This window comes from Gracilinanus agilis, chromosome 2 (genome assembly GCF_016433145.1).
Source record: "Gracilinanus agilis isolate LMUSP501 chromosome 2, AgileGrace, whole genome shotgun sequence".
Classification (NCBI taxonomy): Eukaryota; Metazoa; Chordata; class Mammalia; order Didelphimorphia; family Didelphidae; genus Gracilinanus; species Gracilinanus agilis.
In genome coordinates, this window is record NC_058131.1 from 462654431 (window position 1) to 462726519 (window position 72089).

General features: G+C 39.2%; 2 protein-coding genes across 2 annotated transcripts; both read right to left on the reverse strand.

The window, feature by feature from the left end:
- Nucleotides 1-25008: 25008 nt before the first annotated feature.
- Nucleotides 25009-57757, reverse strand: PPP1R36 (protein phosphatase 1 regulatory subunit 36). Its single transcript, XM_044664850.1, has 12 exons — nt 57519-57757; nt 56646-56710; nt 54243-54311; nt 48103-48189; nt 46459-46556; nt 46297-46363; nt 43699-43797; nt 33885-34019; nt 29152-29194; nt 28384-28562; nt 28102-28293; nt 25009-25262 (listed from the first exon to the last, which is right to left on the reverse strand). Exons 1-12 carry the CDS (start codon nt 57690-57692, stop codon nt 25076-25078), a joined length of 1395 nt encoding a protein of 464 aa, XP_044520785.1. The 5' UTR covers nt 57693-57757; the 3' UTR covers nt 25009-25075.
- Nucleotides 57758-65492: 7735 nt separating this feature from the next.
- On the reverse strand, nt 65493-67941 carry HSPA2 (heat shock protein family A (Hsp70) member 2). The gene has a single exon (XM_044664852.1). It carries the CDS (start codon nt 67787-67789, stop codon nt 65882-65884), a length of 1908 nt encoding a protein of 635 aa, XP_044520787.1. The 5' UTR covers nt 67790-67941; the 3' UTR covers nt 65493-65881.
- Between the last annotated feature and the right edge of the window lie 4148 nt (nt 67942-72089).

Sequence of the window (72089 nt, forward strand, 5' to 3'; positions counted from 1 at the left end):
TGCCACTTGGTGCATACATATTGAGCAGTGTTATTTCCTCATTGTTTATACTGCCTTTAATCAGGATGTAATGACCTTCCCTGTCTTTTTTAATCATATCTATTTTTACTTTGGCTTTGTCAGAGATCATAATAGCCACTCCTGCCTTCTTTTTCTCATTTGATGCCCAAAAGATTTTGCTCAAGCCCTGAACCTTAAACTTGTGTACGTCCACCCGCCTCATATGTGTTTCTTGTAGACAACATATGGTAGGATTTTGGTTTCTAATCCACTCTGCTATTTGCTTCCATTTTATGAGCGAGTTCATCCCATTCACATTCAGAGTTATAATTATCAGTTGTGCATTTGCTGACATTTTCATATCCTCCCCTATTCCTACCCCTTTTTCTTATACTATTTCCTTTTAAACCAGTGGTTTGCTCTGAAGCCACTATCCCTTATCCCCTCCCTTGATTAACTTCCCTTCTACCCCCTCCCTTATTTTTCCCCTCTTTTTGTTTTTAAAGGCCTTGTGAATTCCCTCCCCCTTCTTCTCCTCTCCCTTTTTTTGACCTCCCCACTCCCCTGCTCCCCTTGGTTTATCCCTTCTGACTTTCTCAGAAGGGTTAGATAAGAGTTTTATGTCCCAATGGATAGTATAGTTACTCTTCCCTCTCCAGGTTGATTACACTGAGAGTAAGGTTTGATTATTACCTCTTAATGCTCTCTTCCTCTCCTTCTTATAATAGTATTTGTCCCCTCTCCTTCCCATGCCTTCTTTGTGTGTAATAGAATATCCTATTTTTCTTATTCACTCAAGTTACTCTTGGTGTCCCGTACTATTCCCCCCTTCTTTCCCATCCCCCATGTCATCTTATATTATTTAGTGTTCCACCCTCTCCCTGTGAATTATTCTTCTGATTATTATAATAGTGAATATTATAATAGTGAATAGAGTTCACTACAGAGAATTATACATAACATTTCTCTACATAGGAATACAGATAATTAGATCTTACTGAGGCCCTTAAAAAGGCAAATTTAAAAATTATGAGTTTTCTTTCTTTCCCCTCTGTTTCTTATTTACCTTTTCATGTTTCTCTTGATTTTTGTGGTTGGATATCAAACTTTCCATTTATCCCTGGTCTTTTCTGTGCAAATACTTGGAATTCTTCAATTTTTGTTGAATGACCATACTTTCTCCTGGAAATATATAGTCAATTTTGATGGGTAGTTGATCTGTGGTTGCAGGCCCAGCTCTCTTGCCTTTCTGAATATCGTATTCCAAGCCTTGAGGTCTTTTAGCGTGGAGGCTGCCAGATCCTGTGTGATCCTGATTGGTGCTCCTTGATATTTGAATTGTCTCTTTCTGGCTTCTTGTAAGATTTTTTTCTTTTGCTTGGAAGCTCTTGAATTTGGCAATTATATTCCTGGGCATTTTCTTATCTGGATCAAATGTTGCAGGTGTTCTATGGATCCTTTCAATGTCTATATTGCCCTCTTGTTGTAGGACTTCAGGGCAATTTTGCTGAATTATTTCTGTTAGTATGGAGTCCAGGTTTCTATTAATTTCTGGTTTTTCTGGAAGACCAATGATTCTCAAATTGTCTCTTCTAGACCGGTTTTCTTGGTCTGTCACTTTCTCATTGAGATATTTCATGTTTCCTTCTATTTTTTCAGTCTTTTGACTTTGTTTTATTTGTTCTTGTTGTCTTGAGAGATCTTTAGCTTCTAATTGCTCAATTCTAGCCTTTAGGGACTGGTTTTCCATTTCAATCTGGCCATTTCTGGTGTTCAATTTGCTTATCAGTTCATTTGATTTCTGAGCCTCACTTTCCAATTGCAAGATTCTATCTTTTAAACTGTTATTTTCTTGCCAGATCTCTTCCATCTTCCTCAAAATCTCAGTTTTGAACTCTTCCATAGCTAGTGACCCATTTTCCTTATTTGAGGAGGGTCCGGATGCTTGTTTGTTCTCCTCCTCTGTTTGCTCGGTTGTCTGGATTTTCTCTGTGTAAAAGTTGTTGAGTGTTAAAGACTTCTTTTTCTTGTTGTTAATGTTTCTCTTCTGAACTTCCTGAGTCTGGGTAGCCATCATTAGCCCAGCAGCTTCTCAGCTTTATCCTCGTGCTCAGTGACTGTCTGCGGTCTTTTGGCTCCTGAGTTCTGAGGTCTGGTTTTTTCCAAGGTCAAGCCCCCTGGTGGACCCCCTTGCTTGATCTTCTGCCAGAGGTTTCTTTACAAGTCTCAGGGTGCTGCTTCCACAGTTGTATACCCGTCTGCACTGGTTCCCCACTCAGGGTTTCAGAGCCTTAGCTGGCGGCTGTGTCTGCCTCCACCTGCGCCTCCGCCTGCACCTGCGTTCTGCACCCACGCTCAGAGTTCGTGCTTGTTCTTTAGCTTTTAGGGGACCTAAATCTTGCTGCTCTCAGGAACAGGCCCTGGAGCTGCCAATGACTCGATGGGTGCCCCAAACTTGCTCTATTTCTTTTTAGCTGGCTTTGGCGTTATAGGTGGTGTGTGTGGAGGGGGTGGGGGTGGGGGTTGCTCAGCCCGCAATTTAGTGAGAGCTGTTTCACCCCTTTATAGCATGGAAATGTCTCGATTCCATGTACCTTCCACGCTGCACCCTGTTGTGGGGTTCCTCCATTTGTCTGGACTTGTTTTTATGTCCGCTTGAGAAGTCCTGTGTGTTTTGGTCAGGAGAAGTTAAGAGCTGCTTTTTACTCAGCCACCATCTTAACCCGGAACCTAGTCTTTTTTCTTTTAAAAATTTTTTTTTATTTAATTTAGAAAATTTTTCCATGGTTACATGATTCATGTTCTTTCCCTTCCCTCCTCCCATACCCCCCATAACCAACGCACAATTCCACTGGGTTTTACATGTGTCATTGATCAAGACCTATTTCCATATTATTAATATTTGCAATAGAGCGATTATTTAGAGTGGTATAGTGTTTTTTCAATCATCCTGACTCCAAGCCTGGAGCCACCTAGCTCAAGTAATAGTCTAATAAGAGAAGATACATAAAAGTGAGCTAAAAATGGGGTAGGGGGAATAGTATCCACAAAGGGGCATGGTGACTAAGTCCAGAGAGTAGGAAGCAGAGCTGGGAAAGGAATGAAAAATGACCAGCCTGAGACTTTTCAAAATGCAGGTTCCTGGAAGAATTCATCAATTGACTTCTCCCATTGCTGCAGGGCTTACAGAAGTATTCCAGGGTGAGAAGGTCACAGGTGATGAGGGAACTTTTGGGATGAGAAGACAATTGAGACAAAGTGGGGTGCTGGGGGCACTGTGAGACAAGTGCCAGGGATCCATTGTTGAGAAAAGAGGGAGGGGGAAAGGGAAGGACAGGTAGACAGAGACTGAAAGGTAGGCAGGCATAGGGAAGAGAAAAAAGAAGAGGAAGAGAGGGAGGGGTGAGAAGGCAGGAGAAGAGAAAAGAGAGATAAAAGAGAAGAAGAGAAAAATAGGAAGGGAGGGGGAGAAAAGGAAAAAGGGAAGAGAGAGAGAGATGAAGAGATAAAAAACCAAAGGCCACACAAAGAGGCACGATGTCCATGAACACCATTTATTATGACAGGGTGCCATCTGTGTCTTGTAACCAGAGGCTGACTTTTTGAGACTGGGTCTCAACCCAGAAGTTTCCCATGATGACTGCCCTGGAAGGGGCTGCCAAGTTCTCTTAACAGCACCTTAGATAGGGTGAAGTTGGAATGAGGCCAGATATTGTGGTCTGGAAACACAGAATGAGTCACTGCAAATAAAGGTCCTTCAACTGGGCTTTGATTGCAGCAAAAACATCATTTTTAATGGAGAAAAAGTTAAGCTATAGAAAATCAGATTAATAGCAAAATACAGGAAGTACACATACATAATACTAGTAACAAGAATGTGTCAGTGGGTAAAGGTATCTGAAGATGCTATCACTCTTCCTCATGTCCTAATCAATTCCAATTGGTCCTAATGGGCCACTCAATTGCCCATATCACCTTAGTTTTCTATGGAGCTGGAAGAGGTATATATAGGAATTTCAGGGAAATTTCAACTCCAAGAGCCTCTATTTGTGCTATCTTAACCTTTTGCCACTCTCTGCCATGGAAAACTGATGCCCTTCTTACACTCATAAGAACAACTGAACAAAATGGCAATAACAGCATTTGTAGAGCGTATACTTTGGTTAGAAAACTCAATTAGAATTATAAGATAATAATAAGCATTTAAATGACATCAGTTATGTACCAGACACTGTGCCAATATGTGTTCTTATTATCCTCATTTTGCAATTGAAGGAACTCTAAGTGACTTTCCCAAGGTGATGGAAGCAGGGTCTGAACTTAGGTCTTCCTGATTACAGGGCGAATTCTACTCGATGCACAAATTTCAATAAATGATCATTAAGATACATGTAAAACCCAGTAGAATTGTGCGTTGGCTAAGGGGGGTTAGGAGGATTTGGGGGATAGGGAAAGAATATGAAATATGTAACTAAGGGACAATATTCAAAATAAAAATTAAAAAATTAAAAATAAAATAAAAATAAACAATCATCAATATTCTCTTTTTCCCATCCCCAATTATGAAGGAAAGAAAAGAAAAGCAAAACCATTGTAGCAAATACGCACAAACAAAACAAATTTCCACATTGTCCATGTCCAAAATTATATGCCTCATTCAGCACAATGAATCACTCACGTCTCTGGCAAGAGATGATGGGTAGCATGGCTCACCACTGGTCCTCTAGAAGTATGGCTGGTCATTGCTTTGATCAAAATTCCTAAGTTGTTGTTTTTTAACTTTCCATCTTAGAATCAATACTGAGTACTGGTTCCAAGGCAGAAGAGGAACTAGGGCTAGGCAATGGGGAATCAAGTGACTTGCTAAAAGTCACACAGCTAGGAAGGGTTTGAGATGTGTAATTTGAATCTGTTACCCTAAAACCTATGATCCCCAGCAAAACTATGATTCCCAGCACTCCACTCACTTTCTGTCATTAACATGGCTAATGGAGACAGGATATAAATTGTCTGGAGTTCCATCTCTCACTCTCTTTCCTTCCTTTTGGCAACTTTTTTTGAGCAGGTAGAAAATTTTAGTCCCATGTTTCTATTTGGTCAGATAAACTTTATAAAATAATACTTGAAATATTACACATTAATTTAACTCTTTCAGAGGTCAAATTCTAAACCAGGACCTCCTATCTCTAGGCTTGGCTCTCAATCCACTGAGCCACCTAGTTACCCCCCTAAATCTTTTAAAGTTGTTTGTCTTTACAATATTATTGCTATTGTGCAGTGTTTTCCTGGTTCTGCTCACTTCACTGTATCAGTTCATAAAAGTCTTCCCAGGTTTCTCTGAAACCTCTTTTATCATTTCTTTTGGCACAATGTATAGCATCATAAATGATAGCATCATTTCTTTTGCTCTTCCATTAAACCTACCTTTGTTAAGCCATTCCCCAATTGATGGGTACCTTCTTGGTTTCCATGTACCTTCCTCAGGAGAGTATGTTCCCTATGTCTGAATGCCATGCACTCTTCATCTCTGCCCCTGAGAACCCTGATGCCCTTAATTGTTATTATTCAACCTGTTTTCCTCTATTAATCATCTCTGTATTTATTTGTTTACATATTGTAGCCCTCTAGTAGAAAGAATCAATCACCAGGCATTCATTATACCATACTGAGCACAGTGCTGGGCACTGGAGATAAAAACAAAGATGGAATTCTCCTTATTCTCAATGAGCTTTTATTCCATCAGAGACATGTACATATTTAAGCATATACAAAATAAATGAAAGGCAATTAATTGGGTGGGTTGTGTGATGAGATTAAATCTACCCTGCCCATCTTTAGATTTAAGCACCAAAGGTGAAAACATCTCTACTTAACTCACAAGTTGGATGGTCTATGACCCATATGTGCTAGGGCAAATGACAAATCAAAATTTACTGACTGCCTCCTGGACAGTCCTAAAAAAAAGCATCTGTTGTGATTGAACACGTAAACTAAGAGGAAGACACAGGAAGTGACACAAAAGAAGCTCCTTCAAAAGAGAGCTGAGTGAGCTCAGCTCCACTCTTCTGGTTCATGAACGGGACCTGAAGGAGCACTTCTGATTTGTGACTGGGACTTGGAGGAGTCCTAGAGCTGGTGAGACTGTTCTTAAACCTTTCCTTTGGAATTCCACGTGGTGAGTGTAAAGACTGAATCTTTCTGAACTTCTCTTAAGGAACTTCCCTTTCAAAAGAGACACTGTGTTGGGGCAGCTGGGTAGCTCAGTGGATTGAGAGCCAGGCCTAGAGATGGGAAGTCCTAGGTTCAAATCTGGCCTCAGACACTTCCCAGCTGTGTGACCCTGGGCAAGTCACTTGACCCCCATTGCCTACCCTTACCACTCTTCCACCTATAAGTCAATACACAGAAGTTAAGGGTTTAAAAAAAAAAAAGAGACTCTGTGACTGAAGCTTTTGCTTCATATGCCTCTGGGGCCTTCAGGCCTTGGCCCTCGGCCCAAGGCTTTGCCTTTTTCCAATTAAGGACTAGTTAGATCTGCTTGGGTTAAACCAAGGACCTAAATGAATTATTTAGTTTGTCAGGTTAATTATCTTACCTTATCCTCTCTCTAAATTTCTTAATTTCTCTCTCTCTTCTCATTTGTAAATAAACTTCCATAAAAGTCATTTTTACTTGATGTTATTCTTTAATTTGGAATGGATAACTATTCAATTCTCTGGCAACCAAACCTTTTAATATTCACCCAATAAAAACCCTTTTTTACCCCTTACAGGTAGAGGTAGGCACTGGTAACTGGGAAGAGGAAGATAAGAAAGTCCTGAGATAAGAGGTGGTACCAAAATTGGGCTTTGAAGGAAACTAGGGGTTCCAAAAGGTGTACATATGCATTCCAAGGCACAGAGATGGAAGCAGGAAATATCTAATGTGTGAAGAGAAGTTATGTGTAATAAGCCTGAAAGTGTAAATTGGAGCCAGGTTGGGGAGGGCTTTGAATGCCAGACAGAAGCGCTTGTATTTGATCCTGGAGCCACTGGAGTTTACAGAACTTCTCCAGGGCAGACATGGTAATATTTTTCTGTCTTTATGTACAGAACTTAGTACAGTGGCTTACGCATAGTAGATAACTAAAACACACTTGGGGGGTTGGATTGGAACAAAGAGGTGGAGTCAAAAATTTCTTTTGGTTCCTTCCAATGTTAATCTACACGTTAATCTATACTTCAGTTTATGATGGAAGGTCAGTAATCATTCCTAGGTTGTTATTAAGTGAGTACTACATAGGGATGCACTAAGAAGCCTTTGAAGAGCTAAAGGCCTAGAGGCTGAGAAGTCTGTAAGTGAACAGTTCCAAAATCTTATCAGCCCCACTTATGTGAAGTAATTAAATTAGTTAATTTAATTAATTAAACCAGAAATTATAATTTCTGCTAATTAAATTAATTAGCTAATTAAACCAGAAATTATAATTTCTGCTAATTAAATTAATTAGCTAATTAAACCAGAAATTTATGCAATATAATAAAAACTCTCTAAGCCAATTTATTTGAATATTTTGTTATTTCAATGGATGGTTGTTGTTGCTGTTTCAGTAATGTCTGACTCTTTGTGATTCCATTTACAGTTTTCTTGGCAAATCAATGGAGTGATTTGCCATTTCTTTCTCTAGCTCATTTTTTAGATGAAGAACTGAAGCAAATAGGATTAAGTGACTTGCCCAGCTTCATACAGCTACTAAGTGCCTGGGGCCAGATTTGAACTCAGGAAGATGAGTCTTCCTAACTCCAGGCCTAGTTCTCTATTTACTTCTCTGCCTAACTAACTAACTAAAGGTGGGCAGCTATCCTGCAGCAATAGACTGCCCTAATATGCAATATAAGCAGAGCCTGGAGGATGAACTCCTGATATTTTCAGGAGCTAAAGCTAATATCTAGGGAAAAGTTCAGAATGAATTCTACAAACTCACTTCTTATGGGAAGTGTTGAATGCATAGAAATTAATAAGAAAATCTTCTCACAGGTTGGGAAGAGTAGTATAAAATCACCTATCTCCTGAAGTATTATCATGGAATTTTCCATTCCTTTGGGGAAATGCATATCGCTCTATGTCCCACTCCCCTCCATCCCCTCCTTGGATTTTCTAGATGTGTGATTCATGCTAAAAGCATCAGGAGGGACTCAGACCAGAGAAGACAAGCCTTAGCAGGCACAAGTGTCTTGGCACAGCCAAGTAGGAACACCTGGGGAAACAAAACATGAGTGAGATCCAAAACTTGAAAAGGTTGAAGAATAGTGCGAGAAAAACCGATAATAATAATAATAATAATAATAATAATAATAACTCATATTGGCAGAGTACTCACAAGAGCTTTACAAAAGGTTCTGAACATGTCATTTCACCAGAGCCTTCTAAAAGAGATATTACTGTCCCCATTTTATAGATAAGGAAACAGACTCTGGAATTCATGCATGGCTAAATAGCTAAAAAGTTTTAGGGACAGGATTTGAACTTAGTTTTCCACATAGCATAGACAGCACTCTATCTAATATACCATGCTGCCTCCTAATGATTTATTTGTAGCCCTTGCTGAATATATCTAATGGATGAAAGTATTCATTTTTCAACAGGCCTAAAAGGTTTGTATTTCTGCTTAATCTGAAGGTAAAATAAGCACAGACTACTTTCAAAGGGTCTTAACTATATACCTGGATCTCCAGAACAACTTGAATTCACAACAGAACTAAAGAGTTCATTTTCTTTGTTCAGTCGTTTCAGTCATGTTTGACTCTTTTTTTCCTTCTGATTTTTCAACTCATTCTTAAGGGGGAAAAAAAAACACCTTTCAGGATCCTTTCACCTCCACTAATGCCACAGAGCCCACCCTCGTTCCAGGTGAGATTGTGCCAATACAATCCAAAAGAAAACTGGAGAGAAAGGCTTTCTTAAACACAATAGTCTGTGAAAATGCAGCAGCTTCCAGGCCCTGTCCTGACACCTTTCCCCAGTGTGAAGTCCCACCTCACAAGGGAGCATGAGAGAATGTAATGGAAAGGGAAGAAGGCCAAAGGAGAGCCCCTTGGTCCAAGCTCACAAGGCAGGAAAATGTCCTGAAGTTTCTGAACTGTCTTTAGCATCATCAAATTGCCCCATCTCACAGACCATTTTGGAATAGTGGGGAGTCAAGGGGCATGAGTGGTTTTCTTGGCAAAGAAAAAGACCTTGGTGAGACTGTTCTTAAAACTTTCCTTTGGAATTCCATGTGGTAAGTGTAAAGACAAAATTTTCCTGAACTTCTTTTAAGGAATTTCCATTTCAAAAGAGACTTTGTTACAGAAGTTTTTGCTTCATTCGCCTCTGGGGCCTTTCTTCCCTCTGACTTTCCAGCCTTGGGCTCCAGGCTGAACCTCTCTCCACTGAAGGTTAATTAGATCTGTGTAGTATACAGAATTGGGGGGATATAGTTTTTTCTAGCTTTGGCTGAGTTCCAAAATCAGTTGGGCTTTTAGAATCTTGAGGAGAGGGTCAGTTGACTGGATCTTCCGTGGAGGGAGGAAGTCAATGAGCGAGCTCTTAGATTATCTAGCTTCAATATTGAAATTTAGCCTAGCATTAATATATTTACTTAAGAAATTATTATTTTAGATAGATCCTTTATATCTTCCTTTCCCAATACCACCCTGCCTTCCCTCCCTTACCTTAGTGGCTGTGGAGTTTATAAGGAGAGAAATTAGAGAGGAGTTAAATCTGTGAAGAGTTATCTAATTGACAGCATTATTTATAATTTAATCAAATCACCTTTATTACCTTTAGATAGCATTTTGTAAAACTGAGTAAGGCAGGTCCTTGCTCAGATTCCATCTTTACTTCCCTTCCCCTACCTGAGGTTCCTGAGATAACTAATAGGGCTTTCCTTTGATCCACCTTCCTAACAACATCCTTCAAACAAATAAATCCTTTCGTGTTTCAATAGTCCTATTTAGTGTAATTTGTCTGTTAGTTATCAAGAGGGAAGAAGAGGGAAAGAGACAACATACTCTGGGCTTAGAGGGTAGCTGAGGCATCCATCTTGAAGAAGGTGTTACTTCAAAATAGGTCCCTTCCTGTGAAATTAACTAAAGCCTGTTTGTTAATTTCAGTTTAGTCTATTTCCCTCAGCTTGTGTTTGAGTCTAAGTCCCAGTCTGAAAGCCTGCTGTGTTAGTCTGTTTAGTTTAACTTCTTTCTCCCAAGAAGATCTCTGTTTCCCTTCTGTGTTATACTCCTGACTTCAGTCCTATTATACCCTGAATCTCCTTTAATCCCAGCCTACCTGTAGCCTAATTTATCCACTTACCAAGTCTCCAATCATCCTCCTTTCAATTCCCTTATCCCAAACACCTTTCCTCTTATTACCTTCATAACATCTGCCTGAGTTAAACTAGGGGATGGGAGCAAATATCCTAGTGTGTTAGGTTACATATCCTATCTTATCCTCTCTCTCATTTCCTTATTTCCTCTTCCTCTCCTCATTTGTGAATAAACTTCCATAAAAGCCATTTTGACTTGAGGTTATTCTTTAATTGGGGATTGATAATTATTCAATTCCCTGGCGACCAAACCTTTTAATATTCACCCAATCAAAACCCCTTTTTACCCCTTACAAGTATACTAGCAGTACATCTGCATTGCCTTCTCTATGGTGCTAATAGTATAATTGGGATTCAAATTCAGGTCTTCTAATTCCAAGTCTAGTACTCTTTTCACTACACCACAGGAAATTTTTGGTCCTTTCAATGTATGTCCATAGTCTAACTTAGTAATTCTATTCAAGGTTCTAGGTAACACAGTGGTTGGAATAGTACTGATCTTTTATTATCTGTGTGACCATAGGCTAGTCACTTAACCATTCTCAGCTTCAATTTCCTCATCTGTAAAATGGGGATAAGAATGCCTTCCTTGCAAGGATATTGTGAGAATAAAATAAGATACTTGTAAAGTACTTTGTAAACCTTCAAGCATCATATAAATGTCAAGATTTATTATTATTGTTATGTGCACTTGGACTTTCTCCTTATAAGTGACAGCATTTCATCTGGTCAGTCACCTAGGTTTGTTCCTTGGAGGACATGGCGTATGTACTAAATAAGTTGATCTGATGCCAAGGTGAGCCTTAGCTGCTTGTAGGTTCCTTGAAGGATACAGGATCTTTATTGGATAGTTTGATTTGTTGAACTCTCTAGGTTTGCTCTTCAGTGGGCAGCTATAGATTCCATCACCTCCAGCCTTAGTTTGACTGGTAACTCAAGCTGGAGTGCTAATGACCTCTTTCAGGAAGGACAGAAACTTTGAGATTAGCATTGGCAGAATGTTCATCATTTTTTACCTATGTAAAATCATCCTCCGAAGGACCAGAAATTTTCCAATTCTTTGCCATTTCTCTCCCTCTCTCCCTCTCTCTCTCTCTCTCTCTCTCTCTCTCTCTCTCTCNTTATCATTTCGTTTGATCCTCACAGCAACTCTGGGAGGTAGGTGCTCATTTTACAAATGAGGAAACAGAGGGCAAGTGACTTGTCTAGGCTAACCCATAGCTGGTGTCTGAGTTCAGTTGAAGCAGGGCTTCCGGACTCCAGGTCCAGTACTCCTGCTACCGGACTACCAGCTGCCTTTTTATTTAGAGGGAATTGTATTTTAGGATTAGGGATATGATGTTGTATTCTACTCTTGCCAGGCCAACTCAAGTTCAGTCCTAGGGATCATACTGTCGAATGGAAGTTAATTGGCTGGAGAGAAAGTCCTGTTTTCCCTCCTCCAGACTTTCTCTCAAACCACTGAGGAAATGTAACTTTAAAAATTAATATCCAAATATTTCAAGTATCATATTTTTATAAGAATTTATTAATAATAACTTGAAGAAAAAGGAAAATGATAGCCTTAGGAAAGAAAGAGTTACCCGGACCTCAAAAAGCGAGCCCAAAAGGCTCAGCAAGGGGCAGCTGAGTAGCTCAGTAGATTGAGAGCCAGGCCTAGAGACAGGAGGTCCTAGGTTCAAATCTGGCCTCAGACACTTCCCAGCTGTGTGGCCCTGGGCAAGTCACTTGACCTCCATTGCCTACCCAAAAAAAAAAGTGTTTTGCTTCTGACACCACCTCCCCAAATGTTCCCTTCCTTCCATCAGACTTCCTTTATCCCCTTCCCCTCCTACTTCCATGTAGAGTAAGATAGATTTCTATATGCAAATGAGCAAGTATGTTATTCTCTTTTTTGAACCAAATACCAATTCTGAAGAGAGTAAGGTTCAAGTATTGTCCACCCCATCTCTTCCCCTTCACTGTAAAACTTTCATACCTTTTATATAAGATCATTTGCCCTATTATACATGTTTTCCCTCTTCTACCAGTACATCCCTTTCTTATCCCTTAATTTTAATTTTTTAGATGTCATCCCATTATAGTCAACTCTGTTGCCTCTGTCCCTCTGTCAATGTATACACCTTTAAAAGTTATTAACTCTTCTTCATGATTTTCTTGGACTATTTTAATTTCTATTCCCAATTTCTCCTCTTCCTCTTTTATTTGATTTTTTAAAAATCCTTTTTGAGCTCTTTTGGGAATTCTTTTTGGGCCTGAGACCAGTTTACGCTTTTCTTTGAGGCTTTGGATGTAGCTAGTTTGACTTTGTTGTCTTCTTCTAAGTTTATTTTTGTCTTCCTGTCACTATAGTAATTTTCTTTGGTCAGGTTCTTTTTATGCTGTTTGCTAATGTTTTCCAACCTATTTCTTGGCTTTGAACTTTATGTTAAAGTTCGGCTCTACTGCCAAACTGGAGGAGGCGCTGACCCAAGCTTCAGATTTCTTCTGCTATTTTCATAGGTAGTTCTGAAAGTTTTCAGTTCTTCCAGGGTGGTATGATTTCAGTAGAGATGTGACCACTGCTATTCTGGACAGTGCTGTGGTCTGAGATCGACCACAAGCACTCTTTTCTGCCCTGAATCTGTGACTAGGGTCCTTGCTCCTGCTAGTGGTCCTCCTCATTTTGGGACTATGACCCTGAATTGTGTATGGGCAATGTAATAGAAAACTACACTAGTGCCAGCAAAAAGTCTCCTGTTCAATTGTTCAACTTTCTTATCATCTATGGGCTGAGAGCTCTAGAAATTGTCCTTACTACCTCCGATTCAGTTGTCCTCAAAAAGTCCTGTTGTGGATTTGCTGGAGTTCTACTTGAATTGACTTGAGCTCCATTCTCATTTCAGTGAGACAGAATTTTCCTGCCCACCTTCTAAGTTGCCTTTGACAAGAAAATCGTTCCACTCCATCCTTTTGTTGATTCAGAATTTGCTTTGAGTTATTTTTAAATTGTTTGGAGGGGGCAGCTGGGTAGCTCAGTGGATTGAGAGCCAGGCCTAGAGGTCCTGGGTTCAAATCTGGCCTCAGACACTTCTTAGCTGTGTGACCCTAGACAAGTCACTGACCCCCCCATTGCCTAGCCCTTACCACTCTTCTGTCTTAGAACCAATACATAGTTAATATTGATTCTAAGGCAGAAGGTAAGTGTTTTTAAAAAATAAAAATATAAATATAAAGTTGTTTCGAGGGTAATTTTAGAGATCTCAGTCCCTATCTTTATTTGCCATCTTGGTTCCATTCCCCTGAGCACTTCTTATTTTTGTAATCAATAAAAAAAGATAAGCTCAGTATATTCTTTGCACAATTCAATCAGTTATGTGACTCTAAAAATTTAGTTTTCAGTAAAATGTTATTTTTGAAGTATGATCCTTCCTTTCTAACTAACATCTTGCCAAAGAAGTTCTTGGTATGTATGTAAAATATTCTCATAAACCTTTTGTAGGTACACGAAAGTAGGCAGGTGGGTCAGTAGTTGATTTTTTTGATCATCTTTTTGGGAGTAATAATATATAGGATTTCACACAAAAATTTGATATATTTCCTTCTTTCCTCTTATCTCAATTTATCTGTTCTTTGTTGATATTTTATTAACCTTTTTTCTTGCATGGGGAAAAGACTAGTAAGGGAGCAGAACCTTAGAAAGATAGGAGCCCTGGCCTCAGACACTTCTGAGCTTTGTGACCCCAGCTGGGCAAGTCACTTGACCCCCATTGCCTACCCTTACCACTCTTCTGCCTTGGACATTGGTTCTAAGAAAGAAGGTAAAGGTTAAAAAAACAAACACTAAAGTTGATCCCAATTTGTGTGAGATTGAACTCTTTCTGATTCTGATTCACTGGTTACATTGGTTACATCAGGTTCAATAATATAATTTTTAGCTCTGGCTAAGAGATTTTAAAAAATAATTTGTTAAGCACTATGAATATGCTTTTGCATTTGTTTCTCACCAAAGGTCAAGATATTTTGGTCCAGTGGAATCAGCACCCAAGAATGATCTAAATCCTGCCTGGCCTTTTGTCACAGCAAAGACAGCTACATACGTACACATTGCACAACAGCAAAACTATTATTAATAAATAGATTAATACTAAGCATCTGCCATATGTGGAAGGAAGCTATTTAACTATCCTTTTTCTCTAGTAGTTTCTGCTGTGTGCCCTTATATATAGTCTAGTTGCATAAATCACTGACTGAGTTAAGCCTTTTCTTGGGATGAGCCTGGGTAGGGACAACAGAGTCTTCAATGGAAATAAGCCAAGCCACACTTCCCATTAGGGCAGTTTGGTACCTTAGAAATGAGTAGCTGGACGAATGACATTTTCAGACCAATGATGCTTTGAGATCAATATTCGTTGCTTCTGCGTGGATTTGTAAACACAAGACTAATAGTTGCATAGCCACTAACTAGGTGTTTTGTCATAACTGATGGATAATATCTGCTTTTTTAATTGTTTACTTTAGTTTTTTAAAGAAATTATGTAATTCTTGAAACTGATCCACGGTTGTGGCAACCTGGGGGTCTGGAGTTCTTAACTTACTTTCTTCATGCATAGCTCAGGCCAGGACTGTTTGTGTTGCTTGCTGCTACTAGAGACCATGTGTTTGTGCCAATAAGAACATCCCTCAGTTCACTTGCTCTTGGCGTCAGAGCCTACAAGGTAAATATGACCAGCCCCAGTAATCCTGGCCTTTAACTCAGCACAGGCTGAATGTGCTAACTGCAAATACTAGGAGGGGTTTATTTATGTAGTATTATTCACTAGGTTTAAAGAACACACAGCTTTCTTGTTATATAAAGAAACACCAGAGAGGGAATAAATATAGACCAACTGGAAGTTTCTCATTTGTTTCCACTCTGAGGGAACTCATATCTTTCTAAGGGCCCGGCTCCCTATGAGCCTTTATTCCCATGAAAGCAGGCGGACTCACAAAACATCAAAGAATTGATTTATTAAAACAGGAGTAACAAAAAGAGAGGGAAAGATAGCAAAAGTTTTAGGGGGAAAAGCCATGAATTTTATTTATTTTTAAAATCTGATACATATTTCTACCCTGAAAAGGTTAACACTTACAGATTTCTTTTTTTAATGTATTTAAATTTTTAAAAAATATTTTTCCATGTTTGCATGATTCATTTTCTTTCCCTCCCCTCTGTCCTCCCCACTCCCCAAGCCAACAAGCAATTTTACTGGGTTGTACAAATGTTGTCACGATACCTATTTCCATATTATTCATTTTTGCTGTAGAGCAATTTTTTTAAGGCCTAAACCCTAAATCACATACCCATATATACATGTGATAAGTGATGCCATATGTTCTTCTCTTGCATTTCTACTCCCATAGTTCTTTCTCTCAATGTGGTGAGCATTCTTTCTCATAAGTACTTCAGGAGTATCCTGGCTTGTTGCATTGCTACTAGAAGCAAAATCCATTGCATTGGATTATTCCACAATGTTTTACTTTCTGTGTACAATGTTGTCCTGGTTCTTCTCATTTCACTCTGCATCAGTTCATTAAGGTTCTCTCAGTTCACATGGAACTCCTTTTAGCACAATAATATTCCATCACCATCAGATATCACAATTTGTTCAGCCATTCCCCAATTGAAGGGCATCCCCTCATTTTCCAATTTTTTGCCACCACAAAGAGCGCAGCTATGAATATTTTTCCTTATTATCTCTTTGGGGTACAAACCCAGCAGTGGTATGGCTGGGCCAAAAGGCAGACAGTCTTTTAAAGCTCTTTGGGCATAATTCCAAATTGCCTTCCAGAATGGTTGGATCAATTCACAAGTCCACCAATAATGCATTAGTGTCCTGATTTTGCTACATCCCCTCCAACATTACTTTCCTTTACTGTCATATTGCCCAATCTACTAGGTGTTTCTTTGATTTGCATTTCTCTAATTATGAGAGATTTAGAACACTTTTTCATGTGCTTATTGATAGTTTTGATTTCTTTATTCTCCTGCAGATTTCAAAGCACTAAAAGGAAACTCGGACATGGCTGGGCTTGGTTTGCTTGTTACCTTAACTCTTGGAATCCTCTTTCTTCCATGTATTTCTCTAATATCATGGAAAGGAATCTAGGTTTAAAAGACAAAAGCCTGGGGTTCGAATCCTAATTCTGCCCTTTACTTGCTGTGTGACATTTAGAAATTCAGTTAACCTTTCTGAGGCTCAGTTTCCTCATCCATAAAATGAGGATAATACTTTATACTACCTTCCTCACTGGTTTGTTGCAAAGGGACAACAGGGTAGTCAAATCTGGGGGGCAGCTGGGTGGCACAGTGGATGGAATGCCAGGCCTGGACACAGGAGGTCCTGGGTTCAAATGCGACCTCAGATACTAGCTATATGGCCCTGGGCAAGTTGTTTAACCCTGTTTACCTCGGTTTCCTCATCTGTAAAAAATGAGCTGAGCTGGAGAAGCAAATGGCAGACCACTCCAGTATCTTTGCCAAGAAAACCCCAAATGGGGTCATGAAGAGTCAGACATGACCAAAAAATGACCAAACAACAACAAAAGTCAAATCTGACTCCTGCCAGTCTTTAGCTATTGCACTGGAAATCTTTGAAATTGGAAATGCAAATTCTAATTGGTTTATTATTAATAGAAGACCTTGCCCAAGGCAAGAATCATAGTATCAAGGCTGAAGAAAAGGAACTTAGAGGTCCATTGGTCTGATCTATTTGTTTTTCAAATGAGGAATAGAGGAGAGGGTTCTGAGACACTAAGTAACTTAAGTCATTCAGGTAGTAAATAGGAGCAGGATTCAAAACCCAAGTTCTCTGACTCTAGTTCTAACACCCCATCCATTTACCACACTACCCCCCCCTTTTTTTTTTCTTTAAACTTTTATCTTCTATGCTAGTACTAGTTCTAAGACAGAAGAGTGGAAAGGGCTAAGAAATGAGGGTTAAGTGACTTGTTCAGAGTTACCTAGATAGGAAGTAAATGAGGTAAATTTGAACGGAGGGCCTCCTCTGTCCAGGTCTGGCATACTATCTACTGTGTCACCTAGTCTCCCTCACACTTTTTTTTTTTAATCTCTTACCTTCTGTCTACATCTCAAGAAATGGATATAAATACTCTTGAGTAGAACAAAGGCTCTTAACCTAGGGTTGAAGGATTTATAGATTTCAGCAGATCTGCGAAATTGGCTGTGAAAAGAATTACATTTTCATTTTCACTAACCTCTAAATGAAATTTAGTATTGTCTTTATTTTAAAAAATGATCATGAACTCTATTGCAAATATTAATAATATGGAAAAAGGTCTTAATCAATGATACATGTAAAACCCAGTGGAACTGCTCATTGGCTACAGGAGTGGGGAGGAAGGAAGGGAGGGGAAAAAACATGAATCATGTAACCATGGGAAAATATTATTAACTAATTATATTTTAAAAATAAAAATAAAACATGATCATGAGGTCTCTTCTCCCCCAAAGCTGTGACCCTAGTAATGCTTTCATGTTTAAATTCACCTGAGGATTTCAAAGCACTAAGGAAGTAGGGCAAATTATGAAATTCAGATTTTTACAAATAGAATACATTTGGCTCATACCAATACAGAAAAAGTGAGTTCTCACCCTCCTCTACCCCAATAATTTCTTACGGAGTAGTAGCAAGTCAAAATAATGCTGTAACAGAGCCATCATCTGATGAACATTTGAAATGAGTAATCATTTATAAATGGCCCACAAATGCAAAACTCCCACAACCATGTCCCAAGAAAAATGCTTCTGACGTAGAAACCAGGGGCAATAGATAATCTTTAACTCCTTTATAGATTGCTTTGAAACATAATGTCTCTTGGGCAACATATTTTTTGCTTTCTAATTATAATGCTGAATGTGGCTGGCATTTTCAGAGTACACACCAACTGCCCAAGAGGGAAGCCAGGTCAGGAGCATGGCTGGAAGGGACCCAGTCTGGAAGTGAAACTTACTGAAGCTTTGGAAAGAGCAGGTGATTTATTTATGTGATGTTGGGGAAAGAACATTGGACAGTAGGAGCCTGGGGCACAGGAGGAACTATATAAATACTTATTCCCATCCTGCTTCTGTCCCTCTAAAAAAACAAATAATCCAGAATCAAATCCTCTCTTTTCTCAAATTCTCAACAATTCTGCCTCTCACCCAGTTAAGACGATGTTGTGGTGATGAGAATAAGTAACTACTGTTAGGGTAACTAGGTGGCTCCATGGCTATAGTGCCAAGCCTGGAGTCAAGAGGACCTAGGTTCAAATTTGACCTCAGACACTTTATAGCTGTGTGACCCTGGGCAAGTCACTTAACCCTGGTTGCCTTCTCTCTACTACTCTTCTGCCTTGGAACCTATATTTAGTATTGATTCTTGGACAGAAGGAAAGGATTTTTAAAAACCCAAACTAATGTTCATATAGCACTTACTTTGTGCCAGGCACACTGTACGTATTTTGCTAATATTATCTCATTTAATCATCACAGCAACCCTTATCGTTCATATCAGTGCATTTATGGTTTTATTTGGGGGGGTTGGGTTTTGTATGAGTTATAACAATAACCAATATGGAAATGTGGTTTGCATGATAATACATGTGTGGCCCAGATCAAATTGCTTACTGTTTCTGAGTGGGGGGAGACAAAGGAAGAAAGGAGACAGTTCAGAGCTTATAATTTTGGGAAATGTATGGTGAAAATTATTACATGTAATTGAGAAAATAAAATATTTCTGAATTTTAAAAAAAAGAAAAAGAAAAAGCTTAGAAAAAACTAGGATTAGAGACATCATAAAAGGCTTCAAATGCCAAAAGAGGAGTTTGTATTTTGTCCTAGAGACAAGAGGGAGACCTCAGAACTTTTAAGAGCAAAGCAGTGACAGGGCTGGACTTTGGTTATAGGAATCTTATGTTAGTAACCAGGAGGAGCTGCTAGTCTGGGTGATAAGAGCCTTGAGAGCAGAGGTTGCATGTAGGAGATGCTGTCTCCATTTTCTATTAATGGTTAAACTTAGTTTTGACTCCCTGGACCACCATGCTTGGAGAAGATGCCCCAGGATAAGCTGATCACCTAAAATCCTATGACCAAGCATACCAGTTGAGTTTTTGATACTCAACACTTTTTGAAGTCTAACACTAAATTCCTCCCAATGCTTTACTTTATAGAAAGCGAAGAACTTTCCAAATAAGTTCTTATTGCTCAATTAATACTCTCCATTTCCTATCAGTGGGTTCTGCGCAGAACTGGGGTAAATGCTCATGCTGAAAATGTAATCATCAGCAATCCCACCCTTGGGGGAGAAAAAAGCCAAGTTAGAGATGACTCTGGAGAGTAAACCTATATGAATGGTGGTAATCTCCATTGGCACAGGGAAGAGAGGGTAGTCCTAGAGTGAAAAATAATGAATTTTGTTCTGGGTATGCAGAATTTAAGTTGTCTCAAGCTAATGGCACAGTAAGAGCAAGCTTAGGGCCTCAAATCAAGAAGATTTGAGTTCAAATCCAGCCTAAGACACTTATTAGTTATGTGATCCCAGGCAAGACATTTAACCTATGTTTGTCTCAGTTTCCTCATCTGTAAAAGGAGGATAATATTTTGCAGGGTTGTTGTGGGGATCAGATGAGATACTTTGCAAATAGGCTTAGCACAGTGCCTTGCACATAGTAGCATTATAAAAATGCTCATTTTCTTCCCTCTTCTCTTTCCCTATAGGATGTCCAGTAATGTGAAATGAAATTTGAAAGGTAGAAGGGAGCCAGAACGAAGGGTGTCAATGCATCAATGAGAATTTAGTCATTTTAAAGTAGAATACAAATGTAATCATGCCGTGAATATCTTAAGATGGCTATTAAGCCACATTGCAATTTTCTTTTGTAGATGAAACAATTGACATTTCCTCATATAGACCATTTTGAATTCCATGGGCTATTGCCATTTTAATTTCCCTGAATATACTATTTGATAAATTTCTTTAAATGTGAAGATTCCAAATGTATACAACTCCAAAAAGGTCCTGAACAAAGCCACAGGAAGGGGATGAGGTGTTAGAAGAGCTATTTACTAGCTATGTGAGCTTGGACAAGTCACTTAACCAGAGAATTTAGAATTTTTGCCCATCATATCCTAAAATCCTAAAATCATGTTGTGATAATTGCCCTCCCCAGAGATAAGATTGGTAAATATAAATAATTAGTTTAATTAATTATATATAAATATTTAATCAATTACATAGAAAAATATATTAATAATAACAGCAAAATAAAATAAAAACATGTTTTGATTTGTTCCACACTGCCAAGCAGCTAGGTGGTGAAGTTTGGATAGAGTACTGAGCCAAGAGTCAGGAAGATCTTAGTTCAATTCTGGCCTTAGACATTAATAATTGTATAATAACTGGGCAAGTTTGCCTCAGTTTCCTCATCTGTAAAATGAGTTAGAGAAAGAAATGGCAAACTACTCCAGTATCTCTGCCAAGAAAACCCCAAATGAGATCACAAAGGGTCAGATCTGATTTTAAAAAAAGAACAACAAAAACATTGTCAGTCAATATTCAGCTGGTGACCTACTCTGAGTCATCTTTTTCTGATGTACTGGTATACCTAATTAGCATCTGTCATCTGAGATTTTTAGAGGGTTTCTCACATTGGATATGGTCACTTTGAGACCTGACCCTTTCTTTTAGAATGCTAAGCAACCACACCCAGGCAAGTATCATCTACCCACTTCAATAAACCTGTTGTTCTCAATTCCATCATACTGTCCACTGAAGAAAGCTAAATAACTTTTCTTTCTTTAAATCTCTTTTCTCACAGAGGCCAAAGGTCCAGTGAGTTCAGGTTAGTGAGCTCATTTTTATAGATTATTTCTTTGCTCTAGAGGCAGTTGATTAGCAGAGTTTTGGGGCTGATGAGTTCTAAAGAAACCATCAAAATTTCACATCTAATTCTTGAGAAAAGCTTGTTCTTGGCAGCTATTCACCTCTTGGAAGAAAACCAAGGTTTAATTTATTCTAAATACAGGAGAAAGGGCAGCATTCTTAAGCACAAGTTTGGCCCAAATATCTGAAGCTTATTTAAATTCTGGAATTCACCATGTTTATGCTGTTACACCTCCTCTGCAGGCACTTCTTCCATAGTTTATGAAAAGCAGGGAAACAGTGGAAAGGCAGGGTACAAAAATGGTGCAGCTATAAATCAAGGTACTGAAAACTTTCAAACCCATGTTCATTTTAGGGCAAATTTTCTCAGACAAGGAAGGCAAGGTATGAGAAATCTGGCAGGGAGTTTGGAATGTGTGCCTGTGTGAAGGCTATTAAACAATACCCATTGTTAAATGACCTGCCCCAGGATCACAAAAATAGTATGAATTCACATCAGGATTCCTGATTATGAATCTGGCTCTCTGTTCATTGTACCATACTGCCTCTCACTTTCCCCAAGGTTTTTTGTTGTTTAGTCATTTCAGTAGTACCCCTTTTGGGGTTTTCTTGGCAAAGATAATAAAGTTGTTTGCCGTTTCTTTCTCTGGCTCATTTTACAAATGAGGAAACTGAGGCAAACAAGGTTAAGTAATTTGCCCAGAGTCACACACCAAGTAAGTGCCTGAGGCCAGATTTGAACTCAGGAAGCCTAATCCTCCTGGCTCCAGGACAAGCACCTATCTACTGCCCTAAGGCATTTTTTAGAAGAACAGAGTAGCTAAATAGCTATTCCCACAAAGCTCTACTTTTGCTAACAATGATTACTATTATTACTACTACTACTACTACTACTACTACTATTTTTACCTTTCTGTCTTAGTATTCATTCTAAGGCAATAGAGCAGTAAGAGCTAAACAACTGGGATTAAGTGACTTGTCCAGGGTCACACAGCTAGAAAGTGTCTGAGGCCAGATTTGATCCCAGGTTCTCCTGACTCTAGGCCTGACTTCCCATCCACTGTGCTACCTAGCTGCCGCTTATATAGCATTTTGTTTATATTATCTGAGCTTCACAACACCCCTGCGAGATAAATAGTCCAAGCAGACGAGGGACAGGAGTCATTTTAGCAGTTCCCAAATCATTGAACACATTTGAAAAAACAGGAAGGGGCTTGATTTTTGACCAACCCTCCCCCAGCCCCCAGTCCATAAATCTCAGAATGTAATCACAAAGTCTAAAGTAACAGAAAAGATGCGATCTCCTCCTCTGATCATTCCTTCATGAAGTGCGAACTCCTTTCTCTGGTTTAAAGGAAGGGTAGTAAAGGATACAACCACATTAGCTAATCAAAAATGCAGAGCCCATTTGCTGAGTTTTAAATAGGTACTTCCTGCCCTAGCCTAGTCTGATTCTGAGGGAATACAGGCTCCTCCACAAATTGCTTCTGAGTCCATATAGATCATTCTTGCTTTACCAAAATTTGAATTACACAAATTGGACTTTACATAAAGCATTCTGAAAGAAATCTGCATTCCAGCAAGACACTTTAACTATACTGTAACTTTTACTGTAGGATACTGTGCTAGCTCTTTCTCTCTCTGCCTCCTGCCCCAGGGGCTCTGTGTCTTCTTCCCAGCCTCCAAAACAAACAAAACAAACAACAATAACAACAACAACAACTGGAAGGAAAACAGAAACAGGGACAGGGAAGAAGTAGACAAAGGAGAGATAGAGATAGAAAGACAGACGAGAAAGAAGAGAAACAGAAATAGAAAGACAGAAGCACAAAGAAACTGAAAGACTAATGTTTAAGTGTTAAAGGCTGGGTTGTTCAGAGGTTCTCCTTTGTATAGTCCACTCTTTTATAGCAAACACTTGCTTAGACTGTAATAAAAATCAACTTTATCTGTAGATAAGAACCATTATAAAAATACAAAAAGCAAATAAACAAGATTTAAGGGTGAATAATGTCAGTTCCTCAGGCAGCAATGAGAGGAGGGAGAGGGAAGTGAAGAGATAGCTAAGAGGTGTAAGTGTGTTGCTCAGACTCAGGAAGACCTGAGTTCAAAACCAACCTCAGACCCTTACTAGCTCTCTGACCCTGGGCAAATCATTTAATTTATATCTGCCTCATTTTCCTCATCTATAAAATGCAGATGTAATAGCTCCTATACCTCATAGGGTTGTTGTGAGATCGAACAAGATAATTATAAAGCACTTTGTAACCTTAAAGCAAGAGATAAATGGCAGGTCTTCACCCCATCCCAAAATGACAGCAGATTCTGTCCAGTACAACTCCTCATAATTATATTCAGTCTGGGTCCGAAGCATCTTGCCTCACAGTCACAACCAGCTGGCTACTAGCACTGGCATACTCAGAGTTCTATCCTCTCTAAGGCTTAAAAGCTCTTGCATTTCCTCCATCCTGTCTGGCTTCTGCCTTCACTACCTTGGAGATCAAATGCAAAATCATCTGATTTTAAAAATCCTTTTAAAGACCTTCATAACTTGAGCCCTTCCTGCCTTTCCAGTCTTCTTACACATTTCCAGTCTTTTTTTTTCTTCCAATCCTTACCTTCCATCTTAGAATCAATATTGTGTATTGGTTCCAAGGCAGAAGAGCGGTAAGAACTAGGCAATGGGGGTTAAGTGACTTGCCCAGGGTCACACAGCTGGAAAGTGTCTGAGGTCAGATTTGAACCCAGGACCTCCCGTCTCTAGGCCTGGCTCTCAATCCATTGAGCTACCCAACTGCCACCAAAAGAAGCTATTTTTAAGAAAGCTCAGTGCTTATGCTGGTGATGGAATACTATTGTGCTCAAAGGAATAATAAACTGGAAGAATTCCATGTGAACTGGAAAGACCTCCAGGAATTGATGCAGAGCGAAATGAGCAGAGCCAGAAGAACATTGTACACAGAGACCAATACACTGTGGTAAAATAGAATGCAATGGACTTCTGTACTAGCAGCAATGCAATGACCCAGGACAGTTCTGAGGAACTTATGGTAAAGAACTGTGGGAGTGGAAACATGGAAGAAAAACAACTGCTTGAACACAAGGGTTGAGGCGGATATGACTGGGGTTGTAGACTCGAAACTACCACACCAATGCAACTATCAACAATTTGGAAATAGGTCTTGATCAATGACACATGTTAAAACCAGTGGAAATGCATATCGGCCATGGGGGTGGGGGGGAGTCAGGGGGTGAAGGGGAAAGTAAGAGCATGAATCTTGTAACCATGTTAACTTTTCTAAAATATAAAAATTATTAAATGAAAAAGAAAGCTTGGTGCTAATTAGATATTGGTTCAGTCAGATGTATTCTTTTTTATTCTTAAAATTTTATTTCTCATTATTTGTGTCTCCTGAACTCTACTACGTTTCTATAGTTCCCAGTAATTTCTTTTTTTATTACTTGTTTTTACTTTTTAAGAAATATTTATGTTATATAAAAGATAAGCTATCTCAATGACCTATAATAATTTTCAATATATGTTTTCTGAAATTTAAGATCTAAATCATCTCCATCCCTCCCTTCCCTATACCCACCCAGAGATGATAAGTTCTTCCAGTCAAAAATTTGCTTTCTTTCTCTGGCCCATTCTTCAAAGCTCTAACTCATGCACAGTAGTTCTTAGGCATTCAGTAAGGTTCTAAATAAAACAAATTTTGAAGTTGGAAGATTACAAAAATAAAGAGACAAAATAAGAATCACATGTTTAAAGGTAGCAAATTAAAATAGTTTACTTCTACTGGAACTGAATTATAGAAAGGAACAGAGGAGGTTACTTAATCAATACTCCCACAGGGGCTAGTGACTTCATTGCCAACTCCAGTGTCTCTTGGACCCTAGCATTATTTTCACTTATCAAGGAAGCATTTCTCTTTGAAGCGTCTGAGCCCTGTTCTTGTTCAGTAGGAAGGAGAGTGGAGATGTCAAACATGTTCCGAGGCTCTCCCAAGATGCCAACTCTGTGGGGAAAGAACAATTTTAGAAGTTGAAACAGAGGGCTGATGTTTTCAAAATAAAAAATAATTCCCATTGGGGGGCAGCTAGATAGCACAATGGATAGAGCACAAGGCCTGGAGTAGGGAGGACCTAGTTCATACCTAGTTTCAGACACTTCTGAACTGTGTGACCCTAAGCAAGTCACTTACTCCTGTTTGCCTCAGTTTCCTCATCTATAAATTTGAGCTGGAGAAGGAAATGGCAAACCATACCAATACCTTTGCCAAGAAAACTTCAAATGGGGTCAAAAAGAGTCAGTCAGACATGACTAAAAAAAAAGCCTGAACTGAATATGAAAGGATCTGTGACAGATTTTTATTTTCACTAGCACTGAGTTTTCCCTTCTCTAGCTTTTTTTTCCCTCACAATTACAGAATCCTGTTTATTAAGTATATTGTCTGTGGGTTGGGAAGAAAAACCTGAAGTCAAATGAAGACAAAAGGTGTGACTGAGTAGACTAAGGAAAATATTTGGTAAGAGGAGAGTCGTTGGTAGGTCTTCATTCTACTCTTTCTAGAGAAGGGAACTAGAGAACTAATCAAAAAACTTGTTTCCTCTACTAGTTTGTTTCCTAGATTCATTGAACTGATTTTTAAAGGTCACAGAGAAGCATGACCTATCATCCTTCTTTATCCTATTTTGTTGCTTCTTTATGGAACTAATTTGTACCCCCATGAAAGGATCACCAGGCATGACCTCATTTTGTTACAGTTAGGTTAACATCTAGTTATCCAATCCCTTTTCTTTGATTCCCTCCGTGAAAGGTCAACCCCTTTACATATGCACTAGGAATTGAATTCTTATTTTTCATCAAAACTTTTTGCCTTCAGCCTGATTTCTGTGTAGCTGAACCTAATTTCTTTCAGGCCAGTGAATCCAGGCTGACAAGTATGGTAATAGAGTTTTTGCCTGACCTTTTTGTTTTAACTAAATGTTTTTCAATTACATGTAGAAAGAATTTTTAACAACTGTTTTCTGAAATTCTGCAATTCAGATTCTCTCTCCTTCACCCTACACACTGAAGCAGTGAATAGTCTGTGAACAGGTTACACCCAAGGCTTTCATGCAATAAGTATTTCCATAATCCCCATGTTGTAACTGAAGACACATATCACATATATAATAACAAAATAAAGAACAGTGTACGCCACAACTTGTTCAGCCATTCCTCAATTGATGAACAATCCCTCAGTTTCCAATTCTTTGCCACTACAAAAAGAGCTGCTATAAATATTTTTGCATAAGTAGGTCCTTTTCCCTGTCTCTGATCTCTTTGGGATACAGACCCACGAGTGGTATTGCTGGGTCAAAGGGGAGGTATAACCTTTGAGCCTGGTTCCATATTGCTCTCCAGAATGGCTGTATCAGAGTTCACAATTCTATCAACAGTACATTAGTGTCCCAATATTCCCACATCCCTGCCAATATTTGTCATTTTTCTTTTTGATCATATTAAGCACTCTGACAGATACAAGGTTGCTTGATCTTCTACTCAGCTCCTCAGTTCTTGTCGGGAGCTATTAAGAGAAATTAGAATCTCAAGTAGATATTTTTATCTGGACCCCCTCAAAAGATCAATACCGACCGGCAGAGCCGTGTATTATCTTTCCTCCCTATCTAAATATGGGATAAGACAGGTGTGGGATATCTAAGATAAAAATCTGAGATTCCTCTTTTGATTCCTTTCATAATTCTCACCTTCCTTCAAAATACATTATAGTCTCAGCACTCCAGCAGGAGGGGGGCTAACTCTGTTCCCCTTTGCCCAAGAACACAGATGGCTGGTACGGCCAAGGCCGAACCCTTGGCAAGGCATCTTGCCCAGAATTAAAGTAAAATAATGAGGCTCAAAAAATTGTTTAATACCGTCAAGGCTGAGAAACTGACGGGGCTTTCTGACCTAATGGAGATGTCCCAGGCTCCACTTAAAGATAACACATGTAGTTGATAGTTTAGCATAGGTTTTTGTCTACGCCTTGGAGGCTTCTAAGGCTTTTGTTTTGACTATAGTAAAAATCTTGCTCTCTGTAACTGTAGGAAACTTTCTTGGCTTTGGGGGGAAAGGGATCTTTAATTTCCTTTATAATAAAGTGGCTACTTCAGTATTTCTTGAAGTACAATGAGCTAACAAGCCGTGCTTCCAATCTGTTTCATTCTTTGAGTCCGACGACCACCCAGGCCACTCAGATTAGTCTCTGGTTATAGAGTATTGATCTCTATAAGTTCTCACATAACTTTGTTTTTCAGCTTCCTGATATGATATGATATGATATATGATATGATATGATTATGACATAATGATTTTGTTTTGTTTTTCTTTTTTTAAACCCTTGCCTTTTGTCTTAGAATCGTTGCTAAATATTGGTTCCAAGACAAAAGAGTGGTAAGGGCTAGGCAACTGGAGTTATTTGCCCAGGATCACACAGCTAGTAAGGATCTAACACCAGATTTGAACAAAAGACCTTCTGTCTCCAGATCTGGCTCTTGGCTTTCAATCCATTGAGCTTCCTAGCTAACCCTTTGTTTTCTAGTTATCTGCACTGGTGACTTGTCCTCTTACTAAATAGAAAGTTTCATAATGCTGGGGGCTGTGTCTTATTTAAATTTTATAGTATTCCCAATTCTAAACTCTGCAAATCATTAGCTAATTTCTAAATGTTTCTTGAATTAGAATTAAATGGATTGCAAGGGATTATGCATTAAAGGGATGTGTAAAGGGAAAGAGTGGACCTAGTCACAACTAACATATTAAACTACCTCTTTTCTTTGGTCTATCCCATATCAATCACGACTGTCACTTACATTGGCATGGCAACCGACTCATAGGTGACCAATTCTTTTTGGTTGGTTGTCTGGATGGGGACCGCCATACGGCCTCTACTCTTCTCAAAGAGATGCTGAGCATGTTCTTTAGGGGAGGGCAGAAGAGTAGATAAGGCTGGAGAGCGCATATGAACAGTTGTTTTTATTGCTGGCCGCTTGGCCATCATCCTCCTTCAGGAAAAAAAAAATGAAACTGGTTTGGTTGTTCTATTTTGTGATTAACTTTCTTGTAAATAGGGAAAAACCAAAAAAAGGCCATACCTAAATTGCACGAAATTCATTCTTCTCTTTTCCTGACCAGATTCTTCTTCCTCCCGCCTCCTTCTTGCACTATTGAACATATTAGTACGGAAAAGCCTACCTATTTCTTCATCAATCTCTAATAGGTACTGTCGTCGGAATACTACCCAAGCTACGTATGTACAGAAGGTGAAGAAAGCCTATGATGAAAAAGGAGAGTCTCAACTCAGAGCTGTCATAAACAACATCAATTATTGTGCCAAAAAAAAAGTTATGTGTGGCAGAAAATCCATTAGACAGGGCAGTTAGGTAGCCCAGTAGATAAAGAGCTGAGCCAGGAGACAAGAGGCTCTGGGTTCAAATTTGACCTCAGATACTTTCTAGATGTGTAAACCTGGGCAAGTCAGTTAGTCCTAATTGCCTGGCCCTTACCACTCTTCTACCTTGGAACTGTTTCTTAGTATTGATTCTAAGATAGAAAGTATTTAAAAACAAAAAAGAAAGCCATTTAGATTATCAGATTACCCAGTACTCTCAATGAAAGTTAACACTTGTTTTGAAGTTATGTTTGCATACATGCAGTTCATAAAGCACTGAAAAAATATTTTAAATATGACTAAGTTTCATCTTTCTCATATTCCCCCATTAAAAATTTTCCTTGTATAGCAAGTCACAGCGAGACATGACTCTGCATTGGTAAAGGGAGAATTTACCCCATAAACACATGGATCCTTAAAGTTCTGAGAGAAATCTGGTCAAAGGAAAATTCTATCATTGAGTCTTTCTTACCTCAAAGAACTTCCAGTCTTTTTGTGTATCTGAAACTTTTTCCCTGAAACATAAAGAAAAGCCAATGGTTAATACCAACCATTGTATTTTTTGACACTCAAAACAAAAAAAAAAGAAGATAATGGTAGCAAAACAATATCAGAAACTAATCTGAACAATGAAGTCATTCCTTCTAAAGGACTCTTTCCTCAGGAAACTTGGCCTCTTCCCAGCATACTTCCAGGGCCAAATAAATACCATTAAATTGTTTGAGCTCAAATCTTTAACTAGGACTGAAGTGATCAGGGGCTCAAAGAGGCAGAAACAACAAAGCTTCTCACCATCTTAGCAAGAATACTTAATTTAAACAGGAAGTTACCAGATGGCACAATGAGGCAGATTCTTTATTCCTCCCATCTGAGGACCTACAAAGATAATTTTTTTTCTTTTAATATAAACCCTTATCTTTTATCTTATAATCAATAAGGTAGATTGGTTCCAGGGCAGGAGGAGTAAAAGGGCTAAGCAATGGGAGGTAAATGACTTGCCCAGGGGTCAGCTGGGTCGCTCAGTGGATTGAGATCCAGGCCTAGGGGCAGATGGGTAACTCATTGGATTGAGAGACAGGCCTAAAGATGGGAGGTCCTAGGTTCAAATCCAGCCTCAGGCACTTCCCAGCTGTGTGACCCGGGGCAAGTCATTTGACACCCATTGCCCACCCTTACCACTCTTCTACCTAGGAGCCAATACAAAGTTAAGGGTTTAAAAAAAATACAAAAATTTAAAAGAGAGAGAGAGAGAAAGAGAGAGAGAGAGAGAGAGAGAGAGAGACAGAGAGAGAGACAGAGACAGAGACAGAGACAGAGACAGAGACAGAGACAGAGACAGAGACAGAGACAGAGAGACAGAGAGAGAGACAGAGACAGAGACAGAGAGAGAGAGAGAGAGAGATGGAGAGAGAGACGGAGAGAGAGAGAGAGAGAGAGAGATGGAGAGAGAGAAAGAGAGAGAGAGAGCACACCAGACCTAGACAGGGGAGGTCCTGGGTTCAAATTTGACCTCAGATACTTCCTAGCCGTGTGACCCCGGGGGCAAGTCACTGAACCCACATTGCCCAGCCTTTACCATTCTTCTGCCTTAGAACCAATTGGTTCCAAGACAGAAGGCAAGGGTTAAAAATAAATATAAATAAATGATTTGCCCAGGGTTGCCTAGCTAGGAAGAATCTGGAGCCAGAGTTGAACCCAGAAGCTCCCTGACTCTCAATCCACTGAGCCACCCAGCTGAGCCCTGGCCTAGCCAAGTTTGAAGGGGTCTCTGGTCAGGTTGGCAGCAGGATGATGCTTCCTTGGTCATGGCAATTCTCTCCCTTTATCCTCTGCCTCCAGGGAAGTTGACATCTCAAGGTCTCTCTCTCTCTCCTCCTTCTTAACTGAAAGCATGCTTCGTTTCATTCATGCCACTGGCCCGGGAGCAGTTATACTTAATCTACATTAAAACCTTCTATACATTGTCAAAGAGGAGCATTAACATTTTCAATGGTCTTCAACAGCTAATCCCCCTAGTCTGCTCATGTCCTCACAGCTCTTAAAGGGTTCGGATCAAAATTAAAGGAATAGGGCAGCTGGGTGGCTCAGTGAATAGAGTGCCAGGTCTGAAGTTGGGAGGTCCTGGGTTCAAATTTGATCTCAGACACTTCCTGTGTGACCTCGGGGTCACAACCCCATGTACCTGGCCCTTACCCTTCTATCTTAGAACTGTTACCAAGACCGAATGTAAGGGTTTAAAACAAAATGGATGAGTCATCAGGATTGGGATTGGAAAGTATTTGGAGGAACAAAAGAATGAGATGGAAAGTATAAGCTGTGACAGTGGTAGGTCATGAAAAGAGAAACTGAAAAGGGAGCACAATATTCACTTTCAGTGCATGAAAATGAGGCTGAAAGAACCTTCTATCACCTGTATTAGTCAAGAAAACATATTCTGTCCCATTAAAGCAAGATTTGCTCAGGAATCTTTGCAATAAAAAGTCCCTGTTGAGGCAAATGGAGCTACATGAGGTATGTGAGTGCCTCCTTTGAAGTTCATCTTGCTACCCTCATTCCTGAAGGTCCACTAGATTCTGGCTGGGCTTCAAGGAAGCAGGTTTGGACTAGGTAGTCCAAGGAGGCAGAGACCAAACCCAGGTTTATCTGGAGTTGATCTTGGGTTGGAATCTATGCCAGGTCTGAATATTTCATTAGGTCCTGAATCCCTTGTTGTTTCCTTATTGTGACAACCTCTGGGTTGGCCCAGGTATTGAACCAATGTCCCCAAGAATTACCCTGAATCCTTTAGAACCCTCCTTTAACCAGAAATAGTTTACTTCCTGCATTGAAATCTTTTAAAAAAAAGCAATAACTCTAACCTTCTATCTTAGAATCAATACTATTACTGGTTCCAAAGAAGAAGAGCAGTAAGAGTTAGGCAATGGAGATTAAGTGATTTACCCAGGGTCACACAGCTAGGGCTGCACTGGATCTTAAGGGTCTAAACCCAATCACTGCCAGCCCCAAAACATATTGCTGGCCAAGGATTAGAATTGCTGAGAAGGGCATAATTTATAAGGTACTCAATTTCCTTCTAAATATGTTTCTAATTTTTTGTTAGACTAATTTATATAGATCAAATCTCAAACCTAAATCAAGTTCCAAGTCTTTAAAAGAGAGAAAATGCTCTTTTTCTGTAATGTTTTACTGGCAAAAAAAAAAAAAAAAAAAAAAAGACAGGACACACCAGAATTTCTCTGGGGTAGCAAATACATAATCAGAATTTCTTTGGTACAGTTAAAAACCACTCCCCAACCAAGGTTATTGTGTGGCATTTTAGCACTTCCACTTCCTCTGCCCACAGGGGCAAGCATGCAAAATGAAGAGGGGCAGGGGTGGAGAGGGTTTGAGTTAGGGGCAGGGCTAAGGGTGGAGGGGTGGGTGGCAGGGGAGAGACAAATCAAATTGTGGTTTAGGAAAGCAATGTCCACTTGTATTCTGGGAATCAGTTTAGAGCAGTCCTTATTTTAGATGACCTAGTTTTGCCCATTCCCAAAGCATGTAGAGCAGCATTAGCATCTGTTTAAAGCCTGGAAACAATGACTGTAATAGCAAAGAAGAGAAAGGCTTCCTTTAAAAAAACAAACAAGCAAACAAAAACAACCACCCCTGGGGACACACAAACTTCTCTCTTTTTCTTCTCTATCAGCCCTATCTCTCTGTCTAGTAGTCTGACTCTCTCTCTCCTCCCTCCCCCCTCTCTCCCTTCCTCCCTCCCTCTCTCCCTTAAGTTACTTAGGCTTCAGTGCTATTTGATGAGTGCTCCTTTGTTCTTCATCAGACTATTGCCCACAAACATTCTAATTTAGGACTATTCCAGGGAAAGTGTGAGGTCCGAGGCTATCCATCTAAAAGGGGTTCAGGGCCTAGGCCATTCTCCTTATGTGATTTCCAGCCTTCTCTCTCCAAACAATTATTTTTCCCAGATAAAAGCAGTTTGAAGTGAACATCATAGACAATTAGGGGCTGACGACATCTTTTTTTTCCTTCAGGTACCAGCCATCAACGATCTTCCTTATCCAATGCCATGGCATCATTAAAGGGTGGGGCACAGGGTGTAGCCATACAGGTTCAGGTTATTTGTTCTTTATGGCTGACCCAACAAGGCTGATATGCTATGGAGTAATTTTTTAATTTTGCTAAGAAAATACAAATACATTTTTCTAAAAACAACAACAACAACAAAAAAAAAAACACTTAAAAAGAGATCATCGAAACCTCTGTGAAACCAAGAATGCAGACTTAAAACTAGAAAAGCCAGACCCTCCTTCTTCTAGAAAGACATTGAAAGCACAAAATTAACATCCCCCAAATTGCTAGTTTCAACTGAAATTTCTGTGGAATCTCAAATTCAGCCTCAAAGAGGATGAATAATAGCAAAAGAAGGGCCAGCCCAACATCAAAATTGTGCCTATTAGAAGGGAGGAAAAGTCAGAAGATAGGCTTGAAAAAGAACTCCTAGTGATGTTCACTTATTTACATTGTGTGAAAGTTGAATTAATAATAATATACTGACATCAACTAATTACATGGAAGGCAGACACCATTGTATGGGGCTCCTACTCTTTCCAAGAAATGAGCTAGTCTCTAGGAAGTAAGAACATTAAGTACTATGGGAAGTCGTGTCCTCTAAATAATGGGACTCCCCAGGTAGGGAATTCTGTTGACAGCTAGCTACCTCTACAAATCTGGGCCAATATATGAGAGGAAAAGTGAATAAGAATGAATGGAAAAATCTCAATGTGGACTTAAGGGAATGACTTTAAAAATTGTTAAACTTTATGCTAGGAATGAATTTAAGTGTAAATGTTTTCTAGCAAATTTATTTGGCTGTGTTCAATGTGAAAATTTCAATAAAGTATTTAAGTTTAAAAAAAAAACATGGGTTGAGAACATGGAACTACAGCCTTGGATTTCACAACATGGAAGTCACTGAGAAGAATGGAAGTATAAAAGGAGCTCTGGAACTAGAGCCAGAAGGAGACCTGGATTTGAATTCTGGTACCCCATATTTACTACCTATATGACCTTGAGCAACTCAGTTATCCCCTGGACCTCAGTTTCTTAATCCGTAAAGTAAAAAGGTTGGACTGGAATGATATCTGAGGACTTCCAAGGCCTCTAAAATTTCATAAATACCTAATTTTAAAAAATGTATTTACTTACTTTCCACAGGCCATGTGATGCTTATCAGGCATTCCCAAACCCAAAACAAGGAGACAATACTTCTGGGCAAGATATTTTTGGGATTCTTCTAACCTTTCAATAACTAATTCCATCTCTTTTTTCTCTAAATGGCTCCTGAGGGAAAAAAAAGATTACAGTTTAAAACTCTTAAACTGACAAGAATTATAGTCAATCTGAGTTATCATTTACCTAATAGGCTTAATCAGCCTAAGTTATAGGCTATTTTGAAAGAAATACAGTTTTCCAATGTTTAAATAACTCCATATAAGGAATTCCATGTGAATTCTAGTGCCTCTAGAAACTGATGCAGAGCAAAAGAAGCAGAACCAGGAGAACACTGTACACAGAGAAAGATACATCATGGCACAATTGAATGTAATAGACTTTTCTACTAGCAGCAATGCAATGATCCAGGACAATCCAGAGGAACTTATGAGAAAGAACACTATCCATATCCAGGGAAAAAACTGTGCGAGTAGAAGAAAAACATATGATCAATCACGTGGTTTGATGGGTATGTGATTGGGGATTTGGACTTTAAATGATCATTCTATTGCAAATATTAATAATATGGAAATAGGTTTTGAACAATGATACACATATAACCCAGTGGAATTGCTCATCAGCTCTGGGAGGGGAGAGGGAAAGAACATGAATCATTTAAGCATGGGAAAATATTCTTAATTAATTAATTGATAAAACTTGATAAATAAATTCATATAATAATAATTATGGATATCTCTTCCAGCTTGTGACTTTCCCACTGTGATTTAAATATATCACAGGTCAGCATAAGAAATTTGGAAGTTTTGCAGAAGTTGCAGATGATAGGCAAAAGTCATCAAACACAGAAAAGTTTAGAAGTTCAGAAATGCATATATATGTAAACATATATATATATAAACATATGTATAGAATTGCATAATTTCAACATCTTTTAATACCATAAATGTATTCAATTTCTTTTCTAAAGTTAAAATTATTATAAAGTTAAGTTTTGCAAAAAGAATACAAAAGCCAAAAAATTGTATTTTACAGATTGAGGGGGCACTACCCCCACTAACCTAGGATGTGGAAGGGATATCTGTAACTTCATAGGAAGGTGTCACAAATATTATCCTAGATTCTTATAGTTCAAAGGATCCATAGGTATGTATCTCCATGAGGAAAGTCTGTCAATAAACATTTATTAAACCCCTATTATTTTGCAGGTACTGTGCTAAGCACTGGGGATATGCCAAGAGGCAAAAGACAGTCCCTGGCCTCAAAGAGCTCACAATCTAAAGAGGGAGACAAAAAGGAAACAACTATATATAAAACAAGTTATGTAAAAGACAAATGGGAAATAATTCAGAGGAAAGGCACTAGAATTAAGAGGGGTTGGAGAAAGGTTTCCTGTAGAAAACAGGACTTTAAGTTGGGTCTTAAAGCCAGGAAAGCCAAGAGGCAGAGACGAAAAGAGAGAGCATCATTTCAGGTCTGGAGAAAAGCCAAAGAAAATACATAAGAATTGAGAGATAGAGTGTCTTGTTCATGAAAACAACCATGTCATGGACATTGCCACAGCATTGAAGAGTACTTAACAAGGAGTAACCTGGGAAGGTTAGGAGGGGAGTAGATTTTGAAAGGCTCTGAGTGCTAAACGGAAGATCTTGAAGGCCATAGACTGGAGTCGCTGGAGTTTATTAAATAGGGTCAGTGACATGGTTGGATCTGTGTGTTAGGAAAATCGCTTTGGTGGATGAAAGGATAAGGAATTGAAGTAGGGAGAGATCTGAAACAGGCTACTGCAATAATCCAGGTTGAGGTGATGAGGACCCCTCACTTTGGTGGCAGTGTCAAGGGATGACACAAAGCCATAATCTATAGGACATAGCAACAGATTGGATATGGGGAAGTGGTGGTAATAGCATTGAGGATGACACCTAGGTTGTTAAGCCTTAGGAATGAAGGGATTGCATTGTCCTTATTTAACAGTAATATGGAAAGTGAAGAGATTTCAAGATGGGGAAGATAATTAATCCATTTTAGACTTGTTGAGTTTAAGATGTCTACTGGACATCCACTTTGAGATGTCCAAAAGGCACTGGGAGATATCAGATTGGAGATCAGCAAAGAGGTTGGGGCAGAATAGGTAGATTTGAGAATTATCAGCATAGAGATGGTAATTAAATTCTTGGGAGCTGATGAGATCACCAAATGAAGTAGAATTAAAAAAAAGAAGTGAGGGTCCAGGAAAGAACCCTGTGGGACATCTATGGTTAGAAGGTGTGATGTGAATGAGGATCCATCAGAGACTGAGAAGTAACATTCAGATAAATAGGAGGCGAACCTGGAGAAAGTAATGTTCTGAAAATCCAGAGAAAAGAGAGCATTCAAGGAAAAGAGGGTGATCAACAGTGTCAAAGTCTGTGAAGAGGTCAAAGAGAATAAAAATTGAAAAAAGCTAATGAATATGGCAATTAAGAAATCATTGGTAACTTTGGAGTAAGTTTTTTTTTTAATGAAGGATGAGTTTGAAGCTGGATTTAAGGGGTTTAAAGTTTAAAGATTTAAAGAGAGAGAGAGAGAAGAGAGAAGAGAGGAAAGCAGAGGCACCTTCTATAGATGGTCTTTTTTATTTTAACTACACAGGGAGAAGAACTGTCACTGAGAATGGAAGGATCAAATGGGATTTTTTTTTCAAGTGAAAATGAGGGAGATATAAGCATATTATAGGCAGTAAGGAGGGAGAGCAGGGAGACAGGGAGAGATTAAAAATAAATTATAGAGTGGGAATGACAAAGGGGATAATCTGATGGAGGAGACAAGATAGGGAATGCTTTGATAAGGAGTGTGAGGAAAGGATAAAGGGGGAAATAGTGGCAGGAGACATATGAGTGATACAAAGTGAAGAAGGGAGAAGAGAAAGCTCATGGCGAATGACCTCAATTTTTTTTTTTTCTGTAAAAAAGTCAAGTTCTCAGTGAAAGAATTGGGAGGTGGGTAGGAACAGCCATGGGAAGCTTGAGTAGGGATGAAACATTTTTCAAAGAGCTGCTGTGGAGAATGAGATAGTGAGTTGATGAGGAAGATATGTGGTAGGATTGCCAAGCAGTAGTTAAGTTAACCCAGTTAAGGTTGTATATGTATAATATAAATCTGTAGTGGACCCAGTCAGGACAGTTGAGTGACTTTCTCTACCTTTGTTCAGAAGCATTCATAGAAAAGAAATGCATGGTGGGAGTCACCCAAGTCCTGAAGTTTATAGCAGGATGCAATTATGGAATGATAAGGGATCTAGGGACTCAGGGGAAGAGGATTATATAGATTTCAATTGGCTTCACAAGGGCTCAAGATGGGGAAGAAAGGAGAAGGAGATGGACTAGGAGAGAACTGAGGACTGAAGTCTCAAAGGTCCCAGGTTTGGCCAAAGAGTAGAGTTCAATAATGGAAATCGGGGAAAAGTGGAGAGCCATAGATTATGGTTCAATAAGGGGATTTCAGAATTCTTAAATATGGAGGTTTTACATTTGTGGGCAAATAGCAAGATAGAGGGTATGACAGTGAGAAATGAATAGGCTTGCAGGGTTGAGTGAGGGCAGGAGTTGGGAGAGGAAGGAAAAAGAGAAGGGAGTAGCCTGGAGTCTATAAACAGTTGCTTACAGAATTTCGATTGGATGGTAGAGATGAATGGTATGAACCTCAAAGGAGAAGTTACTGAATGACAGAGGTAGGGAAGTAGCAGTGGGGAACAAGGAGTATTCCAACTCCCCTGCCTGAAAGAGTGAGCCAAGGAGAGTGAGTGAGGAGATAGCCAGTTCTGAAAAGTCAAGAGAGGCTGTATCATATAGGAAGGTGGTCAGAGGGAGCCAGGTTTCAGTAATTGCTAATGATGGAAGAGGTAAGAGAAGGAAAGATTTAAGATGAAAGGTAATCCAGAAAAAGCAGAAAAGATCTGTTGTTACCAATGCAGAGTGAAACAAGCAGAACTGAGAGAACACCATACACAATAAGAGCAATATTGGATGATGATTATCTGTGAAAGGTTGGCTACTCTCAGCAATGCACTTGGATCTGGGACAATCTTGATAGACTTATGAAGGAGAATGCTATCTACCTCCAGTGAAAGAACTGTTGAAGTCGTCTTTCACATCAGTATATCTTTGGTTTTATTTTATTTTGATTATATATGAATTTGCTCTTACAACTATGCTCAGTATTGGAAGTGTGTTTTGCATGACAATAAAAAATGAAAAAAAAAATGAGGGGAAATCTGTTGTCTATTAAACAGGCATTCCCAGAAGGCACAGAAAAAGGGGAGGGTGGTGTTTCATAGGAACTTTGGGGTGGGAGGGTTAAGGGGGATGAGAATCAGGGGCAAAAGATGATAGAAAATATTTGGATGATAACCAAAAGGGTTCGTAGCCACATGGACATTCAAGGTATGAGAATGATCATCTTTGAGTAGAAGGTACCAGTCCTCTTCCCAAGGGAGGCTGGAGAAAAGTACAAGGGTAGCTAGGTGGCACAGTGGATAGAGAACCAGGCCCAGAGTCAGGAGGTTCTTTTTTTTTTTTTTTAAACTCTTAACTTCTGTGTATTGGCTCCTTGGTGGAAGAGTGGCAAGGGTGGGCAATGGGGGTCAAGTGACCTGCCCAGGGTCACACAGCTGGGAAGTGTCTGAGGCCGGATTTGAACCTAGGACCTCCCATCTCTAGGCCTGACTCTCAATCCACTGAGCTACCCAGCTGCCCCCCAAAGTCAGGAGGTTCTTAGTTTAAATCTGCCCTCAGACACTTCCTAGCTTGTGACCCTGGGAAAGTCTTTTAACCCCAATGACCTAGCCCTTACTACTCTTCTGTCTTGAAATGCATATATAGAATTAGTTCTAAAACAGAAAGTAAAAATCGCCTAATTCACCTTTATATATTAGTTGGATAGATCACAAAACATATTAGACATATAGCACATTTCACTAAGGCATGTGACGTGTCCCACATGATATCCTTGTGAATAAAACGAAGAACTATTGGCTAGATCAAAGTATGGTTGGATAAGTTCATAGCTGGCCTAACAATCTGAATGTTGATTGATGATTCATAGGCAAGATTCCTGGGGCAATTAATTCTTTAGCCTGTTTTTGTTTAGCATTTTCATCAATTATTTGTATGTCAATCATATTTAGAGTTAGAAAGGATCCCAGACATCCTTTAGTCTGACTTTCTCATTTTATAAGTTGAGGAAATCAAGGGCCAACATCACATAAGATATAAGTGATGAGGACAAAATTTGACCTCAGGTCCTCTGATGCCAAATACAATACTCTTTCCTCTAATTTAACCCTTTCATTTTATAGGAAAGGAAACTGGAGCTTGAGCTCTTAAGTGATTTGCCCAAGGTCACATGGGAAGTAAGTAAAACAATTCAAACCTGGGGGTTTCTTACTCCAAAATCCAGTATATTCATTGGGTCATATTGCCAAGTTTATTAAATCTTGGGATGATATAAAACTGGTATGGATAATTATGGAGAAAAACCAGAATCAATACCCATAAAACATTTTCACAGCATAGACATATGGAAAAAAACTAAGAAGATAAAATTTAATGGAGAAAAATGAAGTCTGGGTACTTTTGCTAAAAAATTAGTTGATAAGTCTATGACACACAAATAATAGCTCTTGGAAAAAGAAACAGCTTTAGTTGACTTAAATTAGTCCAATATGATCAATGTGACTGTAATGTCAAAAAAGCTAACTTGATCTTAAGGCAGCTAAGTGGCACAATGGATAGAGAATTAGGCATAGAGGCAGGAGGACCTGAGTTAAAATCTGTCCTCAGACACTGTGTCACCCTGTTTGCCCCAGTTTCCTCATCTGTAAAAAGAGCTGGAGAAAGAAATGGCAAACCACTCCAGTATCTTTGCCAAGAAAAATGGGGTCACAAAGAGTTGGATAGAAGTAAAATGACTGAACATTAATTCATGAATAAAAGCAGTGTGTAGGCACCAATACTGTCTAAGACTCTTCTTTGTTGGTCAGACACATTGGTTGGTCACAGGACTATGGGTGCCACATGTCAAGAGGGACACTGACAAACTCATGGCCATCTCATGGGAAGCATGGCCAAAAGAATTGGAAATATGTAGTTTAGCAGAGAGTTATCATTATGGACATGACAGGACATAATAACTGTCTTCAAATATTTGCAAGGTTTATACAAAAGAGAGATTAAACTTGTTTTATGATATTCAGAAATCAGAGCTAAGATCCATGAATAGACCATGAAGTTCTTACTTTCTAGCACTAGGGAATGTCTAAAAATATTCTGCACTATCATTTAATAAGACACTTTAGACCCTTAGTTTATTTGTCTACTTGTCAAGAGTGATGAAGAGGTAATTCTTACATCAAGGAAGGGATTCTTAATCTTTTTTTTGTCACAAGCCTCCCTGGCAATCTGGTAAAGCCTAAAAACTCCTTCATAAAATAATATTTATAAATGAACAAAATACATAGCATTGTAAAGGAAACCAATTATGGTAAAATACAGCTATCAAAATATGTTTAAAAAACAAAACAAAAAAAAAAAAAGAACAGGTACCTGGACCCCAGGTTAAGAATACCTGAACCAGGATAAGTTCCCAATTCTACGATCAAAGTCTGCTTATCAGTGTCAATTTCAAAACATGCCTAATTTCTCCCCAGGAACTATATGAACACAATTACAAGACAATTTTCATATAAATAAAGTCAATTCTAAATGACTAGAAAAACGTTAATTGCTCATGGTTAGGTTGAACCAATATAATAAATGACAATTCTACCTAAATTAATTTACCTATTCAGTGTCATATCAATTGAAATAGCAAAATGATTATTTCATAGTTAGGAAATAATACTCATCTGGAAGAACAAAAGACCAAGAATATGAAGAGAATTAATGGAAAAAATATCAAGGAATTGGCCTAGCTGTACCAGATCTCAAATTGTATGATAAAGCAGCAGTCATCAAAACACTCTGAGACTGGCTAAGAAATAGAATAGTTGATCAATAGAATAGATTAAGCACTCAACACACAGTAGTAAATTACCATTATAATCTACCTAGTATTTGGCAAATCCAAAGATCCAACTTTTGGAAGAACTCACTATTTAACAAAAACTGCTGGGAAAACTCAAAAACAGTATGGCAGAAACTAGGCACAGACCAACATCTCATGTCATACAAGAAGATAAAATCAAAATGGATACAGGTTTTGGAAATAAAGGGTAATACCATAAAAAAAATTAAGGAAGCACAAAATCATTTACCTATATGGGGAAAATTTATGACAAAACAAGACAGAGAGAGCATTATGAAATGTAAAGTAGATACCTTTGACTGTGTTAAGTTTAAAAGTTTTTGCACAAACAAAACCAATATGACCAAGATCAGAAGGGAAACAAAAAACCTGGAAAAACATTTTATAGAAAGTATCTCTGACAAAGGCCTCAAAAATATAAAGAGAATGGAGTCAAATTTATAAGCATACAAATTACTCCCCAACTGATAAATGGTCAAAAGATATGAACAGGCAGTTCTCAACTAAAGAAATTAACTATCTTTAGTCATATAAAAAATGTTCCAAACCACTATTGGAGAAATGCAAAGTAAAACAACTCTGAGATACCATTAAATCATACCTATGAGGCTACTAGCTAGTATGACAAAAAAGGAAAATGATAAATATTAAAGACTTGGGAAAATTGGGACACTAATACATTGCTGCTCACACTGTGAACTAATCTAACCATTCTGGAGAGCAATTTGGAATCATGTCCAAAGGCCATAAAACTGTGCAGACCTTGGGGCAGCTGAGCAGCTCAGTAAATTGAGAGTCAGGCCTACAGAGAAGAGGTCCTGGGCTCAAATCTGGTTTCAGAACCTAACTGTGTGACCCTGGGCAAGTCACTTAATCCCTATTGCCTACCCCTTACCATTCTTCCTTGTAACTAAATATACAGAATTAATTCCAAGATGGAAGATAAGGGTTTTAAGGGGGGAGAAATTATGCATACCCTTTGATCCAGCATTACCACTACTACATCTGTATTCCAAAAGAAATCAAAGATAGAACCTACTTGTACAAAAATATTTGTACAAAAATAGCTTGTGTGTGTGTGTGTGTGTGTGTGTGTGTGTGTGTGTGTGTGTGGTAGCAAAGAATTGGAAACTCTAGGGAAGTCCATCAACTGAGGAATGGCTGAACAAGTTGTGCTATATGATTGTGATGGAATACTATTGTGCCATAAGAAATGACGAACAGGACAATCACAAAAAACCTGGAAAGACACATGAAGTAATGCAGAATGAAGTGAGCAGAACCAGAAGAACAATGTACACAGTAACAATAAAGTATAATGATCATCTGTGAATGGCTTAACCATTATCAGCAATGCAAGGATCCAAGATAACTCCAAGGGAACCATGATAAAAAAGATTATCCACCACCTCAGAAGGAACTGATAGAATTTGAATGCAGATGAAAGCATATTATTTTTCACTTTTTTTCCTTCACGAGATTTTTCTTATATGTGATATGTGTCTTCTTTCACAAGATAATGAACATGGAAATATGTACTGCATGATAACACGTGTATTAACTTATATTACTTACCTGCCATCTTGAGGAGGGGATAGGGGAAGAGAAAGAGGGAGAAAACATGAATTGCAAAATGTCATAAAATGATAATTAGGGGCTGCTAAGTGGCTCAGTGGATTAAGAGTCAGGCCCAGAGGCAAAGGGTCCTGCTCTTAAATCTGGCTTCAGACACTTCCTAGCTATGTGGTCCTGGACAAGTCATTTAACCCCCATTGTCTAGCCCTTACTGCTTGATTCCAAGATGGAAGGTAAGAGTTTAAAAAAATTATTTAAAACAATATCCAAATATAATTAGAAATATAGAATTTTTTAAAATATGCATTATTTCTCCAAAAGATATCCAGAAAATCAACTCAACAGCAATAGCACACTGGATGGCTTTAGCTCTTTATGGGATAATTCTACTTGTTATAATATCTGCATTAGTTCTGAATACACTGACATGAAATATAATCCTCAATTGAGTTGTATATTTGAAGTACTTTAATTGGAGCTGCAACCAGAAATTTTTTATTAATCTGATCCTTTACAAATCTTTCCTCAGTTCCACATTTAGTTATCAATAAATGCTTTTTAAAATTCCTTAACAAGCATGTAAAAGGTTTACATTGTCAAAGCATTTTGTATCTAGGAAGTGAGCACATCCAAGACTCCTAGAACACGAACATCATTAGTCTGTCAAGGAGACTCTGACCCGAAGCCTCAGGGTCAAACAGTGAAATTGCTGGCTTTAACTCTCCTACTTACAAAATGTCTTAACTCATGGGAACACAACATTAAGTACACTGCCTAAAGTGGTCATTGGTTTGGTATTAAGTATCCTGAGAAGTAACAAATATTTTTTTTGGCTCAGAATATTGTTTTTTGCTATGGCTATTCATCTTTAGGTATTTTGGCAGGCTTTTTATGCAGTTCATAAATCCTTTAGAAAGAAATTTCTGAAGGTAGTTGTTTGGAAAAAGAAAACACGAACATACAAATAAATCACAATAGACTCAGGGAAGGTAGTGCGGTTTGTTAACAAACTGCCCCTCTCAATTATTAACTGTCTTAAGATTCACATGGTTCCCCCATGTCAAATTGACCCATTTATAATATAAGCACTCTCCACGTTCTATGAAGATATTTGGGGCAATAACAAGGAAGAAATAGATTGATTTCTACTCACGCCATGTAGTTTTTGGGCTTCTTTCCCAATGAAAGTTTTTCCAGATAGTGAGATAAGTAGTATAACAAGGCCATGAGGAAATCGTCAAGACTCTTATTCCTACAGAGGAAATAAAAAATTACCACTGTTGGGGGCAGCTGGGCAGCTCAGTGGATTGAGAGCCAGGCCTAGAGACAGGAGGTCCTTGGTTCATTCAAATCTGGCCTCAGATACTTCCCAGCTGTGTGACCCTGGGCAAGTCACTTGACCCCCATTGCCCACCCTTACCAATCTTCCACCTATGAGACAATACACCGAAGTACAAGGGTTTAAAAAAAAAATTACCACTGTCAAACATTTGGGGTGCAAAAATTCCTAACGACAAAACCTCTTGCTAGGATACAACATGGATGCAACATGGATAAAAAATATAGGAACAAAAAGAACCCATGTCATTGCCCTATTTTTAGTGCAGATTGATATCAGTCTATAAAGTAGATTTTATGAGTATAATGACTTAGGTAGAGCTAATAAGTTTGGGGAGTAGGATTTAAATCCAGGACTTCCTAACTGCAGTCCTAGCACTCTGCCATCTGTTACACTGTTGTATGCCTCTGTGACTAATTAATCTCTTGTAATCTTAAATTCAGTAATGGTAGACAAGATAGATTTATAAAGCAAAACATTTTTGAGAAGAAGTACCAAATGCTAAATTATTTGCAGCCTCCCTCATTAGTCTTTAACCATAAATCAACTTAACCCATGATCTATATAATATATCCTGTTTCGGATTTCTGACTTTTCTTCCCTTCACTGAATTTCAAATGTGTATACAGGCCATTCCTACCATTTTGCCATATAATCAAAGATGTATATGTGAATTCTAAGCAAGAACAAAAAATATAAACTTCATATTTATTAAAACAGATATAGGGGGGGCAGCTGGGTAGCTCAGTGGAGTGAGAGTCAGGCCTAGAGACAGGAGGTCCTAGGTTCAAACCCGGCCTCAGCCATTTCCCAGCTGTGTGACCCTGGGCAAGTCACTTGACCCCCATTGCCCACCCTTACCAATCTTCCACCTATGAGTCAATACACCGAAGTACAAGGGTTTAAAAAAAAAAACAGATATAGGATCATAGATTTAAATCAGAAAGGACCTTAGACAGAAGGCATCAAATTCAGCCCCTTTTATTATAGAGAAGAGGAGACTGAGGACAAAAGAGTTTAAGTGACTTGCCCAGGGTCACATATTGGTAAAGCTGTTTTTTTTTTTTTTTTTTTTAAACCCTTGTACTTTGGTGTATTGTCTCATAGGTGGAAGATTGGTAAGGGTGGGCAATGGGGGTCAAGTGACTTGCCCAGGGTCACACAGCTGGGAAGTGGCTGAGGCCGGGTTTGAACCTAGGACCTCCTGTCTCTAGGCCTGACTCTCACTCCACTGAGCTACCCAGCTGCCCCGCTGGTTTTTAATCTAGGTTTTCCTCTCTCCAGGTCCAGGGCCCTAATAACATTATACCATGTATTACTACATTAACATAAAAACAAGAATATATTTGGCCAACATTTACATTAAGGCCTTGGTGGTACAACTCGAAATTCTGGGGAGCAAAGAAAAATTTCCGAAATGACCCTCTACCATTTAGTCAATGTAAAATAAGCAGTTCATCAGCCCAACTGCAACTGGGGAGTGTTTTTCAAATATAATTTCCTGAATTTCAAATACCTGAAAAGTATTTATACTATGGAGAGAGAAAAAGGAGACAGCTAGCAATTTCCTGAATTTTCTCTAATTTTCTATAGGAAGTTGCCAACCGAAGATTACTAATGCTAATTAATGTATGCTGGGGGATAATGTACAATTTCATCCCATACAATACTAATAATCAATTATTTATCACTTTAAGATTAATAAGAAGTATAAATATATCACTATTGAAAACAGAAGAAAAGTGAGATTCTTAGAGATTCAGTTGCTTGCAAGCACTGGTGCCAGAATTCAGATCTAGTTCTACTGATTTCCAGCAGAACCATCTTTTCAATGCATTAAGCTCCTTTCACCTTTGTTGTCCATTGCTTTGTTCTATTAATCACTTTATTTTATATATATTGTGGGAGGTAGTTGAGGGGAGGGAATTGTCAGTAGAGAACATTTCCTTAAGTAAAGTGTAAATACAATTTACACTTAAGTAGAGCTCTAAAGAAATTTTTTATTGTGTAGTCAACATGCAAGTTAGAGACCCTGATCCTCAATAAGCAATTAGGTTTCCTCTGGCATTAGCAGAAGTGAGCAACATGTTTAAAAAGAATCTTTTATGGTGCCTTAGCAACATATTCTAACACTCTGTAAACATTCCTTTTCAAATAATCAGAATTTACAGCAACAGAAATCTTGTTTTCAATTTTTAGTATCTTCTTTCTCTGGGCATAACAGGGGCTATTGGGCCCAAATTATAAGGAGGAAGTTAGCTCTCCCTTCAAAAATCATAGGATCATAGATTTAGAGCTTGAAGGGACCTTAGAAGTCATCAAGAGTCCAACCTCTTCATTAAGTACAATTTCCTTTTTCATGAACCTTTCCATTACTTATCTATATGGATTATTCCAGACATTACCACATACTTCATAAATGTTGTAAAGGAATAGATCCGCTGCATTTCAGTGTCTTGTAATAAAAACAAGGCAACATCTGAAAATGAAGAAGAGGAAAAGCTGAAGACCAGACAAAAAGTTGTGTTCTAGGCAACAGCTACAAAGACGAAAGAGGCAAAGATGTTTACTCACATTTAACATCATCCAGGGTAACCTTGTCATTCTTTCTACGTTTATCAGTTCCTCTGGTTGATTTCACATCTCTTTTAGCAAATCTTTTCTCAGAAAGTCTAGTAATATTCAATGTAAATGTTTAGAAATGTTTTAACTATACTGAAACTGTCCTGAAGAAATACAGGTGTGAGTAGTGATGAGCCTCTGTGTGTGTGTGTGTGTGTGTGTGTGTGTGTGTGTAGCTTCATAACTGAAGGACAGCAAGGAAAATAATAGGACTAGTCCAGCTTCCATATAGGATACTCTCCTTCTTCAGGCCCTGAATGCCACACAAGTTCAGTAATCTTTGGATTTATGCTATATCTTCTGTCCAGTCTCTCTGGAGAACTAGAATTCCTTTAGGATAGATCCATCATTGTCATCACCACCACCACCATCAACATCATCTTTGTTCCTCTGTCTATTACTAGAGATCAGTCAAGTGTTAAACATAACTTTAAAAAAACTAAATCCAGAGCAGAAGTGAACAGTAATAATAATCTCACACTTATATGACCCTTTAAGACTTACAAGTTACTTTCTTGATAACAACCCTGTGAAGCAGGAAGTACAAGTTTTATCACCCCTATTTTGCAGATGGATTCAGAGAGAAGTGATTTTCCCAAGTTCAAATAGTGTCAGAGCCAGGATCTGAATCCAGGTCTCCTTGACTCCAAGTCTAAATCTCTTTTCACTATGCCTCTAAAAACAATGAAAACAAGGTACACAGAGTTTAGGTTATAAGTTAGAGTGTTCTGAAGAGTCAATATGGTGGAGTAGAGGGAGTATTCCAGCTGAACTCTCCCAATATTCTCCTCCAAACAACTTTTAAAATGCATCAAATCAAATTCTGGAGCAATATAGCCTCCCCCAAATTGAAGTGATACATTTTTCTAACATAAAACAATTTAAGAGGTTGGCAGGAGAGGTCTATAACATTGGGGTGGGGGTTGACCTGGAGTGTGCATGGTGGCAGCACCAGCTGGCAGTCTTAGAGGCTGCAGCAGCAAGGAGATTGGACAACTGTTCAGAAAGAGATTACAGGGCACACTGGTCAAAGGACTGGGTGCCACTTAGAAACTCCACTGCCCATTACCCAGGCTGCAGTTCCAAGGTGGAGAGGAGTGCTAGCAGTCACAAGGAAGCAGGGGCTCTTCCTAGGCAGAGCAGTGACCATACCTCTCCCAAGGTCACTCTACCTTAGAAGCACTGAAAATTAACAGACCCAGAGAACTAGCTGTGAAAACAGCAAGGCAAAGAAGCCTGAAGCTTATGACAGTATCTCACCTCCCCACCACTTGCACTCAGTCCATCTGATACATAAAGCACTTGCTAATTTATATTTTAAAAGTAGATGTCAATCTACTGTCAAAATGTCAAAAAAAAAAGTTGTCAATAATTTTTAAGAATGGAAAATCTCAACAACAGCCCCCATTAGCCAATTTCCAAAATGGGCTCCCTCCCTTAACTGCCGGAACAAATTTAAGTAAATGGTAAATATTAGTTCTTTGGTACTTTTATGTCAGTGGTGATGAAGATAATAGTTTCTTGAACTTGCAAGGGTTTAAAATAATTCTAAAAGTTACTAAAGAAATGTTCTAATTGTAAAATGAAATAAAGTACCTTTCTGAGGTTGTGCCATCATTTTCAGCAAAGTGAATTATTTTGCCCCTCTTGGGCTTCTCTTTGATTTCTGCCAAAGGCATAGGACTGTAAAAGATGGTAGTTATTAAGCAAACTATACATTTTTCTTGTAGGGGAAAAACGCCTATACAGTTTATCATCCATAACATTGGCCTAACATCATTTCACATTAACACAAATTCACACTAACCAAACTCCATACTAACCAAACCTTATAGTGGGCAATGGTGGAAATTAGAGGAAAAGGTTGGGAAGGGGGGTTCGCCTTGGTTGGAAATCCTCTTTTTTTCTTCTCTGCTCTTCCTCTGACCTTTTGCTCTCATTTGCTCTCCCCAATACTATTTCTGTGGAATTATCTGGTCCTTATAAGGTTTTCTAGAAGTCAATGTGGTTTCTAGGAGTTGATGAACTCTGGTGGGATATGCCTGTAATACCAAGGTCACAGTTTAGCTAATCCCACTAACAGTATAACTCATACCTTAAGTGAATACTTAAGACCTTAATAGATTGTGAGGTACAACCACCCACTGAGAATCTGGCAGAACAGTTACTTTAAGAATATCAAGAGGAAGTGACATCATGACTCTGCTTTGCCATTCATTCCAACTGTTTGTTGACTTAGTGGAATTCTAGGTCTTCCATATGTTTATAGCAACCTCAGTTATCAACCTTTCTAGTCTTCCTTGTCAATTCGTAGTCAACAACAGTCTGGGCAGGAGGCACTTATACGACATTTTTGGTGAGGCAATGGTCTCTGGAACAAGCCTCATCCCAACCCTTTGGGGAGGAAGGATTCATTCCTTTAGTAACTAGCAGCAGGACTGTAGAGAACAAAGAGATATCTAGACTCTCCTTATTAAATGATGGGTTTTCTGTATCTACCTGATAGAGTTGTTTTGTATCCTGTGGGGGCTTAAGATCTGTTATGGCTTTGGCTTTTCTGAACTTGGTTGAATGCCATGTTGAGTCACAAAGTAGCCCAGAAATTCAACCTCAAGTCAAATTTACACCTCTCTCTGTGAAGCCTAAGTCCAGATGCAGGAACAGAAGATAGGATTAAGTACATTTTCCGGGTTGATTTGTTTTATATACAAGGATATCATTTATGAAGAACCTCACACCCAGATAAGAGCTCTGATTATCTTCCTTTGAAAGATTGCTGATATACATATTATCCCACAAAGAAACTATCTTAAAACAATACTCCTTCCCAATTGAAAGAATTGGTCAGAGGAGAAATTTCTTCTCTTTACCAAAATTTACTGGATTAGAGGACGTGGTATGACTGGGTAATTTGGACAAGATGGCATCTAGAAAAGGAACTTTCTGCATTTTCATTTCATGTGGGCTACTACTGAACCGTAATTCCAATGCTTTGCACCCTCATATAAAGCTTTCTTTCTCTTTGGGCAGCAAAGGAATGGGGATCCTTATTATTCCACAGAATACATTGATGAGCAAACTTTTTAAAGAGGGGGCCAATGGAAAGGAAATGCTCATCTGTCAGTCTGTTTCTAAGGCAACTCTTTAGAAGTTTCATTGTATTGTATTCTACTCATTGTATTTGTCAGATTAGGAACGATGTTGCAGCTGGATAGAATATTTGTCTCCCCCCCCCCATCTGGCCCTCGGGCAGTAGTTTGCCCATCACTGCTCTAGGTGAAGCAATGGCTAAAGTACTAGTCCTGGAGTCAGTAGGATCTGAGTTCAAATTTAACCTAAGACTCTTACTAGTTGTGCAATCTTAGGCAAGTCGCTTAACCTTGTTTGCCTCAATTTCCACATCTGTAAAATGGGATGGAGAAGGAAATGGCAAATCAGTCCAATATCTTTGCCAAGGAAACTCCAAGTAGGGTCACTAGGAGTCAGACATAATTAGAAAACAAGTGAACAACATTCTTTACAGGAATTCTAAGTGAAAACCTATGATAGTGTTCTCAGCTCTTTCCTTGATACTTCATAGTATTTGACTTTTCAACAGAATTCAACTTTGTTTATATTATTATTGTTATATTCTTTTCTAGGTTTTCTGGACACCAGTCTTAATAAAACCTTACTCTTTGAGGATTATATATATTTGGGGTCATAACAATGATGGAAAAGTGCTACATGCTCTACCAACTTCTATTTCTCAGCTTGGCCAATGAAATCCAGGATCCCACATCATTCTGGTTTATTGTACGAAATTATTCCAGACTGATTCACGAGAACACTAAAACAGTAAGTCCAGAATTTCTTGGGTAGTGGCTCTGGATTTACTCAGTCATAGTCATAGAATTTTGGAAGAGGGACCTCAGGAATCCCAAACCATCAGACCATACTGTCCCCTCCTTTCATGGATGGAGAAACTCAGGCAAGGAGGTATTAATTGATATTCCAAGGCTGGGCACTTTGGGTACTAACTGTCCTAAAGTGAGATACTTCCTATTGTTTCTCTGTAAAGATACTTTCTGCTTAATTCTATCAGGAGTGTGATGGAGTTAGTTGGGAATCTACAACCATTGCCAATCAGAGCTTGATTTATTTGGTTTGTTGATTGTCTAGTCTTAAAAAGGAATGGAAAAAATGTTTGTAACACAGATTAAGCTTAAAAAATGTGTTGTGCATACATTTTTGCAAAACATTTACCAACTCCTCTAGGGTTTCTAGCCCTCATTCTTGGGCTAGAGGCTATAAGAAATTCATCCAATTCATTACTGAATTAGTGCCTTTTGTTTTGGAGTTGAATTTAGAGGAAGTAGTTTATCCAGGAGTTGTTTAGGGCAAACTGACCCATGGTTAAGATCTTCTAAAGAACAGAACATTCCTGGATTTACTGGGTCTGAGTAGATGATTTCCTTGGGCCATTATTTGCCTACTTTATCTCAGTGACTAGTCACTTTTAAAAGAAGGAATCCATCCATTTGCTCTACGTGGACAGAGGAAGTTTGTAATTTACCCATTTCTGAATGCTTGGTCTCTGGTTTCTAGGTCACTAGCACTTTAAAAGCATAATGGAACATGGCTTCTCCGCCATTCTGCTTCTGCTCAATGTCAGATCTTTTGTCCAATCTGTAGTTTCTGCGTCTTAATACTGCCTTAAGATCTCTATTTCTCTCATTAGATCTCTATTACTAATACTGCCTTAAGATCTCTATTTCTCTCATAAGATCTCTATTTCTCTCATTAGGAATGATGTTTGGCTTTGTTAACAATTAGTCCCTGCCTAGCAGATTAAATTCTGGTTTTCCACTACAGAAGTCTTATCTTTCCTTTTGTTCCCCATTTTAGCTGGGCATCGCTCTTAAATGATTTGTTCCTGGGCATCATGGATCTCAGCCCTCAGTGGACATTCTTTGGTCACAACTATCAGAATTTATCTCACACTCTGCTCTGCCTCAGGTCATGGAACAGAAGCTCACCTAAAATAACGACTGTTTGGAATCTCTGAGAAACATTGGTAAGAAAAGTAGGCATTATATAATTATGTCCACTTTACAGATGGAGAAAAAGAGACACAGAAAAGTTAAGGGATTTGTTGGTGGCTCACAAGGTTAATAAGTAATTCAGTTCAACAAATATTTATCGTGCTTGCTTTGTACCAGGCTATTATGGTAGGTGCTGGACATACAAAGATGAAAATCAAAGTAATAAATAAATGGGTTATATATTGTATATCTACATGTACACGTAGATGATAGGATCATATCAATAAAATAAAATCATCTAGTCCAGCTCCATTTTACAGAAGAAGAAATTGAGGCTCAGAGTTAAGTGACTTGCCCAAAGTCACACAGGCAGTAAAATGGAAGAACTGTGTGATTTGAACTCAGATCCTTTGACTCTAGGTTCAGCACTCTTTCCTCTGCCCCTGCTCTCAAGCAGTTTACATCCTACTTTCCAGATATTGAATCCAAGTCTTTTCCAAAGGTCTTCCCATTATATCATGTTGCTGGTATTCAAAGATGTGTCAGAAAACACCACCATTTTCCCTTTGTTCTGGTGATACTCATGAAATCCAATCTTTCTCACAGTGAGCATTTATGTTGGGACCCAGCATTCTTCATATTTTCCCGATACTACATCATAATCATTATGTTCCCCCTCAGTCCCAACTAAAGGTAAGAGATGTCCTCCATTTCATGATTTATAGCTCAAATTAAGTCCTTGATTTGCATCACCTAAGGATCTTCATACAGTTTTTACTGGCTGTTGCCTTTATTTTGACCAGTATGAAAAACTGGTTGACACATGGGGCTTTTGAAGATTTAAAGTAAAGTCCTGGCTTAACCCAGGCTTATTTGTCCCTAAGCAAATGTCTTAGTCTCAGCAGAGATTCTAGCTAAAGACCTAAAACTTTCCTACTCCTTTTATTTCCTTTTTTTCCTTCTGATGGTTAATGTTAAATTGGTAGAAGGGCTCATTAAAGCAATAAGAGACAGGTTTGTTGACACTATGTGAAGATGAGGCCTGCTAAAATGAGGCTAGCCAAGAACTTGGACACAGCCTAAGGGTAGGTAAACTTATCAATTGTTTTTTGTAGTCTGCAAGGATTCAGTAGAACATGTTGGAAAACCTGGCTTCAGATACCAGCTCTATCACTTCCTTGCCTAAGTGGTCTTAGGCAAATCACTTCTTTGGGACTCCTTTTCCTTATCTCTAAAATGGGAAGGTCCAACAAAAGACCTTCCAAGGGCTTTCAAGTCTAAATCTATGATTAACATTAAGACAAAGCTTTAGACTCAGTGGGAGAAATCCTCATTTGACATGAGTTCCCTCCCCAGCATCTCCCTTTCCCTAGACAGGGGAGGGAGGAAGGGCTCCCATTGGGCTACTGGGCAGAGGGACAGGTCATGTGAGAAATGTCCTCAGGAACTTGTGGAGAGGGGGAGGGGAGCAGCCCCCTCTGGTACAGGTGCCATAGGTTTGCCAACACAGCCTGTGACAACAACTTTATGAGGCAAATGGATATTCCAGAAGAACTAAGAAATGATTCTGAGAAACAGAAGAAAAGGGATCTTGGAAATTTTCACATCTGAGCCATAATTAGGAGTTACAAAAAATCAGACACAACTAAAGAGCAACACCTCATCCATTCATTCTCAAAACACATCTTTCACATTCCCACATATCCTTTTCTTTCCCATGACCTCCCCATTCTACTCTCAATTTAAAATGCCTATTATCTAATATATGTATAACCCAGTGGAATTGCTTGTCAACTCTGGGAGGGAGGAGTGAAGAGGGTAGGGAGACAACATGAATCATGGAACCATGGGGAAAAAAATTTTAATTAAATTTAAAATAAATTGGATTTGTTCACATAAAAAAAATAAATAAATGAAATGCCTATCATCCATCTGAATCTAAGTCATCTCTGAAGACCTTACTCAAGTCCCACCTTCTCTACAAACTTGGTCTAACTTCCTCCCCAGCCCACAAAAAAGTATATTTTTATCTGTATCCTCTTATCTAATAATTATATTCTAGATGTATTTTTATCTCCAACTAGATTATAAGTGCCTTGATATTCCTTCATGTTCTTCATAGTTTAAGCACAGACAGAACTTTGACCAGAGGCATTGTCTGCTGACAAACTGGTATATGTGAAGGGTTGGGCAGCCTCTGTGATGCCCAATGCCAGTAGTTACTCTGTTCTAGGAATCTCATGCCTACCACTGCCTCTGAGGCTACCCTGGCCCTAAGTTATAAAACCTACCCCCTTCTCTCCTTGCCAGGGGGTTGGTCTGGGTAGGGTTTCAAGGTGCATGGTATCTCAGGTATAGAAATAACAGATCAGAGCCCTATTTGTTTATAAGTTAAGAGGGGTCCTCAGAATATCTCAATGCTTATGTTTTCATCTGGGACATATGTTTGAACTTAAAGAAAAAGTGTCTGCTATTCTATCAATGTTCAAGCATTACTTCTGGCACAAAAGCTACAAAGGTACTTTTCCCCTCACTCTAGTACTACTGTATCATTGACAGTTATTTGAAACCCTCTTAAGGAGTGAAATGGATGCCTTTAATTTTGGTAGTTAAAAGAATGTTTGAAGGTTAAACACTGGCTTAGGAATAATTTTAAATCAGTATTTCAAACTATTTGGATGATATTACAAATAAAAAAATGGTTTTACTTACCTAAGCTTTTTTGAGTGAAAGGAAAGTTGTTGTCCACTTTTATTCTCATACAGGGAAACCTGAGATAGTCTTAAAGTATAAGAAGGTTTAGGTTAATGTGTCAGTAACATTCATCAGCATACAAATTCCCAAGCTTTATTTCTTATTACTATGTCATATTAATTATTATATTTATTTACTATTGCACCACAAGAAATGAGAAACAAAACAATCACCAAAAAATTGGAAGAGCATATAAAATGATGCAAAGTGAAGTGAACAGAACCAGGAGAACATTGTACACAGTAACGACAAAAATGATGAACAACTATATGATCAATAATGTATGATTATCAGCATTGCAAGGATCCAGGACAATCAGGACAACTCATGACAAAAAAGGATATCCTGCACCATAAAAGGAAGTGACCTAGTCTGTAGAGATTGAGGCATTCTTCACTTTATTTCCTCCATTAATTTTTCGCTAGTGCAAGCCATATGTATTTTCTTTTACAACATGATGAACATGGAAATATATATTGTATGATAATACCTGTACAACCCATATCACATTACCTGTTGTTTTGGGGGAAGGAGGGAGAGAGAGAGAGAGATCATGGATGGGAAAATTCCAGAAAGCGATTAGGTTAGTGTCAACAATGTAATTGAGAAAAAATTTTTAATTGATCTAAATTTTTTTATATTTGTTGTTGTGCTGTCATTTTCAGTCATACTTGACTCTTCGTGATCCCTTTAAGTCACCTCTTCTTGGCAAAGATAATGGAGTAGTTTGCTATTTCCTTGTCCAGCTCATTTTACAGATGAGGAAACTGAGGCAAACAGGGTTAAGTGACTTGCCTGGGATTACACAGCTGATTTAGTGTCTGAGGATGGATATGAACTCAGGGCTTCTTGACTCCAGGCCCAGTACTCTATCCATTGTGCATCTAGCTGCCCCAATAATTCTACAGTCTTTTGTAATTATAAAGTGCTTTTTTTGTTGTTGTTTTGTTTTTTAAACCCTTAGGTTCCGTCTTGGAATCAATGTTGATTCCAAGACAGAAGAGCAGTAAGGGCTAGGCAATGGGGGGTTAAGTGACTTGTCTAGAGTCACACAGCTAGGAAGTGTCTGAGGCCAAATTTGAACCTAGGACCTCCCATCTCTAGGCCTAGCTACCCAGCTGCCCCCAAGTGGTTTTTTTTAATACATATTTTGATACAACCCTGTGAGACAGATACTACACATTGGTTAAATAATCATTTACCCATTGGCTATTTTCCAAGGCAAGTAAATGGTGGTTAGGGGTTGGCGAAAGAAGAGTACCTCAAACCCAGGCCTTCTTACTTTAAGAATAGTATTCTCTCCACTCTTTCCTCTCTATCTATATGCATTAATCACAGTGACTATTCGGTTCAAAAACCTACAACACTCCTAACCTTTTCCCTGGTAGTCTGTGATCTTAGTGATTACAAACACAGGGTCTGATATTTTAGAAATTACTGAATAGAAGTTTCTGGGATACATAATGTGGGAATGAGCAAAAACCTATTAATTTAGGCTCATGAATTGCTAGAAATATTGTGACATTCTTTTAGGTTGAAAATTCACAAATGTTTGGTATGTAATAAAAATTATGCTAATCTTTTAAATGTTATCAGTTTGTTACACAAATCATATGCCAGTGGATGTTTATTTTCATCATCTGTTACTATATTCTTCATTTGTGAAGAAGGTAGATGAAGCTGTGTTTTCCTACTATAATGAAAGATGTCTTAAATATTATCTAAGATAGTTATAAAAACTATTATATGTTAAGACATATGAAACACATTATACATAGAAGACATTTATTCATTAAAAGCTAAATACAATGCCATATTTTTGGGAAGTTAACTAAAAGGAAAAGTAATCAAAGAACTACTTAGACTACTTGATATGGATATTATATAAAATATTTAAACTATCTGAGCAATGGAAAGAATGTAGTGGAAAGATCACTGGGCTGAAAATCAGAAGACCCGGTAGGAGTCCCTATTTCATCCCTTACTAGTTATGTAACCTTGGGAAACTTACTTCATCTCTGAGCCTCAATTTTATGATCTATAAAATGGGAAAATAATATTTATTCTAACTCACAGAGTTGTTCTGAGAAAAGCACTTTATTAGATGTAAAAGTCTTTTTAAGAAGAACATATTGCTCTAAATTAACCTGTTAATTCTTTAAATGACAGTCTGGGGGAAAAAAAACTTCATGCCATTAACTATAAAGTTCAATATTTGATATAAGTACACATATTAGGTAACTAACATTCTGGAAACATAAAGGTATTTCTAGGCATATTCCTTTGACAGCTTCAACAAATTCTCAATAAGAACTAATCAGCTTTTTTAAACATTAAGAGTATTTTACTTTTTTTTTTTACCTTTTTAATTTAAGAGTATTGGTTTCCTGATCCCAGTACCATCTCCCTAGGGGTGGAGATGAAGGCTGAAAAGCAAAAGATAGTGGCAAAAATGAATTATTAAAAGTATCATTTATAGGTATGTCTCGATGAAATCCCAAGTATCTTCAGCTTTACTCTTCTCTGGTGGTTCCTTAAATGAAGATCTAGGAAGACTTTATTCAACTTGCTTCCACAAAAGTACAACCCTTCCCCTTTTGAATTTGTGCTTCCATTACTTCGCTGGTTGAAGTTTTGAGGAAGGGATATGTCTATACTATTTTATGGAAAGCCCAAAAGTCACCATTTGCCACTGATTTTGGACTCTGGGATCTATTTAATAATGCCAAAAGGACGATCCGGTAGCCGTTCTACTCAGATAAAAGATTTTCTTAAAGGAAGAGCCTACCCTGACGTCAGTGCAGATCGAGGTCATTACCCTGGAATATCTCCAAATGAAAAGATTAAGGCAACTAAAACCATCCTAAACCCCACTTTCGCGGGTACTACTCCAGCTCGCTCCCAGAAAATCCATGCAATTTTACAGACATTTGATCCCTTTGAATGTTATCTTGTTTTTGCTTGAGGGCTCAGCATTGAATCAGAGGTGTTGGCCTCCAAGTTTTTAAGAGCTTCCCAGACATTATGCTTCTGAGCACACAAACTCATGATGACGAAACAGATGCAGGATCTGGTAGGCAAGGGACATAATGCCCCCACCCCTATTTTTTAGGGAAAGGCACTACCAAACAGTACCCCTAGGCTTCCTGAAGCGTTGGAAGCGCCGCCCAACTCCCAAGCCCTTAACTCCCGCCCTCAGGGGCAGCAGACGAATGCAAAGTCTAGTCCACCTACTGTAGCCAATCCGCTCTCGGATCTCCTTACAGCTCCCTCGTCCAATCGGGTGCCTTGCCGGGAGAGGGGCTCAGCTGCAGCTGGTGCGAGGTTGTCGCTTTTTACCGCGGAACTGGGGGAATCTTCTCTGCAGATAAGTCCGCAGCAAAGTGCGCGAGGCCGTGGCGCCGGCATCTGAGGGGCGGGCGTGCCTCCGCCTCAGCCTTCGCCTCTGCCTCCGCCTACTCCTTCTCTCACTGTTTTGCTGCTGCACTGGGAAAGGGAGAGAAGAGCCGGGGTGGGGGGATTGGGATCGCACTTGCCTTCACAACGTTCAACCGCCCCTTTCTCGAGCCGGTCTCGGAAGTTCGGGGCGTGACTGAGCGTCTCCACCCCCCGCGCTCACTCCTTCTTTTCTCCACCACCTGTGGGGGCAGGAAGCGTTGGCTGGGCACCAAGCTTTCCGAGACGTGATGGCTGGGGCTTTTGGAAGCCGCCACCACTGCGTGCTTGAACATCGGGAACTTCTGCCCATGACTGATTTTTTGGCTCTTCTGGCAGAATCTCTGGCGGATGCAAGGCCGCAGCCGGGAAAGAGGTATAGTGGCAGCTGCAGCCGCGGCCTCGGCAGCCACCGCTACAAAAGCCAGTTCATCACTATCTAAAGAACTTTCGGAGTCCTCGCTCTCCAACTCCATGCCTCAGGACGCTGCTCCGGCCTCCGTTGCTTATAGGAGGCGTGGGGTGGCGAGTCGTCACAGAGACCACCATCATGATCTGCTGGTTCAGAGAATGCCTCCTCTAGATTCTATCTGCAACCTCGACCAGTTGCTGCCGGGCACTGACCTGAACACCTGGCTTTGGATCCTGTAGAAAGGGCTCTGTCCTTTACTCAGTTGCCTCCCGGAGATGGTAGTCTGTCCATCTCTAAAAAGTGGGATAACACTGCTCTTTGGAGCTCGCCTAGCTCGCGGTGTTGTCATAAAGTTTGAAAAGGAGAGTGTGAAGGTGCTTTGTAAATAATATATTCTTCTACCGTGTTTTTAAAGGTCCTGCCCCTCCTTTAAACCCCTCCTCCCCCCAACCTCCGTATTAAGTGCACAGAACCACGACACAATGTACCATAGAGGATTTCAGATGAAGCCTTTTTGGAGTTCAGCTGCCTGTAGGGGTGTCTTGTCATCTTGAAATGTGCTTCTATTATTTTTCTACTTTTTAGTGTCTAGGAAAAATAGAGAACTAGAATTCATGCATAATTGCTGTGCTAGCCCTACAAAAGAAAATCCCTTAGATTTTTTCTAGATAATGGTACATTTCATATGTGTCTTAGACAAGACGTTCTAACTTTATAGAACAGGACTTAGCTTTGGGCGTCTATAAATTTCATTAGACCAAAATATTAAGATGATTCCCAGTTTTATTTCATTAAAAGTAAAGGGAAACTGCTGCAGTGCCTATGGTGAAAAATGAAAACTGACATTATGCTCTTGTGTATTTGACGTTTCTAAAAGCAGATCTTCTAAGATTCATGAGATGTTATTCTAAGGTGGTTTAGAGCTGAATTTATCCATGCATTTTCTGATTAGGTGTTAAGACTCCTAATTTTTAATTAGAGGGCCCACCTTTAATTGTCAGCAAAAGATCTTGTTCGAAATCTGACTAAAAGATTTGACTTGAATTTTGTCTATTTCTCATATATATATATATATAGTTTGGGGAAAGTTTAAGAGGATTATTAGTTTAATCAGCTTGAATGTTAACATTTCCACTTGTTTCGACCCAGAAAGTCGGTACTATTTTCTGTCTTCCTCACTTAAGCTGCTCTAAAATAAAATTTGAGTTCAAAGGATCCTTATACAAACAAATCCAGACAGGACTTCAAAGACCATCTGATCCAAACTCTTATTTTACAGAAGTAAACCGAGGCCCAAATAGATTAAGGGGCTTGCTCAAGGTTATACAAAAGCAGGATTTGAATAGGAGATTCATCACTGCTCATTCTTTTGTCCCTTGGGTAGACATTTTCTTTACTTCCCATGTTAATTTTTTTAATGTACAAAAATTCCTTTCAAACATCTGGGAGTTGGTTTAGAGTTGGGAAGAGTAATTTTGAATTGTAAATCAAGATAGAAATCTATACATGTTAGTCAGTTGTGTGCTCCCCTCCTCCCAACATTTCCTAGCCAGGTTATCTGTGAGTATATGTATATATAAGTATTCATACAGACTTTCTGGAGCAAATTAGTCATGGAAAAATCATGAGGTAGGTAGAACAAGAGCTACAGATAGCATGATCACTAATATACTAAAATATTCACTAGGTTAACTTTGATTTTTTTACTCCTGGATAAACCCTACAATCCTTCCTCTACGTCTTAACTAAAATGGAAAGGTACTAGGTCTTCCCTAGAGGCATTCATCCAATTCCCTAGAGAAATTCATCCAATTCATTATTGAATTAGTGCCTTTTGTTTTGGAATTGAATTTAGAGAAAGCAGTTTATCTAGGAGTTTAGGGCTGACTGACCAAAGGTTAAGATCGCCTGAAGAACAAAACATTTCTGGATTTATTGGGTCTGAGGAGCCAAGGGGTGAGTTAAGACATCTATCTAAGCAGAAAGACCTCACTACATATAGGTAAATATTCAGCATCTTCTTCATAATCTCAATTCAGGTGACCTCTTACTTTCAGGATGTATTTTTAACATCTTTCACAAAAACTTGTCCCATGCTTCTGAGGCAGGTGATGAGGAAACTTGGGTAGATACAAATAAATCAATAGCTATATAAAGACTAAGCATCTCCAATGCCATATTTACTGTTGTAACTTGGCACAACAGATGTATTCCTGAATAAAAGTAAAAGTACAAGTAAAATTTGTGTAAGTTCAAGGATTTTAAATGCTCTAAAGGAACTTGCTATTTCTTACACTGGTCTATCCCCACAACAACTAGGCCTGGGCCGAGTATAAAGGACAATGATTTAATAAAGCAGAATCCTTATTAAAAAAAAAATTTTTTTTTAAAGTTTGAGTTTTCTTAAAGTGTGTTAGGAGAAAAACAGACTATTAAGAAGTTGGGGAATCTCATTTTATCTTCAAAAGATGATAAAATTTAGAGATGAGAAAATTGAGGAAGAGGTTAAGTGATTTGCCGATTTAGTCACACAGCTAGTAACCTTATCTACTGTTCTACCTCTCCTTATCATAACGTACAGATTGATGCTCTAAATTAGCAAGACTCCTTGTGGATGATCTCAATATGTAGTGTAAAGCATAGATTTTTTCCAAGAATATCTTAATAGTAACTAATTTTAGAATTCTCTGCATCTACAGAGAATAATTAGTTCACTTAAAATTGTACTGCCTATTACATATTAAGAGTAATACTAAATTCTGGAGAAGGAAATGGCAAACCACTCCAGTCTTTGCCAAGAAAACCTCATGAACAATATTAATGTGCTACAGCCCACAGGGTCACAAAGAGTTGGACGCAACTGAACAACAACAATGCTGAGTTCAAGGAAGCTTTGTTACCCTGTAAAATGAATTCTCCAGGGTTGAAAAACCTAGTCCCTATTAGGGGTGAATTGGCTTATGGCCAAGAACTTTATCTGCTGTCTGCAAAAAGTCAGTGCAACAAATACATATATGGAATGTATAACTTGGATTTCCACTAATTTTCCAAATTACCAAATTTTCAAAGTGAAAAGATTTAGCCATATTTCCATGTTTTTCTAAGAAATGATTCTTTATTCAATTGAAGTGGTTCTGAGTAGAGCCCTTTAAAATATTCCACCCACATTAGCAAGATGATTACAGGGAGAGCAACTATGTGTTTGCAATGTTACTGTTGCTCAACCTAAACCAGAAGTATATCATGTATTTAGAGCTTTGAAGAGATTTATACAGTATATAACAGTCAGGGAGGCTGAAGGTTATCCTTAGTAGCTTTTCATACTATCAAATATATATGCTGACTAGAAAAGTGAGGACTTCTAATACAGGATTCATGGATTCAACTCCAACTTGTTTCTCATGAGGTTGTTGATAAGCATCAGAATACTTATAAAATCACAATTTTAGAACAGATGGCTTATAGGTCCTATACTGGAAAAAGCCACAGAGCATAAATCTATGGTCAAGATAACTTTCCCAATTTCTCAAGCTACCTATGACCCAATTTTAAAATTAATGATTGGTATCCCTAATTCGTTCATTGAGACTTCTTACTCCTTTATAGAAGTTAAAATTTTTAAATACTATTTTGATTCCATAGTTATAATGACTTTTCTATATATGTATCACCAAATAAGAGAAAACATTGATGGGCCTAAATCTGTTGTTCTATAAGTTTCTCAGAGATCTTCATCTTCAGCCAAAATCTTAAATAGAGTATAAAAAATGGTCACTACCCTTAGAAAAATATACATTAAAAGTATAATGCAAATCTTTTACCATAAGCTAATGGGGAGCTACACAAAGTGAAGATAGTTTGCACATGGTCTGCTATACTAAGCATAGGGTACTCTAATATGCCCATTTCATAATCTTTAGTCTCCCTTGATCATTCTATAGGATATTTACACCAACCTTTCTTAAACATAATTGTCTGCCCTTCTAGTTTTGGGTTATTTCCTCTCCTCCTCCAGCCAGATTGCTTATCATTAAAACTGTATTATAATATATGGGAGGCAATGTGGCACAGTTTAAAGAGTGATGGATTTGGAATTTAGGAGCTCTGGCTTCAAATGCTAGCTCTGATACCTACTAGTTATGTGACCCTGGGCAAATTATTTCACCCATTCCATCCTCTGCACAACGGGAATATATGCTTACAGAGTTGTTGTGAAGCTTTGCAAACCTTGGAGGATTAGAAATATGAACTGTCTTCCCCTTGGTATATTTTCACTGCCTCTCAAAACTACTAGATTAAGGCTAGGAAAAACTTTGGTTTGCCATTACAAACTTCGTGATGGAAACTGGTTATTTTGGTGACTTCCTTTAGTAATTTACTCAGTGGAAATATCCCCTGTGGAAAACAAAGGGGGAAAGTTAGCTACTCCCTATTGCAGTGATGGTGGACCTTTTAGAAACAGTGTTACCCCACCCCCCAGACAGAGTGCCAGGCCCACCCTGCCCCTCCTTTATCCCACACAGGGGAGGGAGAAAGTGCTCCCACATTGGGATGCTGGACAGAGGACCAGGGGATGTGAAAAGATATCAGGCACAGTGGAGAGGGGGAGGGGAGCAGCTCTGCTCCAGTCCCTCTGCCTTTCTAGTAATGAAATCTGGGGTGGGTAGGGGGAGGAGAACATGAGTGCCACAGAGAGTGCTCTGCATGCCATCTGTGGCACTGGTGCCATAGGTTCGCCATCACTGCCCTATGTTCATTGCATTTAATTTTCAGGTTAAATAGTTGCAAGAGAGCTAAACCAGCTTTCTTTAAGTTTGTGTCTTAGCTTTTCACCTTATGACACCATATATTTTCAAGATGTTCTCAAAACTATAAGATAATATCCCTAAATCTGTTTGGCAAAATACAAATGATTTCAGTTCCAACTTATATAGTGTTGTAAGGTGTGCAGATGTTATTTTTTCAGAACTCTCCAAGATTAGTGTTACAAGTATTAGTAATCCCATTTTATAGGTGAGGAAACAGGTCTAGAGAAGTTAAGTGACTCACTCATAATCATAATTTAACAAATGACCTGGCTAAAACTCAAACCCAGGCTGAAAAAGTAGAAGTAGAACAAGAGGCAAATTTTACAGATATTTTTTAAGTTGCAGAATGCAAGAATAATATCCTTGATAATTTGTCTTAAGGTTCTTTTGGCACTTCAGTGTGTAAATATCTTTAGATAAGATACCTTTAGGTATTAAGACATAAATGCCTTTAGATAAGACTTAAGACAAACCATCCTCATACTGGATACTACCAAGTTTTAAGTTTTAAAATAGACAATAAAAAGTGGACACAACACCAAAAAAGAGCCTAAAATGCAAATACTTTTTTTTAAAAAGAAGATGGATAGATTATATCAGTAACAACAAGAGTTCTACATTTTTTTTCCTTTCAGGAAGATCACTATTCACCCAGCTGATTTAGTTTCTGGGCAGTTTTCATGAATTTTTTATATGGTGCTATCTAATCATTCAAATGCCTTTCTCCCATATGAAGTCATTCCACTGAATTGACACTAGCTCTACTAAATGGAGTAATAATTTTCAGATGTCTTAAGAGTTTTTCTGAAAGGAAATGACACCAGTTATCTACATTTCACCAAAATTTAAAGGAATTAAATTTTTAAGGAAGCTTGTATAGAGAGTCACTGGCAAAACCTTGTGTTCCTGTGCTGATTTTAAAACTGGATAGAAGCCATCCCTTGTTCTATCATTTAACATGTAACATGAGAGAGTTGAGGGGGAAAGTACACTTGGACTCTAGAGACTGAGGTCTAGGGTTCCAGCTCTGACAGTGGTGTTGTGCTGTTAGGCAAATCAAAAAAGTGATTTGCCTTTTAGATATCAGTTTCCTCATCTGTGAATCATAATTCTTCCAAGACTTTAATTTTGACTGCCTGTGATAATAGACTTTAAAGGAACATCAGATTTACATATTCCTTCTGAAGCTAACTCATACTGAAAAAAAAGTCTGTCTAAAAAATAGGGAGAAAAGATTGCGTTAACCACTTCCCCTGACACAGCTTTGATTTCTCAAAATTAAGTTTTTCCTCTTTTAAGGAGAAAATCAAACACCTGAGAAACTTAAATGTAATTTTATGTAGCAGCAAATAGCTTCCCAATCCCCTCCCTCTCCCATCTGAAAGAATAGCCTATAAAGCCCAAGTGTTGAATGTTATTAAATTTTGGTCAAAAGTTATAGTGATCTTACCTCTATAATTCTGGACTTCTTGAACCAGTTTCCTGTGTACGTTTTAAGGACTTCTGTCGTCCTTAGAGAAACTTTAAACATAAAAATGATATATGTAGTTTTTAATAACAAATTATGAGTCTTGTTGGTGCTAAAAGGGAATAGTGATCTTTTTAATTTTAAAAGGATACCACTTTAATTATGCATGATTTATAATAGAGCATATAGTTTTTACTTTATCCTGTTTTAAGAGCTGTAGTAAATAGATTAGATAGCTAGCCCTCCAACATTTTAACAAGTCATTGGACTTGGACAAGTCATTACTCCACTGGACCTCAGTTTCCTGAATATGAAGAGATTGGACTAGATAGGTTAGCTTCACTTCTAACTCTGCATCTATGATCTCTATGAAATCTGCCACAAAAGGTCAGGAATTCCTATACTGGAGAAGTCAACCTCCTTCCCCTCTTTTTCCCCACCCTTCCCAGATTTTTACTAAATTTGGTATACTTTTATGTTAGAAGTCATGGTTTTAATCCATTACTGCCAGTTCAGATAAGTGTGCTGGTCCCAGTTTTGTGTATTCACACATTAAATAAACAACTTGTTTCTACTCCCTTCCAAAGGCAGTGTGTTTATTTTACTCTTATGTCTTATTAGTTCTTAAGAGAGCATCCAAAAGCCCCTTCTAAATTTATATACTGAGGACATTTCCCCAGTCTTCTCTTTGGAAAACTTAGTCTATCAGCTATGCAGATTGTCAGACTTTACAATGCAACCCCAATGTTACATACATAGACACATTTATTTAAAGTTCAATTCTCTTTATCCTACCTTCTATCCTTCTATCCCTCCAATATCAAGTTTTAATGTCTTCAAGAATAACCAAAAAAACTTCCATTAGATTTGTTGTCTATAAGACAGCAAAATCAAGTAAATATTTGAAAGCACCAGTCATTTTGAGACCAGTTTTGCTTTTTTACAAAATAACTGACAATCTGTCAACTAAATAATGATTTAAGCATTCATTAAGATTATTGCAAATTGTTTTATAGACTTGTTAACTTATTTTTTAAAGCTACGAACCGAATCTTAAAAACACTAGTACATAAAAAATAAGCAGATTAAGCTTCTCAATATTTTATTGTTACCAAAGCTTCCATAGGACAGGTGGGAAAACGGTTTTTTTTTTTCCTATAGGTGTTTTTTTTTCCTCCTCAAACAAAATCTTCATGCACAAACTTTAAGTGTTAACAAAAAATGCTCAAGTTAGCAAACACACAAAATGCATTAAAGACAAACCCTGAACATTAGTTTTTTTAAATAAACAATCTTTAGAACTAACCTTTACTAAACTAAGTTGTTGTACCTTTGTTTTCATATGCATACAGCAGGCTAAGATTTTCTTCAATAAACTTTGTACTTGGCACACTGACACTTTAAAGTATAAACGAAAAAAAATAATAACGTGTAGAGAATGGTAAAGGTTTGCTGATGACTGGGAGTGCATGTTTTAGTCCACTTCTTCAATGGTTGGTCCCCCAGAGGCACCTGAACCGCCTCCACCCGGTCCTCCTTGGTAAAGTTTGCTGATGATGGGATTGCAGACTCTTTCAAGCTCTCTCTGCTTATGTTCAAACTCATCTTTTTCTGCCATTTGGTTTCGGTCTAGCCAGCTTATCACCTCTTGACACTTGTCCAGGATCTTGTTCTTGTCCTGTTCGCTTATCTTGCCCCTCAGTTTCTCGTCTTCTACTGTCTGCTTTATGTTATAGGTATATGACTCCACTGCGTTTTTAGCAGCAACTCTATCACGATTTGCTTCATCTTCTGACTTGTACCTTTCTGCCTCTTGTACCATCCGGTCGATATCGTCTTTGCTTAGACGGCCTTTATCATTAGTTATGGTAATTTTGTTCTCTTTGCCGGTGCTTTTGTCCGCTGCAGTCACATTGAGGATGCCATTGGCGTCTATGTCAAAAGTTACCTCGATTTGGGGCACCCCACGGGGAGCTGGAGGGATACCTGTGAGGTCGAACTTGCCGAGCAGATTATTGTCCTTGGTCATTGCCCTTTCTCCCTCGTACACCTGCACTAAGACACTGCTCTGGTTGTCGGAGTAAGTTGTGAAGGTCTGGGTCTGCTTAGTGGGAATAGTGGTGTTTCTCTTAATCAGGGGAGTCATCACTCCACCAGCGGTTTCAATACCCAAAGACAGCGGAGTAACATCAAGCAGCAGGAGGTCCTGCACATTCTCCGATTTGTCTCCGATAAGAATCGCTGCTTGAACAGCCGCACCATACGCTACGGCTTCATCAGGGTTTATGCTCTTGTTAAGCTCTTTGCCATTGAAGAAATCTTGCAGCAGCTTTTGGATCTTGGGGATACGAGTGGAACCACCCACCAGCACAATCTCCTGGATCTGTCCCTTGTCTAGTTTGGCATCTCGAAGAGCTTTCTCCACTGGCTCCAGAGTCCCGCGGAAGAGGTCGGCGTTGAGCTCCTCGAACCGGGCTCTGGTGATAGAGGTGTAGAAGTCCACGCCCTCATAGAGTGAGTCGATTTCAATGCTGGCTTGAGTGGAGGAGCTCAGTGTGCGTTTAGCCCGTTCACAGGCGGTGCGGAGGCGCCGGACCGCTCGCTTGTTGGGGCCGATGTCTTTCTTGTGCTTGCGCTTGAACTCTTCAGCCAGGTGGCTCACCATGCGGTTGTCAAAGTCCTCTCCGCCCAGGTGGGTGTCGCCGGCCGTCGACTTCACCTCGAAGATGCCATCCTCGATGGTCAGGATGGACACATCGAACGTCCCACCCCCGAGGTCAAAGATCAGTACGTTCTTTTCTCCCCCTGCACTCCCTTTTTTGTCCAGGCCGTAGGCAATGGCCGCGGCCGTGGGCTCGTTGATGATTCTCAGGACATTAAGGCCGGTAATGGTGCCGGCGTCCTTAGTGGCCTGGCGCTGGGAGTCATTGAAGTAGGCCGGGACCGTGATGACGGCGCTTTGCACCTTCCCACCCAGATAAGCCTCGGCGATCTCCTTCATCTTGGTCAGGACCATGGAGGAGATCTCCTCCGGGAAAAAGGTCTTAATCTCCCCCTTGTACTCCACCTGCACTTTCGGCTTCCCGCCCTCGCTCACCACCCGGAACGGCCAGTGTTTCATGTCCGACTGCACCGTCGCGTCTTCAAACTTGCGCCCGATTAGCCTCTTGGCGTCGAAGATGGTATTGGTGGGGTTCATGGCCACCTGGTTCTTGGCGGCGTCGCCGATGAGGCGCTCGGTATCTGTGAAGGCGACATAGCTCGGGGTGGTGCGGTTGCCCTGGTCGTTGGCGATGATCTCCACTTTCCCGTGCTGGAAAACGCCCACGCACGAGTAAGTGGTGCCCAGGTCGATCCCGATGGCGGGGCCCCGCGCAGACATCCTGACTGAAAGAAAGCAAAGAGGACGAGAGGAAGGGAGGAAAGAGAGCAGGCGTTGAGAAACCGCGGCGTCAACGGTCAGCAGCTAGGTTCCCCTCCGTCCCGCCCCACACTGCGCCAGCCTCGACAATCCGGGTCGCACCCCCCACCGTGGACTCCGCTTTTATAACCACCTCCCACTACCTCCTGGAAATCACCAGGACCAATCTACTCCCGGGCCCGCCCGCACAAACCCTTCCAGCCGGTGCCACAGGCTTTCCTCGGCCGGAGTGATGGGCCGGTGGCCCAACAGATTTCAAGCAGGGCGTGGGGCGGGACCTGAGCCGGCGCGAGAAGGCAGGAAGGTGTCCGTTATGCAAATGATCCCCCGCCCCCCGCGCCCAGCCCTCCCCGACAAGCCTGGGCGTCCGTGTCTCGTGAAGTCCGGACGGGTCTGGGGGGCGTTGGGCTCGTGACCCGCCAGTCTATGCTCCCCGGACTTTTCCACCGCCTCTGAGTGTACCAAAGGCGGGATCGCCTGACGCTCGCTTGATTGGCAGGGGGCACAGCAAGTGAGCAGAACTCGGTACCCTCCGGCGGCTGACAGGACCTGGGGTCGCTAGGAGAGGAGTAGGGATTTGGGGGTGGGGGGAGGAGAAACCGAGGTGGGGCGAAGACGCAGAAGACTGGACCAGATGAGCAGAAAGGGAGAGAGCCTCGGGGACGGCGTGGGTTATTTATTGCCATGTCCGTCGTGCTTCTGGAAAGTTTGATTTCAATGGCAGATGTCACGGTTAAACACGCAGGGAGCGCGTGCTCGGATGAGTTTGCGGGAACGCGCAGGGTGCTGGTGACCCTTATTTGGTGCCTGTGGAAAATCCCAGCAGCTCCAAGGGGTGAGGTAGCACCCAGGAATCCAGGCATGTTCCATTCCCCTTCCTTAATGCCCCTCTCTTCCACCCACCCCGGAGATGCGACGTGGTGACAATAATACTGATCGCTCTTATTAGTTATCTGTTGCTTTATATTGCACTTTTAAGGTTTGCCATTTTTGTCCTCTCGACAAACTTATGAAATAAATGCTATTACACCCGTTTTATTAGGAAACTGGGGCAAATAGGTTAAGAGACTTGCCCAAAGATTCCCCCCACCCCACCCGCTTTAGATCTGGAATGTCTGGGTTCAAACTTTAAGTCACAACTTCTCTGGGACTCAATTTTCCCATTTGTCAAGTGGGTGAGGGAAAGTGTAGTAAGATTCAATGACTTCATCCCTTCCTCCTCCGAGACTCTGAGCATCTAGAAATGGGCCGGGCTATCTAGGGGAAAGAAGAGAGTTGAGGACTTAAAAAAAAAATGGAAATGCTTACGCTTGGACTGTCTGCTCCTCGTGACCCTTCTGGGCAGTGCCTCACTCTTAAATAGTTAAATGGTCTCTAAAACATGAGCCCTAAAAGGCCAGTGGGGAATCAAGTTTCCCCAGCAACAGGGCTTCACTTACATTGTTTTTCTTAGGAGGGGAAAATAAAGGCTTCGGGGCTGAAAAAAGACTCCTGCATTACAAAGCCTACCGCTGGCGTGCGGGCTGGCAGGAGAGCACTTCACTTGCAACGTGACTTTTTACGAATAAAAATCGGTAGTGATTAGGACTATTCATTGAACAACCTCTTCCTGCCAGGCCCAATCCTAAACGTGGAGAATTGGAGAAAGACAAAAATTGACCCTCAAGGGGCTTGCATTCTAGTTGGGAAGATAACACATAAACAATTAATGGACTTTCACGATTTGTTTAGGGTGAATCAGAAGTAATCCCAGAGGGAAGAAACCGGCATTGTGAGGAACCGGACAAAGGTTTCTTGTAGAAGTAGGGCTTGAGTTGAAATACCAGGTATGAGGTGTAGAGGGAGGCAGCCACAGAAAATGCAATAAATAGGCAGATGGAGTGTCTTGTTGCAATATCAGGGAGTCAAGTTTAGAAGTCTGAAATTAACCACTTTTTCTGCCTTGGATTTAATTTTTTCCTTTAATCTCCTCCAGCCCTCTTCCATCCTTTCTCCTGCTGCCCGAATTTTCAGTTACATACAGTAGGCGCTCTGTAAATGTTTGCTGTAAAGTCTCTTCTCCCGTCTCAGATTCTGCCTCTGTCTCCAACCACACTACATAGTCATCTCAAGGTGACTCTAAATACTTCTAAAAGTTAATTTCTTTTTACACAATGTATTAACTGGTTGAGCACTCTATTTTTCTCTTTTGTTGAGCTGATTAGGTTTAATCAGTATTAGGTTTAATCAATAATTGCTGTAGTGAAACAAAGACAGTTTTAACTGTTTTACTATTTATTACTTATGTGACCTTGAGCAAGATAACTTAATTTCTCTGGGCCTTACTTTCCCCATCTGTAAATCGAGGAAGCTAGATTCTCTCAAGTCCCTGAGGGCTCTAAATACTGTGATCATTTGCATCTCAGTGGTTGGAGAAAGGGGAGATAATAGAATCCTAGAGTTCTGACTGAGAAATGTTTTGTATATAACACATCCGGGAGGAGTAATAACTGTGTCCCCAAAAGTCAGGCCCCAAGAATTTGAAGTTCCCTTCCCTGGTTATGGCAGTTTCCAATTTAAACTCATTTCACTTGTCACTCTAATTTTCTGACTTTTAGTCTTTTTAAAACCACAAACAGCAGTTCTTGGGATTCCTATCTTCTCTCTCAAGGGAGTTGAAGCAAAAATGGGAGAAACAAACATAAAGAGGGCAAAAGAATGATAAAACTGACAAGTATCTACAATTCTACCGTTTCTGAATAGTGAGTATGAAGAGCTTGATATCCATCTTCTTTTTTCACTTATGTTTAAAGTCAGGTACGAGAGCATACATTTTTACCTTTCAGTTAATGAGAGGGGAGAAGTCAAAGGCAGTAATGAATGCACCAACAGAAACTATTAATAAAACACAGCACAGAGAAATTTTTTGTAACTGTTAGAAAGGATGGTGAGCTTGCTCATATCTTTGCTCATTCATATTTTTGAATAAATTCGGTGATTTCATTGGTCTGATGAGCTCCCTAAGAAGAAACTCCTCTCTACTAAAGCAGATTGATACCTGCTGGGCAATTTAGTCATAGAGAGTTGCCTTTGGGCTCAGGTTGTGATTTGCCCAGGCCACACAAACAATATACATCAAAAGTAAAAGTTGAACTTGTCTTTCTGACTCGAAAGACCTGCTCTCTAGGATACTGTGATGCCTATTTGGCATCCACACTTAACCTCTAGCAAAAATCATTCTATAGTACAAAGAGCTTCAGAGCTAAAAGGAAATTTTCATATAGTTACTGGACACAATTCTCATAGATAACACAGAGAAAGCATAATATAACCACCTCAAACATCTTTAACACTTTTCTGAAACCACGATAACAAACTTCCATTTTTATTGTCCATGACTTTTTCTCAGATTTAGTATTTTAGACTGCTAAATTAGTACATTAGACTTATATTAATATATTATTAATATTAATAAATTTAAAATTATTAGTTAATATATTAATTAGCATATTGAACTTTTTCTTTGAATTAGTATTCTGCCCAATTCAGTTAATTGTTTCATACTTGAGATGGCAACTTAAACTTTTGGCAGGGGTAAAATTTGGTCTGTAATGAACTTTTGCAATAGTAGGCCTTTAGGGACTAGAATAGTATTTTTGAATGGTAAACATTTATTAATAGCCTACCACTTACCAAGCATTGTGTTAAGTGTGGCAAAAGACAGTCCCTGACCTCAAGGAACTTATGCTTTACTATGGGAAAACAATACAGAAAAAGAAGCTGAAAAGGAGGAGAGGAGGTAAATGGAAGGTGGTGAGGGAGGAAGTCCAGAATACTGCAGCCAGCTGGGAAATGAAGGTATAGGACTGGCCTGCTTGGTCCCCTTAAATGGAAGTTCTGAGAGTTCTCCACTCTCCCATTGGAGGGAGGGGCCCCATGGGAGAGAGTCCTGATGAGCTGTGAGTTCCAGGGTCGAAGTGATCTTCCAGGAGAAAGAAGTTCTTGGGAAATAATCCATTTATATTAATTATTCTTTTTAAAAGATGGTTAGCACTTTGGAAAAGAGCTCAGCTATAGAAAAGAACATTTTGATAACATTGTACTGATTAGACATTTCAGTTTCAAGAATGATTACAAAATCAATTTCACAACATAAATCAAGTACTAAAATAGCTCTTTGGATGCCTGTGAAGCATTTTACTTTACCTAAGCATATTAATTGATCATTTAACAATAAACTTTAAATTGTTAAATTTGGGGCACTTAATGTCAACTAAGATTT

Bases quoted from the DNA above. Each gene is read 5' to 3' on its own strand.
- PPP1R36 (XM_044664850.1), bottom strand. From the start codon at position 57,692: ATGCCGGCGCCACGGCCTCGCGCACTTTGCTGCGGACTTATCTGCAGA. The intron at 46,557-48,102 runs GTACTTTATTTC...GAATATTACTAG, and splicing joins GATGGCACAACCTCAGAAAG to ACTTTCTGAGAAAAGATTTG. The intron at 25,263-28,101 runs GTAAGTGACAGT...CTTTCCCCACAG, and splicing joins GAGTCGGTTGCCATGCCAAT to AGTTGGCATCTTGGGAGAGC.
- HSPA2 (XM_044664852.1), bottom strand. From the start codon at position 67,789: ATGTCTGCGCGGGGCCCCGCCATCGGGATCGACCTGGGCACCACTTAC.